General features: G+C 46.1%; 1 protein-coding gene across 2 annotated transcripts; it reads right to left on the bottom strand.

The window, feature by feature from the left end:
• Positions 1-25522: 25522 nt before the first annotated feature.
• On the bottom strand, positions 25523-58629 carry POMGNT2 (protein O-linked mannose N-acetylglucosaminyltransferase 2 (beta 1,4-)). Of its 2 annotated transcripts, XM_059818913.1 has the most exons (3): positions 58595-58629; positions 56165-56295; positions 25523-27847 (listed from the first exon to the last, which is right to left on the bottom strand). In XM_059818913.1, exon 3 carries the CDS (start codon positions 27753-27755, stop codon positions 26019-26021), a length of 1737 nt encoding a protein of 578 aa, XP_059674896.1. In that variant the 5' UTR covers positions 27756-27847; positions 56165-56295; positions 58595-58629; the 3' UTR covers positions 25523-26018. The 2 variants fall into 2 exon arrangements, with proteins under 2 accessions (XP_059674896.1, XP_059674897.1); XM_059818914.1 differs by lacking the exons at positions 56165-56295; positions 58595-58629 and adding an exon at positions 37072-37118.
• Positions 58630-72089: the final 13460 nt, after the last annotated feature.

The following is a 72089-nucleotide window of genomic DNA, read 5'->3' as shown; positions in this document are numbered from 1 at the left end:
CCCCGTGTGCCGTGTGCTGTGCCTCCGCAGGGCTGGGCTGCTGCCAAGGTGCATTTTGAATGTGGGATTTGGAGGTTTCAATCTCTCGCTCACCCTTTCCCTTCGCTGTCAGGGGATTAAAAGGCAAACCTACCCCAAGCTCTGCTGCTCGTGAAAGGCGCTCCTGCCTGCTCTCTTAGGCACAGCTGCGTGAAACTCCAAGGCTTGCAGAAAAACCTTCTAACAAAAATGCCAGGCTATTTCAGCAGAAGGCAATGGAGTGCAAAATGCTTTCTGAGCATGCTGGCACCTCCAGCAGAACCCATCCCACTCCTGTCACCTCCTTAGGCTCTTGCCCAGCAGCCCACTGTGACGGGGCACAGCAACATCCCAGACAGGCAAGTCCTCAAGTGTGAGGGCCAAGGGAAAACTCAAAAGCAAAATGAACAGGAGGAAAAAAGATAGAGGCTCTGTCAGAGCCTCTTGCTCTCCCTGGTGTGTTTCCCAGTTGAGGCATGCAGTCAGTGCTTGCTTGCCAGGAGCAGCCGGCTCCCAGCCCGTAGGCTGGTGGTTTGCCACCAGGAGAAGACTTTTTAAAGGGGCCTTAGGGAGCAACCCTCCATTTCTCCAGCGCTACAGGTGGAGCCTCCATGCTTGAGGCACTCCAAGTCACTCATGCCCTTGGAAAGTCTCGGTGAGACTGGCGTGGGCGCCCAAGCTGTGTTGCTGTGTCGTTGCACTAGCTTTGGAGAAAACAGCCACCCATGCAGTGGGAGAGACAGAAAAGGCAGGCACTGATGCCTTCCCTGCTCCATCCCTCTCAGCACCATGTCAGTTTTACAGCCTGCAAGGGGATACTTTAACACCCATGCTTATAAGCACAAGCAATTACCTTTTTTGCCTTTTTCCTCTTGCTGGAGAGAAAATGAAGCGCGCCATGGGTGACATGAATCAACAAGCATGAGTGCTCTCAGAAAGCATCAGCACTCAACATTGCGGGCACATCAGCATCCAGAGTGCCAGCAGTATCTTCCTGGAGCCCTGCCCTCCAGTTAACCAGGGAAAGCCTTTCCCCCAGCACTCTCTCCACCCCATGAGTTATCACCCCATTCGCCACACCATCGGATAGATGACTGTCAGGGAAGCCCTGCGAAAGCCCATATCATGGGGTTTCATTATGGGGAGGTGAGCTTAGCCTGTAAACATAGAGGAGAACAAAATAACTCATCATGAGTCCTGTGAAAAGCCATGCACAGGTACAGCCTTATATGAATAAACAAGACTCATAACGTATCATAATTAAATCCAGAAAACATGCTGTGAAAAGCCACGTGGTACCAAGAGCATTAGTTAGGATATGTGGTATCAGTCCTAGTCTCATTTTTCTCATTAAAATGAGAAATTTCATTAAAAGAGAGGTTTTCATCCCATGTAAGCCAAGTTCTCAGCGAGAAGCGAGAGGAAGGTGGGGTACTGCGCGGTGGCCAAAGCTGTTGACTTGGCTGTGCTGGAAGAGCAACTTTTGCCTTGCCTCCAGTTGCGTCTCTTGCCTCCGGTTGCATCTGCTTGACCTTAACGTTGCACAAGGTAGTGGGGATTTTTCTAGGGTTTTTTGCATTTCCTTAGTTGTAACGTGAGTTTGCTGGCTAAACACGTGTGGAAACATCTGTAAACACTTAAGCACATGAATAAAAATTGCTCTTGAATTGACAAGGAGCCTTGTATGGATAAATGAGAGAAGCAAAAGTCATGATCTTGCTGAGACTGATCATTAGTCTCGTTTAATTAGTCATTTTCTCCATGGGCTTGTCTATGTAGCCAGCAAAGCACACAGGCTCTGAACTGCGGTTCCAGCCATTCGGAGAAATCCCATGGACTGCTCTGGCCATTTCAGCCTTTACCATGTAAAGCCAGGTTTGGTTTGCTCCAGTTATGAATGTGTCATATTTCCTATGATGACTTTCTTTTTATGGGTTTCTAACGTAGTTATAAAAATTCACTTGGGGCCATGCTTGACAGCATGGAGTGATCCTGTTTTAACCAGATTTCACTGGGCATCATCACGGATCCTGTTGGGGTGGGGGCAGCAAAAAAAGGACACTGTACAAGCTGGCTGCAGTGCTGGGGCAGGACTGCTTTGGCTTTAAGAAGGCAGCAGCAGCTAAGCAAGGGAAAAAAACATGGAGAAACAAGTTAAGGCACCTTCCCTGGGCTTGCAAGAGCTGAAGTGCAGGTGGGTCCCAGGAGGGGCAATTAAATGCAACCCCCATCCTACCAAGGATGCTCTTGCTAGCATCACTGGTGACAGGATGGAGGAGAGCAGCAGCAAGGAGCCAAGACCATTGGGAAAGTGAAGCCGTCCACATGCGAGTGCCCTGGGGACCCAGCAGCATGGGCATGAGGCACCACTTGCTCCACACGTCACCTGAAAAGACGCAGGGTGAAAGCCCGATGCAGCCGTCCCCCGCCTTGTTCTTCCCTTTGGCACTTCAAGAGCTGCTGGAAAAGCCTGTGAGGTTTTCCCCGAGGCACCACGTAGCGCTCCTGCTGGGAATCCTTGCAGGAGGCCATCCCTGCAGTCCTCATGCCCGCCCTTGGCACCACGGGAATGTGCTGCTCGCTGCCAGCACTCAGGGAATAGGTTGAGAGCATGGGCATGCACCCTCACCGGGCTTCACGAGGAGGAAACTGTTTCTTTTCATAGTGACACAGTGACATGATCTGTGCTTAACAGATGTCTGGCTGCACGCAACCCTTCAGCTGGAAGAAAACGGGGCTGGGGGAAGGAAAGCCAGGGCCAAACCGACTCCAACCAACTGAACACATGCACACATGTGCATGCATGCAAACACATTCACGCCACCCCACCAACATGCATGCATGTGTGCACCCGCACTTGTACCCACCCAACCCTGTGCATGCACGCACCCGCACATACACACAGACATGCACATGTGCGCACATGTGTGCACATACATGCATGCACATCCCCCATGCACACAGACACCCACCGACACCCCCCAGGCACACTACTCCTGTTCAGCCTGTTCTTAACACCCCCCCAAAGCTGGTGACCCCCGAATGACCCCCAGTACCCTGCTCCAGTGCGTTGCTGGCCTCACCCTCCGTAAACTAAATGCCTTTTTGCTGCATTTAAGGACCACTTCTTGAGCTGCCCGTTGCAGCCACAGGACACCGAATAGCCTTTGCAGCAGCCCCATACAGACATTACAGAGCAGCCTGAGCACCCCCTGAAGCCACCCACTGGCTGGGGGTGACACCAGAGGGGTGGCACTCAGGGGTGGCACTCGGAGACCCCACAAGGTGCTTGGCAAAACCCACCCAAGCATGCCTGTGCCGTGCGGGGGAAGCATGGGCCGGCTGCTGCCTGAAAGGTAAGAGCTAGCAAGTAAATCCAAATTTATTGTTAAATCGTTGGATGTAAAAATAATCTGGTTTTTAGAAAGCAATTTATTTATACTTTCAATACTTGCTTAAATATTTATGTGGAAAAGGAAAAAAAAGTCCACTCCAACATAGGACTATCATTGTAGCGACAAGATTAATGGAAGTAAATTAGCCTGACGTTTTATTTACATCCAGCAAAGCAATAGATAAACTCTCCTCGTGATGGATTTTCTTCATTAGTTGGGCGAACGCTTAAGGTACAGCTTTTGACATTGTTTCTTCCAAGTGGTTAGGCAAACAGTTATCAAAAGAGTATAAAATTGTCAGGAAACGAAGCAGATTAATGACCGGTAAAGGGAAGATCATTGAATTTATGATATAAGTAGCAGTATCCCTGGAGCCTAAGGAAGGGCTTACTAGATAACTGACATGTACATGCATGCAGAAGTGCTCAGCACCCCCAGATCCGCTGCCCTGGCAGCGGCTGCTCCCCAAATCATCCCTTCCCATGGGGGTCTCTGCACTGAGGCTTCACCTCCCTCCTCCTTTCCTTCCCTTAGGTCTGGGTTTATTCTGTAACTCTCTCATTAGAGCTTGTGAACATATTATTTCCTCCCACTTAAAAACCTCTTAGACTGTAACGGCTTCAGGGAAGATAACCTTGTCTTACTGCCTGTGCAGCAATAATGGTTTCCACAAGCTAATTTGGTGATTTGGACTGTTATTACAGCAGTGATAATCATACCAGTAACAACAACAATAATATATAGGAATTCTCCGCTCTTTTGATTCTTTGGAAAAATCCCCCAGCATTAGCGGTTATGGATCCCATATGGCTCCTCCAGCAGTTACCTCTGGAATGATAATTAGCTGTCAGATACGGCAAATGGGGGAAAGGAGACTGGGAACCTGGGGGGAAGGAAACCTTCCCTGAGATGGCCGAGGGGCTGCACTTGTGGGCATCCGCGGCCTCTGCCCACCCCAGGCATGGGCTCAGGTTTTCAAGCTGCAGAAGAGGGACTCTGGGGGCAAGGATGAGATAAGAAAGACTGGTTTAACCGGTGCCATGAATCTCGGTCTCCAAGTGCTGTCTCCAGCAGGTGGCATTGGCTTGACAGGCTGTCTTTTCCCCGTGCTTGCCAAGAGCATCGTAAAAGTTTCATCTCTGGACTGGCAAATTTCAAGCTGCTAGAGCATCATTAATTCCCTAATTCCCTTGCAGCCTAAGCTGCCCAGCTGCACTTTATATCCCACCACCACCACCTTTTTCCTTCTGTTACCTTCTCTTTCCAATTAAAATCCAGATCTGCAGGAGTTGCCGCAGAACGTTGCTCCAGGCCAGGAGCATCAGTAAGCAGGGCGGAGCAGGATGGCTGCTTGGAGGACGAGATGCCGCAGCCCCTGGGGCTCTGCCTGCCCAAGGGTGGACCCAGGTGATCGGTAGCTGCAGGAGAAAGCAACCTTTCCTCCCTGTACAGTGTTTAAAATGCATCGCACCAGCTGTGCAGAGGTGCGGGAACAGCTCTTATTTTTTAAAAACCCATCCCAGGGACAACTGCGGGGATCAGTCCAAAAGTCCTGAAGTTTAGGAGTTCTTGCGAGCGCTGATGATCCTACCAGAATTGCAGGCATCCAAATATATCCAAATATTATCCAAAGTAGCTCTGGAGGTGAAGGATCTCAAACTTGACCTTCCCATCAAGCCTCCTCATTCATGCTGTGCCTCTTCTTCCTGCAGCACAGAGTGCCACGGGCATGGGGGTTTAGTCCCTCCAAGCTTGCAAATGAAGTGTAAGGACATGCCCCAAAACTAGGCACCATTAATGAAGCAATGGAGGTACAACTCTTGCTGTGAGACTTTGACAAGTTGGACTGCATCTGGGTGTGGACAAGCCTTTCTCTCCGGGGTCACCCAGGCATTTGTTTTTCTCTGACTGATCAGCCATTGCGTGGTCGTGGTGGTCCACGTCTCAGCTCTCTGCAAGGGGCATCTTCGTGGCTTTTTCTGGACTGAAGACCTCGAATGGTGTGAAGGTCACATTCCTGAGAACTTGTCCCCTAGAGCTATTTTGGATACCTGCTGTTTTGGTAGGATTATCTCTGTTCCCAAGAACTGCTAAACTTCAGAACTTTTCAAATAGACCTCATGGTTGTCCCCAGAAAGGATATTCAGATGATAGGGCTCTTAGAGCTCTGTGCTGCCAACCAGCAGATAAAGCAATGCCATGCTTTGGGGCATTGAAACCCACTGGTTGTAAATGAGGCAACCCAAAGACAGGAGCGGCCTTTCCCAAGCAGGAGGAGTTTTCCTTCCCCAGACTGCCTCCACATGGTCCATGGGGATTTGCCTGTTTTTGTTTCACTCCTGACTGAAGGGTCAGCCTCACTTGTTCTCCTCTTCCAAGCTGAACCAGATTTTATTCCCCTGGGCCACATCCAGCTCCACCAATCCAAGAGATGATGCGGGTGCAAAGAGGTTTCTTGCACCTAGCACACTGGGGACCCCCCCAGGGACCCCCTGCTGCCAGCCAGTTGCTGGCATGGAGCAGCCAGGCGATGCATGTGCTTCCAGCTTCTGCCTGCTCCTTGTGTCTGGATGCTGTTTCAGTTTTTTCCCTTCCCAAGTTCCCATTTAGGCAATCAGACTCATCTCTATCTCCTTTTGGGATGGGAGGCTGTGATTTGTGGTGCCTGTGCATCGCCAGGTTGAAGGGGGGCTCGTGGCATCTCTGGCGTCCTTGCCATAAGCATGCAGCAGGAGAGGCAAGGAGGAGGAAGGACAGAGACATCAGGTCTTTTCTTTAAACCTGTGAGTTTTCTTGAATGATACCAGGAACTTATAGTTCAGTCTGCAGGGGTGTTAACTCAGCAGATGGGCTGCCTGACCTTTCCTCAGCTGGCTGGAGGTGACGATGCCATCAGAAAGTGCCCAAAAGCGGTGAAGATTTTTCCCACTAGATTCTCAGCCTTGGAAAGCGGAGAGAAACTCTCCAAGGGTGGCTCAGTCCCATCCCACCCAGTCCAGACAGATAAATACGGGGGTTTCAAACCAGGTATAGGGAAGAGCCCAAGGAAAATGTGAGTCCTGGCTCTGCACAGAAACAGGATGGGACATGGCCACACAGGGGGTGTTTCCACGGAGGGGGACAAGCATGGCTTGACGGTGCTGCCGGCCAAGCTCTCTGCTCGAGCAGGCATGGAACCGCCTCGTCCAGTCCTGCTTTTCAGGTGAGTTTTGCTCCACTGGATTTCATTTTTGGCCATATCAGACCAGGGATGGAGTTTTTATTGCAGGAAGAGGCTAGTGGATACAGTGGCGCAGGCTTTGCTGCAAGTGCTGCCATGTTTTTGCAGGTGTTTGATTTTAATTGCCTGTTCTGGCTGCATCAGAAAAGGCTCAGAGTAAGAAAAGTGTGTTACATCCCAGGGCTGTTTATGTACATAAACAATCTGGGGTTTATTACCTTGACATTTCCTGAAACAAGTTCTTGGCTCCTCTGAGTTAAATCTAAAAAAAAAGGGGATCTATTAGGCTGAGCAGCAGATTTGGGCTTCTAAGAAGGGCATCTAGGTGCCAACAGGATACCAGGAGGCTGAGATCTGCCGCAATTGGAACAAATCTTCTTTAATGGTTTTTGTTCAGTTCACCAGGGTCTGCCAGTTCTGCTCCTTGCCCACAGTAAATAGTCTGAGAACAGGGAAGCAGTACTTATATTCAATTTAAGGCAATTCAGCCCAATTTTCCTTGATCTGAGGTAAGGGGGAGAGGTGGTGCAAAACATATGCACAGAATAGACAGGTTAGGTCAGATACTTCTTGCTTTATCTTTTGAGCATGAAACCTGGCATCACATGCAAAGACATATAATTAGGTGTACAGAAAGAGTTCATCCTGGCCATTTGAGGCCAAGTTGAAAGCTAAGGGTGCAGAGATCAGAGGCCTCGCTTCCCTCTCTGCTTCCCATCTCCACCCCACCGCGGAGGCCTGAGAAAGGACCTTCCCTGCAGACACAAGTTTGCAAATTTATTTTTTCCCCCTACATGGAGGAACTATATGGAGGGTCACCCCACACTGGGGACTTCTGGTGTGCCTTTGGCCCCTCCTAGCTAGCCCCAGCACTAAGAAAAGTGGTTTCTGTGGTGGGGTTGAGCAAAAGCACACCCACCAAATGAAATCCAGGTAGTTCTTTACCTGCAGAGCAAGCAGCAGAAGAGAAGCCAGCGCTGGCTGTCCCCGTCCAACTGTTGGGCACTGCGAGCCCTGGGCTGGAGAGCGTTCAGGACTGACTTCAATGCCAGCCTTCTGCCTGTGCTTCCCACCAAACAGCTGGTTGCAGAGCAGAGCTGGTGGCTGAAGTGAGGATGAAGTGGAAGGGCTGATGCTGGTCAACCAGGGAGGCTTTGCCTATGGAAAGGTGCTGGCAAGTGGTCTCAGTGCTCCTGGCTCACGGATGAGGCTGGGGCAGCCGGCCAGGCATAGGCATCTCGCCTCTCCTACAGCAGGAACAGTGAGAAAACCATTGCTCGTACAGCACAACCGAGCTCCAGCACCGAGCTGAGAGGGGGACTTGGGGCAGCTCGGGGCGGGACGCCTTGGTTGCACAAGACCGGCTACCTGCCCAGCCGCTTTGCTGTCGTCTCGAGGCTTAGGAGGCAGCTTTAGGAAACCCTTTGGCTGCCATTCCACCGTTCTGTTGTTATTGGTGGCCAAATATAATCAAACAGGGATGTTCCTGAGCAAACAGCATTTAAGACTTCAGCGGCTCGGGCTCAGGGTGGCTGAGAGAGACCGCTGTGGGGAAACGCAACCTCTCTTGTCAGCCTCCTCTCAGCCAGGAATATAGGCTGAGGCAGGCAACGACTGCGGAGGGGTCAAATCAGCCGGCGTGGTCTTGCCCGGTTTTACAGGGAGAGGACGCAACTTATGGGGGAGATGAGGTCCACCCCGCCCCGGGCGATGCTGGGGCCAGCTGTGTTTCGCAGGGGCGGTTTGGGGCGCGTGAAGTTCCCCGTAAGCTCCATGGAGATGCCGGCACCACCTGGGAGCCGTGTACTTTGACTGCGCTCAAATAAGCCTTTTGATAGCAGCAACGAGGCAATATTTGTCCTGCTTTCTGCCTCCACAAAGGCGGGATTAGGACATCAGAAAATTCTGGTGCTTAATCTTCCTTTGAAGGGGCTTGGAGAAAGAAAGGAAAGAAAGGGGAAGAACAGAGTGCTGAAAGCGGGCAGCCTGTGTGAGCAGATGTGTAAGAAGAAAGTATTAGGGTAACGTGTCTGAGCTTACCATTTGTGATCTCGAGGTGCCCCCAGAGACTCAACCTTCCCTGGCGAAAGCTGGTATTTTTAGCACAAGATGAGAAATCTGAGTCGAAGGCCTCCGCTGTAGTCCCTGCAGCGATGAGACTCCCCCCTCCAACGCCAGGCAGACCCCAGGCTCCTGCCCCATCCCTGTGCGAGGTGTTTTGTTTTTTTTTTACACTGTAGCACACAGCAAGTGAGCATTTCGCGTGTGCCGGGGAGGTTTAGAGGCAGCTGGGAAGAGCTGGCTGATATTTGGGGAGCGCTGTGCCGGTGGTAGAGGCCAGCACTTGGCATCCATGCAGTAGCACCATATCCACTGCAGTCTCTTCCCTGCCTTTATTTCTCCTCCTCTTTTAGAAATGGGAAACAAGCAACACATGTGGGAGCTGTCTCTGCTTCAGCTGGGCATGGTCTTTTCAATCCTGATCACTGTTCAGGTGGAAAAAAAAGCCCCCAAAACATGCGCGCTCCTGTGCCGGCAGCTTGGCTTTGCTCTCCGGGGCTCCGCTCCAGCCCGGCCACGGGCTGTGTGGAGGGAGAGGCTGCATGGTCCTCCCCTGCTTCTCCCACCTGGTGATGCTTTTGCACATTCCCTGAAAAAAAATAAATCTCATCTTCCCAAGGCGTTTTGATTGCTCTTGGTGGAGACTGCCTTCTTCACGCCTGCGGTGTCATCACTTCTCTGCCCCTGCGTGCCGAGCTGCCTCTTGCACGCTCTGCAAAGCAGCCAGGCACTGTCTATTTTAATTGCTTTCTCCAGCTGCTTTGCCTGACCTCGGAGCATGGCAGCACATTAGCAAGGGGATGTGGGGCAGCGGAAGGGCTGGGAAATAGGGAACATTTGGGTGTCGAGGTGCAGAGGAAGCGGGGCAAGCAGGTAACTGCTGAGCTGGCGGATTCGAGCCCTGGCATGGTGGGAGCGGAGGTGTCGATGCGGGCACCTGCAGGGATGTGGGCAATAAAGTCATTTCTCTGTCTTTGCAGAGCTACGGCCTTGAAGTTTGCCTCTTTTATTCCATAGGGACCACTGACTGCAAAACCCAGATGCCACCTGTCCACTGTGCCTCGTAAATCAGATTTTAATCATCTGAGGAAGAGGGCTGTCTCCTGCCCTGTGCTGCAAACCAGGTCTGCAGGAGTTACTCTGCAAAATTAACATTTCTGAGATGGGAAAGTGATTAGGGCTCCAGTTTCATGCTGAGGAGGCTGAAATTCAATTTCTCCCCCTCTCATAGATTTCCTGGCTGATGATGGAAAGTGGCTTAGGCCATGCCAGTCTTAATCAGGTAAGTGCAGATCTGGTTTTCACTTCCCAGCTGATCTCCCTCCCCACCACGCTCGCACCGCAGCACGTCTGCATCCAGCACAGGCACGGGGACTCCCGTGACACCTTCGAGCCGGGACGAGGAGGGGCACCTCTCAGATTCAGTTTTGCTCCAGAAAAACCGAAGCAACATATTGCAGAGATGCTGGTGTCGGCGTGGCCATCTCCCATCCTCCTGTGCTGTCAGGGGGCTGATTCACACCAGCTACGGGCTCCCTCGGCAGACAACACGTTTGTCTCAAGGGCTGATGGATGCTGCAGTAGGTTACAGTGGATGGTGGAGGAGAAAGCCAGCAAGAGAAATGGCACAAGGTCAGACTTTGTCTGGTCTTGTACAGCCCTTATACAATTCTATAAGGCAGACAGTGTATTCTTATAATAATAAAATGGGCTGCCGAGGATGTTCGGAAGTATGGTGAACTGTCCTTATCCCTTTTATTTAATCATTATATATTGAAAAATCATTGCTGGTATTACAGGGAGGCTGCAAAGCTACCTCTTTGTGAGTAAAGAATCAATAATTTGTTTTCTTATTCCCTAGATGAAAACAATACCATTAAATCATATTGGCTTATTAAAAAGGCAGTACCCCCCGAGCACAAATGACAAGGCTGATCACAGCCTGCCCGTGGGGAGATACAGCTCTCTTATCTACAGCGTCTCTGGACTTATTTATCAAAAAAGAGCTTAGCGAGGCCTCTAAAAAAGTCATTATTAGTCGGCATGGCCAAGTTTTGATCCCCAAAGAGGTCCCCGCAGGAGCAGAGCAGGCACAGCCCAGTGTTACCTGCTGGAAGCTTTGAGACAAACCTCTGCGCCACAGGGATTTGCCAGGCAGGATGGCTCTCCGGAGCCAGCCTGCAGCTCACTCACTTCTGCCATCTTATGCAAAAGAAATGTATTCTTCCAGATCACGTACTGTAAAATCATGAGGGTGGTTAGCTCGGTCATTTCCCCGGACAAGTCAAGTCCAGTCAACTCATCAAAACCCAAAACTCCAGCAGGGAAGAAAATGATGCACTGCACAGGAGGAAAAAAGATTGAGGAAGATTTAATGGTTGCAACGATCCAGTCCATTAATATTTTTAATCTGGCAACATGAAAGTTTAAGCTTTTGAAAGGGTACAGGAGAACAGAGGTACATTGCATTAGCATCTTCTGACACGCTGCAGAAGCAAACCTGCACCCTTGGTTCACACGGGCGGGGACAGCCGTCATTCATTTTGTATGACGTCTTTTTTCCCCACCTCTGCAGCGCAACAGCGGTTGCAGCTGGGCCAAACGTCAATTAACCAGATGGAGTGGATGGCACAAAGGCAGTATGGCTTGTATGGAAGCCATTTAATGGGGAATCACTTAAAGAAATGCCCCCCACCCCATACACTCCCCATAGAGTTGCTGTGCAGGAGGACCATGGAGGTGCTTGTGATGGAGCTATCTGAGGGTTTGGGCAGGGCTCATGAGGTTGGTAAGAGATGTCTGATGAGCGATTTCTGGAACTAAGGGCATCAAAGCAAGTTTCTTAAAATGTGCTAATGAGGGGTAGTGTGGTACACAGCTAAGAGGGCGAGCCCAGCCTCGGCTGGTTTGTGGACTGCCCCGACTGTGCAAGCCCTCTGCAGTGCTGGGATGCATTTTAATCAGCACTCAGGTATCCGGCAGGAGAAGGAAATATTCCCCTTCTTTTTCCATAAAGATTTGATCATTTATTCCACAACACCCTGGTGAGGCACCTTACCAACACGTGTCATGAATAAATATTTTCAAAATAATTAACTTAACCTAAATGTTAAAAAACCCAACCTCTGTTGTATAGCTAGTGGTCGTGGAGCTGATATAAGGAAAAAAACTTCATCTCAGCCCTGGACGCTCTCTGTGATAGCTGTTGAAAATGATTACTGTTAGTTCCTGGCAGTTTTGCACGGGGTTCACCCTAAAAACTGAAAAAACCCTTGAACTGAGCCAGCAGTAGCTTCAGGAAGAAGGCGAGAGCTGCGGGCAGGCAGGAGTTAGCAGTTCAGGCTCCCGCCATTGCCCCGGATCCTGTTTCTGCAGCCGCAGCCCCGCTGTGACGTGGCTGACGGCTGCCACGGGGATGGCCCCAGCTGTTTGCGAGCCTGGAGTTAAGACCCCGTTCCTAACCCCATTTTGAGGACGTGGCTCAGGCCTCTTTCCATAAGGGGCTTTGGTGCCCCCGGTTTGGGTAAAGGGGGAAGCGGGAGGTGCAGCGCCTGTAGTGGGATGGGAGAGGAGAGAGGGAGGAGGCAGGACGTGGGGGGGGGGGAGGCAGCGGAACACCCCCTTTTCAGAGGACTGAAGAAGACCACAGATTAAACCAATTATTGAGCCGGTTTCTAATGAGCCTGCAGCAGCTTCGCCAGGCAGATCAATGAAATTAAAATCCTGGGGCAAAATAAAAATTTCCATTCAAGCTCTATTAGTCTTCCTTAGCCTCACTCTCCCCCCAAAATCCTTATCGCTGACCCAGATGCTCAGTCCAGCATCAGTTACGAGGATGCCGGGACCGAGGTGTCACACCTATTTCCAGGTGGGATGTGCGGTGTCTGGAGGACGTTGGGGTCATCAGAGAACTACCTCTGGGTCTTCCCAGGAGCGCTGGTGTTAGGGCTGGTCTAACACGCTGCCGCTCACCTCGGGTGCAGCTCATCGGGTGCAGGGGGATGCTGTGCTCACCCAGCAGCACTATGCAATGGGTGCTGCCACGAGGTACCCTGCGGTGAGAGGTCCCAGAGCTCAGCCTCCCTTCGGAAGTGCGCAGGGTCCCACCACCATGCCACGGGTTATCTGGCAGGGCAGCCCCATGCTTCTCTTGGCATGGGGACAGCAGTCCCTGCCTGGCCTCGTGGCTGCCACTGAGCTCTCCCAGACCCCAGGCTCTGACCAGGGTCCCCATGGGCTGGCAGAAGACCCCGGAGCTGGAGACGATGCATTGGAGGGAGACAACCAGCATCGACCAGCCTCCACCCAGCCTCTCCTCAGCTAACGTGGGTGAAGGGGCTGCTGGGTCCTGAGTAGAGGAGGGAACAAAGCTGGTGGCCTGGCGTCAGAAGCCAGAAGGACTTCATAGGGTTTGCTGAGAAGTGAAACAGAGGGAGTTTTTTTTCCCGAGCTCTCTTCTCTATCTGGAGCTGAAAGCACAGAGCAATCCCCCAGCAAAGGAGCCGGCCAAGGCAACCCCAGCACAACCTCACTGGAGCCTGGGGAGCAATCACCAAGGCTGACTTCATCCAGCACCCCTCCATGAGATCCTTCATTCGCGGCCCTTCTTACGAGCACCATCATTTCTCCCTTCTATCTCCCTCTGCAAAGGAAAAGCACTTAAGGATTAAACCCTGCTGAGAAATAAAAAAATCACAGGTCCTTTGAGACACAAAGCACAGCCACAACCCACCGTCAGGAGTGGGGAAACAGCTTTTCGACATGTTGCGGGGGGGAGTTTGGCAGGTAGGAAAATATTTCTCAGCTGAACAGTCTCCCTCCGGTTTGGATTAATAACTTGGCTCCAGCCTTAGGTAGAAATTCCCCACCCTTCCCATAAGAAATAAATTTTAAACTCTAAGTAGCCAAAGAGAAGAAATATCTGCTAGATGTCTTTTTAAGGCCGTATCTTTCCCTCTGTAAAGCATTCCTCTTTTAAAAGTGCTCCAGCTCCTCACAGCTCATTTTCCTTGGATTTTATAGAGATGCCTGTACCGAGCACACACGGACGACTGTTTTCATGTTGCTTTTAATGCGGCGACATACAGAAGATACATGTGATAAAAAGAACAAGGTGAGCTGTTCCCAACAAACAATTTATTTCTGCTTGTGAATTATCCATGAGGAAACCTAGATATGCTTTTCTTTTACATAGTCAGCTATTAGTCAAAATTATTTCGCACTCCACGTGACCGTATTTTGCTCTGCTGCCAGTTGCCCTGCAAGGCAATCCCCCTCCCCCTGTGTCCGCAGCCCCTCTGCCTTCGCCCCTGCCAGCACGTTTCTCCTGCCCATCGCCTTTGTGCAGGGAGATGGAGGTCTGCACGGGTTTTGCCCAAACACATTCCTGTGGTTTTGGGATCCTGTCCCGCTCCGGAGAGGACCCTGTGCTGGGATTAAGCCACTGTTGTGTTGGAGCGCTGGGGGGAGTTACTGAAGAGGAACTCAATATAACCTTTGTACTTTTCTTAAACTAATAAACAATAGATGTTCTCTTCACAGGTAAAGGATGCTAATAAAACACTCGCAAGCTCTACCTTCCAACCCTGATAAAATCCCAGCAAGACGATACCAAAGCGATCCTTAAATCCAAGCACTGAATGGATGTAGAAATGCCAGTCCACAGACGTGAGAATACCACTGCTGTTTTCTCAGTTCACGTGGGAAGAGCCGGGATGGCCTTGCTCTTTCCCTTTTGTCATTGGGTGGATCGAAACGTTTCACCAAAAACCTGGTTGTTAAAAATCAGGTCTTTGATCGCCTGCAGAGAAGTCATTAGGCAGTTCTCAGCTCCAGGGGCGACATGGGTTTGGACAACTTTTATCTACATTTTAGCAATATAGGGACAAAACACAGTGTCTGCTCCACAATTTTTTTTACAGTCCCACAAACGAAACCCTTTGGCAGGTGCCCTTTGCTATTCATTGTGCGGTCTCTCAAGACGGGAGGAAAGAAAGTAAAGGTGGAGAATAGAGGGGGACATGCACGGCTCTGCTGAGATAACCCTCTCGTGTGGCAGAGGTCCCCTCTCTGGACGGAGAGCCTGAAACTCACACCTCGAGGAGGAAACGACTCTGATAAATGGTGGGCAGCGAGGCCAGCACACCCACGGGACATGCTGCTTATTGCTTGCGGTGCTCCACAGCCCTTCGACTTGACCAGCAAGCGGTGGGAGAGGACAGGGAAGTTGCCACCAAATGCAGAAGGCTTGTGGTACCAAGAGCAAACTTGAATCCCACTTTCAAGGCGGGGGGTGATGCACCAGACCCAGTCTTGCCCGGCAAATCCTGGCCTTGCACCGTTGTGGGCTGCCGGCATGCAGCTGGGCTGCACAAAGTGGTTAGCCCAGGACTCACAGTCCCAGGTGGTCTCAAAGCGGGCTCGGAGGGGTGGTGGAAGGAGGGTAAGTGCTGTGCTCAGCCGGGGTGCGCGTACCATTTTGCACAGTGGAAAGCAGAATATGCATGTTGTCTGACCACGTGTCACTGCGAATTCGTGGTTTCTTGATTCTCCTTTGCTCAGGCCGACAGCCAGCTTGCTTGGTTTGGTCAAAGGAGGAGGAAGCGGAGGAGCAGACCGCGGTGAAGCTGCTTGGCAGAAGCCCAGTCCCAAAGCATCATGTTTTCCAGAGCCAGGGGTGGTGCGTGCTGCTCTCCCTGGCTGCTTGGGCATCTGAAACACAAAGCCTGGGGACCGGCCTCCTGGAGACCTCCAAGGGCATCTCTCCCAGAGCCTCTCCCCCAGGGTGACTCTCCTTTTTTGCCTCTATCTCCTGGCAGCTCCCTTGGTCCTTCCCCCTGCTTGCTGCTGTGCTGCCAGCCCGCCAGCATGGGGGGGGCGGCTGATGAGAGCTGGCAGGAGCCTGGGCATGAGTCTGAAACCCAGAGAGAAACGGGAAAGACGTGGCGTTAATTATGATGGCTTGGGACCAGCTGGAACCGTTGTGCCGAGTTAACCGAGGAGAAAACAGCTCACAGCTCAGGGACAAAGCGGCCTGGGGGGTTCGGCGGGGGATGCCAAATGAAAACCACCTCCGTGTGCCGGCCACGGCCCTGGAGCATCACCCTGGCATCACCACAGATGCAGGTCAGATAACAGGAAAAGAGTAAGCCCAGCAGCAGTGTTTTCCCTTGAAGCCCTGCTGTTGCACATGGGCTCCCAGGCTGGCAGGGTTTGAGCTACCTTCTTAGCTAAATTGGGAAATTAATTACCCTGAGCCGCACCTCCAAGTGAATGATGGGCAATTTGCTCTCACTGGTGCCTGGACTCGAGTGACTAAATCAAGCCCAGCGAAGCAGCCTGGAGCCTTTCTGCTTGGCATGCTGCAAGACCATGGCTTTCAGTAGGCAGGACGTTAAGGAAAACACCGTACATCGAGGTCCAAAATACCTGGAGCTCTTGGTAGCTGGAGAGCTGGGCTGGGGTAGCCGCAGAGGCACATAAAGTGGGTGCTTCCGCTAGAGGTACCGGTGTGGTTATTAAAACTCTTTAAATGGAAATGGACAAAACTTATTACAATAAATGGCACTAGTTTGATGCTTCTTGTTCTCTCTGCTTCAAGCTGTTGATTTGCAGTTAGTCTGCATTTATAGATAGTTTGCATTTTCCAAGTGTTTCCTTGCAAAATCATAAAAGGTCAGGCTAAAAAAAATGCATGTTTTGATTCTGTGGCAAGGGATGGTTCCCCCATGAGTCAAGGAGCTTCAGAGTTAAGCGATAAATGGGTCCCTTTTATAGCCAGTTACAGATTTTCCCCTCTGCTGTAAATCCTTTTAAAGGTAAGCACGGTCCCAGGGCAGCCCAGTCAGTGGGACCCCCCTATTTCACAGCCCCGGCAAACCTGGCTGTGCCTGCAACACTGCACGCGCAGTTCATGGCTCTCTGCTTTGGTCTTTTTCCCGGTAAGCAATTGCATTCAAGGGCCTGATTTTTCTTTATTCCTATGCAACCCACATGGTTGTTTACATGAAGGCAAAGGGTATGAAAAAAGCTATCAAACCAGAACAGGGAAAAAACAAAGGGAAAAGCTCCCTGGAGCTGCAGTTGGATGCACTGACTGCACCTGGTTGGGTTCAGACGTGTTTGCTTGCTCCTGAAACTCTTGATCACCTGATGGTGGTAATATTTTCCTAAAGATTCTATGGAATTGGCTGTAAGTGGTTCTTTTTATTTCCACCAGGCAGAGAGCATTTCCAGGTAAATCGCTTATCTGGCCCAGAGCAGCACGAACCGAGGGGCTCTGCATGCGTAATTTTGGTTTTTATTTTCCCCCTGAAATGTTATTGCGTTAACAGGCAGCTGAGAGCGCAGAGCCAAAATCCTTGCCTAGAACTGGGTGCCTGATATGTGTGTGGCACTTACCTCGGTGGCCCTCATCTGAGCTGCTGGTGAGGGTGCATCAAACTGGCCACCGATACACTCTGCTCTTGCTTTTTATGAGATAAGGGTAAGCTCAGCAGGAGCAGTGTAAGACCAGAGGTGATTGCCTTGGGAAAAAACACATAGGCAGCTGTGTCCATCGAGAGTCTGGTGTTATATACCTGCCACCCTCGCCTACACCACTGCTACGTTAACCGTAATCTGCTGGCTAGAGATGTCCCTAGCCTGGGCCGTAAGAAATCCTATCTTTTTGGACGGGAACACGCTTAAATTAGGTCCTTGCTCTGAAAGGTGATGGCACCTAGAAGGGGAATACATAATATAGAAAATGAAGCCAACTGCTCTTCGGTAGTTTTCTTTCTGTCTACTTGGGCGTGCCCAAGCTTTGCACCACTTTTGGGGGAAAAGTCTGCCCTGAGATTTCCAGCAAAAATTCTGCACGGCAGGCAGGGAGTCTCAGGTCAGCCCCACCAGTTTCCCAGCCCTTCCTCTAGCCTGGGAAAAGGAAAATGCTTTAAATAAACCACTGTTTAAGAAAAAAACACCCTCTAACCCCTAAGCAATTGTTGAAAATTGTTTCAAAACTAGTTTTGAATGGGAACCTAGCACTGGAATTTAGATTTTTCAATGAAAAAGTGATTGTCTCCCTAATAGAGCCTTTTTTTTCTTTTTTTGTTTTTGGAGAGGGAGGGAGGAAAAGTCGTCAAAGAAACAAAGTGTTTCTCTCAGAAGCAGCTGGGATGTGTGACCACGGTGTCTGGCCCCTTGGAGCTGCAGCAGAGAAGTCTCCTTGTCCCCCTTCTGCAAGGAGACAGCATCTTCCAGGTGGCTCCGTAAACCAGAGGATGTCCTGCAGAGTCACCTCCCGGCCAAAGTTTAGCAGCCAGGAAGTGGGAAAAGAACAAGAACCCAAAGCACCTGAAACCCTCACTCCCAGACAATGTTCCCAAACGGAGTCCTGTTCTTCCCCTCAAGCAAAATACATTTCAAATCGCTCCTCTGAAGGAGGAATCCTGAGGGAGGAATTTGGAGGCAGAAGAAGGAAGGAAAGAGATTTTTCATGACTTTCTGGCTCTGAAACTCAAAGGTATTCATGTGTGGAGGAAAGCACCTTTCTCTGTCAGAAGGAAATAGGTGAAAAAAAAGATGTTTATGAAAGATGGAGGGCTGCACTCATCCCCCATGGGGCTGCACAAGTGATGCCGTCAGAGGCTCCCTGGCCATGGCTGGAGACACGCCAGTGTTTTCCCCTGGAGCTCTTGGCCCTGCTCCCCCTGCCCAAAGTCCAGCTCAAATTTTCCACCTTCTGATGGCAAGACAGAAGATGGAGTCTAGAGAAGAGGGAATAAAAAGAACAAAGTAATGGAGAATGATATAAATCCTTGAAACAGAGGAGCAGGATTGGGAAGAGGGCTTGTACAAACAGCAAATCTTGTAGTCCCTAGCTAAAACCGATGGCTTGGACCTACAGTCCTCCACTGGTGTCTCACCTGAAAAATAGGAGACTCTCCAGTAAGTCACCCATGGCAGTGCCCCATGTGCCACCTCCCTCTCCTCCATGCTTCTTGCAGAGAGGAGCCCATAAAAATCCAGGCACATTTCATGAAAGCGTTGGCCAGATGGCCACCAGTCCCCCTACCCTGCTAGTCAGCTTGAGCAGCAGCCTGAGCCTCTGCTTCCTCACCCAGGTCTGTCACACCTTGCCACCTAGACAGGAACACCACGATGTGGTGCAGTCCTTGCTGAGTCGTTACAGAAAGTCTTTTTCCTTGAGCCATAAATTGGTGTTGGGGGGAGACACGTGGCTGGGTAAATAAATCAAGTATTAAAGCTTTCTCGAATGAGAAATGGGCATCACCCACCAAAAGGTGGGGGCGAAGGAGGTGAAGAGGCTGCCCAAGCCAACCTGCACAGCTCCACGCCATGCCTATATGGCAGTAGCTATGTCAGGAAAAGCAAAATACAGGGAGAGATGCCTCCAGCCAGCCCAGACCCAGTTGCACCTGGGTGGGATGGAGATGCAGGGTGCTGCAGGGTGGGCAGCCACCAGCCCCTGCACCTCCCTGCCTCGGGTCAGGTCGCCCTGCGGCAGGGCCGGGGGAGCCGCCGGGCAGCAGGCTTAGCTCGGCGCTCGCCCAAGCCTGCGACTTGTATCTGCTGGGAAGGCACTGCCACCCTCCAAGGAGCCCATGGGGACACTCCCGGCATAAACTGTCCCTGAATACAAGCAGACCTGGCCCCTGGGGCCGAAGGGTAGGGAAAGGCCAGTATTCATCTCTGGTTTTTTCAATATTGGTGAAATCACCCCAAAGCAAGAGACTCATCGGAGTGCGCACAGCACCTGTCTCAGTGCGCGTTCGTGGATGGCAACAGGGCCCCGGCAGGTCTTTGCCGGGTGGATTGAAGAAGCAGGAGGAACTGACGCATCACGGAAATGTCACACCGACAGAACCGTCCACAGGAAAACACCATGGGAAATCCACACATAGTGGGAAAACGATATTGCTGCCGGCGACAGTATGCCTGCAGACTATCCCACCTCCATCCACCTTACCCCCACGCTGGCCAAGCTGGAGGAGGCGACCACTATTGCTAGCGACCAGAATAACATCAAAGTAAGGAAGGACAAAGGAACAGCAAATCTCCAGGATGGAGAGAAGAGAGATGCTGAACTGAGTGTGTTTGTCTGTGGATGCTACATTATGCATACAGGGACACGGCTGGCTAACCCAGAAGGTAAATCAGACAATTCGAATGAGCCGTTTGAATAAACACCAAACAAAGGGAACCTCAATTAAATTTTAAAGGCAATGCATTTTCAAATGGTGGGACTAAGCAGCATTTAAAGGTGATGATAGCTGCCAAGTTATTTTGAGCAAACAGGAGGCTATTCAGTTTATCTGTTTGAACGTGCCAACAATTAATTTAGTAATCAGCATGTTCTGAAGGGATGATTTGAGGGGATGACAAGGAGGGCCAGGCCCCCAGTCAGTGTAAATTCACACCAGCTTGCTGAGTCGCAATCGGCCCCATGCTAGCGGAGGGTTTGGCTCAAGCCCCCCTGGGGTGGACATGCTGGGGGAGGTGACTTCTCTTACATAAGGACAGTGATGTGCTTCACACACATGCAGATGGTGATGCTTCTCATACCACCCACAGCACAGATGGACTGTCAGTCATCACATTGAAAGTCATTCCAAGAGTGTGCCTACCCCAAGTCCAGCTGGGAAAAATTAAGTGCTCTTTTATCCACTAAACCCACCCTGCCTTACACTGCACAGATACCAGGAACAAAAATGTTGTAGAAATAACTCTGCTATTTATATAGCTCAGCAGATGAGATATAGCAATAAAGATGCTGAAGTCACCCTTTTGTTTAATATAAATTTAATGATGTTGTGCTTATAGAGTTCCTTTCACCCAGGGATCCTAGAGAGCAACAACCTCATTGCTGTGCAGATGGACAAACTTCTTTCCTAAAGAGGTTGAAGGCTGGGGTCAGAGCCCTTGCCAGCCCACCTGCAGTGAATGTGGCTCTGCCTCAGAGCCATCTACACCAACAGCCTGAGGGGTCTTAAAATAAATAATTTCCTAAGTGTCTTAATTTGATTTGGGTCCTGTGAGGTGCTGGTGCCTTGGGACAAGCGACCCACACATCCCGGAGGGATGGGCACGCAGGGCCTTAGAGACAGGGGCAAAAAGGTGGCCTGAAATGGAAGCAAAAAAACCCAAAATCAATAGACAGCTTTGAAAAATACTCCTGTCATACATTTACCTTGAGTGACATATTTAGTTGTTAGAGACTGAGGTGATGAAGCCAAAAAAGGCACTTTGTGTTATTTGTCACCAAAATCTTCTAGGAAATGGTCCGGTTTCTCCTGCAAACATATTTCCTAAGCTGTCTTTTAAAGGGTTTGTTTTTCCTTTTTATTTTCCTTCCCTCTGCAGTAGCTCCTAAAAGTCCAAGTCATTGCTCTTAAGAATAATTATTTCCTTAAGAAAAGGATCTGTCCAAAAGAATCAGGGTAGCAGAGAGGAAGGAGACAGAAAAATCTCAATTTGAACTCTGCAAAACCAAATTATTTTTATTAAATATCTCCAGTCACTTTCTGGAGGTGTAAAACCCACACTGGGTGACCAGACTGGATTGCAGTTAGCCCATCACTGCCTGCCCCTACCACCCACAGGCAGCGTGTGAGAAGAAAGAAGCCAAAAGCTGGAGAAATCCGTAAGGCCAGTAAAAAAAGTGCAATAATTTCGCTAAGCAGAAGCTAGCCAGTAATAATTTATGACAGGCATGGGTTTTTCTGGATGAGGTTTAGGATTCTGCATGCTTGTCAAGGGCTAAGTGCACTGCTTAAGCACTGCAGCATCTCTGGCTGGTGAGAAGACGATCCGCTGGCCACCAGATGGCCACCAAGGCACTCCACTGGCTGCGCAGAGGGAGATCAGGAGGAGCCGGGTTGCACCCATATGAGAACATCATTCACGGGGGACCAGCATTCTCACTGCTTCTCACTTGGCCAATAGCTCAGTGATGTCTTCATGCTGCACCCAGCCAAGGGAGCAAGCTCAGGACACCCACCTCTAAGCCACTCTCCATCATACAGAGGACAATTCCTGCTTGGAACAAGGGTTTAAAAGCCACTCAGGATGCTGATAGTTGCTTGGCAGGACACAAGCTATCGCAAAAGGACTATTAAAATATACGTGTGAAAAAAAAAAAAGAAAAAAATAGGAATTCATTGTTTTTTCCCGGTGTGTTAGGTTCCCGAGAAGCTGGCACACAAGTGCTCTAGAAATTTTATGATGTGAGCTCCCACAGGTGATCATGCAAAATGCCACCTGCCAGGCTGCTTGGAACAAGTCCCTCCCACCGCTCGATAGTCCTGGAGACAGTCTGACTCAGTGGCTTTTCAGCCTTCAATTTGTGCTACTCTAAACTGCTCCATGCTCTTCCAGGCTACACTCCAGAGCGACTCATCTTCCACTGTGTTGAGCAAGGGGTGGTCCATTTAAGACAAGTCTCCACTCTCCACAGCCCCGGTGGCAGCATGTCCTTCTCAAGAAACACACCCAAGCCAGACTGGAGTCGAGCCTCTTCAGAAATGTTTCCATTATTGTATATGGTTTTTGAGGGTGAGTTTGGGCTATAAGCAACAGAAAAGAACAGTAGCGTGAATTGCTCTGGCTCTATTAAAGTCACTACCACCCTTGAGAAGTCCTGTCCCATAGGGAACTCTATTACCATACAACCTACAGCTCCTGCTCCAACACCTCACGCATGCAAGCTGGTAAGTGCTCCATTCAGTCCTTCTTCGCCCTCGTACGTGTCGGTAAGGAGCCCTCCTGCAGCAGCTGGCTGCCTCCTGCATTTTGGCTAATTAAAATGAGATGTGGAACTGCAGCCAGAGGAAATCCTCCTAGATGATCCATCTCCGTAAGCATGGCCAAGCCCAGCAGCAGCGAGTTCGAGACCAGCTTGCTATCAGTATCCTGCACTGTCCCCAGAGGGCTTTAGATTTAATCCCAGCTATTTCTCTTCTTCCAGGACAACGGGGCCAGGCAGCACCACAGAGCTTAATGTATTTGCTTTGGGAGCAAAAACAAATGATGCAATAGTGGAAGGCACAAGTCTCTTGCACAACACAACTTGTCAAAAGGAGCCCCATAAGCTTGCCTGAGGAACAAACTGTTTTGGAAATACAGTAACCCACCACCAGCCCTGCCCTGGTGCACGTGTTAGAGATGCAGCCTAAGCCCGTGTGTATGGAGAGCCTGCATTCGCTACAGGATTGAACTTTAAGCAATGCCAGGCAAGCATTCCTTCTGATCAATTAAGAAGTAGCATTGACAGAGAAAAGTCCTGCCGGGTTTTCCTGAAACGTGAAGGCTGGAGGCTCTGTGGGTGGATATTTGTGTGAAGCAAGGGAAACAAACAGCCCGTGGGACAGGGGAGGATTGGGGGTGAAAAATGGAACGGGCCTGCAGAGCACTGATGGCAAAGTTATTAAAAGGAAAGAAAATTCACTGTGAGAAGACACGCTAGCACTCCAGAGCAGTTCTTGAGGTAGTATAAATCAGCATAATATGACTGTGCCCAATTTATGACAGCTACAGGCTGGGCCACGTACTCTCAGGGCTGCGTGCTCTGGCAGAGGAGGAATTCAGGTATAGCAGTGAGGCCCCGGTATAGACATTCTTAAGCTGGGCAGATGTTGGAGGCAAATGGCCACATCACTGTCACAACTTCAGTGTTCAGCTATCTTAGAATTTGAAACAGAAAAATCCTTTAATTTTGTTTCCACCTCATAAAGTACTCATAACAAGGATGAGGAAGACAGAACCTGAATGCACAATTTTGGAAAGCACATCTGATTATCTTCTGGAAAAAGCCAGTCTCTGAATGCAAGAGACCACTTCATGCTAGAGTTAAGAACACGGAAACCCACATATATGATACTTCATTGCTCCGTAGCCAATTTTGTTGATTAGAATCATTAGGATATGAGAAGAGAATAGTTAAAGTGCTGTAACAAATCTGCAAACGTTAGAAAATCTGCAATCATATAAAACCATTTTTAAGTGAAGTGGGATGGTCTACAAACTATGGGCAAAGGGTTGCTACCAAAGGCACCGAGAAAGACAGGCAGGAAAGCAACACACAGACCAATACCCTGCCCAGGACGAACGGTAGTTAGGGGAACACAGGCAGCTCACACACCCAAAGAAAATTACTTCTGAAACCTGGTGCAAAACAAATCCTGACCAAACTTCATCCTTCTGAAGGCTCATTTAATACCGACTTTGTAGGGTGCCACCATTACCACCCTTGCAACAGCCAGCAGGATGGCCAGTGCCCACAGGGCTACCTGCAACTTGAACAGACATGGAGATGCAAGGTTGCTGCAAAACCCTGCTGTGAGTGGGAGCTACTCAGCCAGTGAGGTCCTGGGGAGCTACAGGTCCTGGTGGCTTCCCTAAACAGCCTGCTCTCACGTCTGACACCTGTTTATGAAGTTTTTCTCACCTCAGCTCTGACACACGTGGCACGTGATGTGCAGCCACGTGGAGACATTGGGGCATGGCTCAGATACTCACTTCACTTCAGCAAGAAGCGCATTTTGTCCTAAGAAAAGAACAGCAGGAATATTCACGTGCCCCTTTAAAATATCAAAACAAAAATTATTAGTTGGCAAGGGTACAATGGCAAAGCAAACAGGCTTTGGGATTGTTGTTCTGTTTTTTCCCCCCTCTCTTTAAATCATAAACACTTTTGAAAACAAAGTGAGACATAATGAAAATTAATATACAGAAGCAGCGCTAGCCTGAAGGTCCAATGTTGTACTGCGGTGTTTCACTCATTTTTCAACCCTCCTGTTTCTTGTCTGATTCAAACAGCAATGCTTTTCTCCCCCCTCTCTAGAACTCATATTATAATCCTGCCTTGAGACGCTCATCGATCAGCCCATCATTCAGAAAGCAAGCCATTTATCCTACTGTTCAAAAACCTATCCAGATCTTGGGAGGACGGTGGGGACTAGAGAGGAAGAAGAGAAGAAAGCACTTTTCCTGTTGCTTTAATGTTGGTTATAAACTATGGAGGATGCTTACTTCTATCAGTGAAACATCTCACGCTCCTGCCCCTTTCTTTCTCTCTTCTCCAAGGCTGTTTTTCAAAGACAGCATCATTTAGGATCTCCACCTAAAGAAGAACTGTGCAGGATCAGGTCTTAAGTAGGCAGTGTGTTACCCCGGCAATGAAAGCAGATTCTGATCTTGGGGAAAACAAGTATAAGTCTAGAAAAAACTACACCCCTGACCGGAGCAACTGAGGTGTGAGTGTCACCAGCCCAGCCCCTGCCATGTGCTCTGTCCAGCCCAACACGACAGCACCCATGTACTTGCCCCCTGGCTGACTCTGCTTCCTCCCACCAACATCCAGGAAAACCTGTGCCCAGAAAGCTTCCCTTTGTGACCACCTGCCTATTACGTAGCAAAGCATGTACCTGTTAGCAGCTATTATCAACAGATTATTCTGATCGAACACCAAAAAAAAAAGATTTTCTTGAGTGGATTGCTGTAAGTGCAATCTCTTCCCCATCACCTCTTCCAAACCATCCCCTTCCTTTCCCACAGACCTGTACATAACTCACAGAATGAAAACAGATCTTAAAACACAGTAAATTATTTTATCCACTTCATCCCTTCTATCTCCCATCTGCTACTCCCGCCTTTTGCTATTGGGGTCCAGTAAAATCTGATTTTAAACATGAAGCTGACACTGTAGTCTCATTCTCTTCAGCCAAAATGTGAAAAATAAAAAGCTACCCAAATACACATTTTATCACAGCAATAGATAAACCTATCACAATAACCATTCTGACAGATAATAAAAAGCAAAAAAATATTGAGGTTTACAGCAGTTTAATGAAGGCTCTCGTACCAAATCTTGAACTCAAAGTTACAGTCAGAGTTATTGAAAAAAAAAAACTTACAATGAAAAAGCTGATGAGAATTGCCCACCTAGCCATGGAATTAACTGTGGTTTAACGCTGTGCTTAAATACTCACCACACAATAGAAACAAATTTAAATCACGACCAAGGTACACACAATTCACTTCCATTCTGTTTTCAGTTACATGTATTCAGCATATAATTTAACCTCTGGAAGTTACTCTGAAGAACACAGAGGTGGGTTTTTTTGTTTTTGGTTTTGTTTTTTTTTTTAACACTCACTGGAAATAAATACCATTTAAAGAATACACATGAAGTGCAATAAAATGGACACTTAAGCACTGGTACAGCCTAGTCCTCTTCAGCCCTCTACAAACTACAAGACAAAAAGTTTTAAACCACAGATGGAGTGGAGAGCAGGGCAGAGCTGTACAGGTAGCGCAACAGGTTATGTACTACACAAGAGCACATCTGCAAAAGGTCCCAGGAGATTTTTATTGAAGATGCAGCGTATCCATACCAGGTATATTGTGAAGGGCTTAATGTTTTCTGAGAAGGTGTGATTCTGATGGGACAATATATAAGGCATGTAAGTGTTTTCCCCTTGCTCTTGTATCCACACTTCATATTTCACTTCTCTGACCTTGAGATACTTCAAGTTCCAGGGGATCTGCCAGGACACGGCAAGTTTAGCTTCACTTGTGCCCTGGACAGAGGCTTGACACTTGGCATCCCTCACTTTGCCAGGGTAGAGGCTACCAGACAACTTCTGCTTCTTGGGTCCAGGCTTAGACTTCACAGTCTGCCTGATCACATGGATGAGAGAAGGGATGTTCACCTTTGTGTCCTGGTAGGCACGGAACAGCCACTCGGGGTTGCGGCAGCAGAGGTGCCGTGGCACCTCTGTGCTCTTAATGATGCGCTCTTGCTCAGCTTTGTCCAGATGAGCAATCCCGCCCTGATCCCAAGGTCTGTCTGGGTAGGTAACGGTGTCTTCCCTGGCGGTGTTCTGCCAGGCAATGTACTGCAGGTCCATGCCAGGAAGGGTTGCCAGGGTTTTGTAAGGTGTATAGTGTTCAGGGTTGATAGCATAAGGAAAGAGCTCCACCACCGTGGCACCTCTTGGCAGGAAGAGAGACATGACTAATTGGGCCCCATGCATGCTGACCAGCATGGACGCATTGCTGATCAACCGGACAATGTCAGAAAATGAATGCTCCTCCAGAGAGACGGTAATGGTTTTCATCTGAAACTCCTGAGCGAGAGCCAGGATTAGTTCTGCCTCATTTAGGATAAGTCTGTTGATTGTTCGACTGAACACTACAATGTACTCCTCACTGGAGCTTTCCTCCAAGCTGACATTCAGCTTCTGCATCATGAATTTGGTGAACTGCCTGATCTCGTTACCAGAAACCAAGATGTTAGCCTTCGGCCCTTGTGGCTGGACAAATCCGTATTGGTACCAGGTCGTGATTTTGGACAGTCCCACATATGATTTGGTAAAGCAGAGGAGCCTGCCTAAGGTTTTAAGCTGCTCCCTGAGGAGCGGCTGCTTGTTACTCAGTAACTTGTAGAGGTCAAAGTGAACACCTTCACTCCACCCTTCCATGAAGAAGAGCCGTGCCTCCAGATCTAAATCAGAGAACTGCTGCATGGTGTAATAAATGGGAAGGAGGTCGTCATGAAAGACGTGCATCAGGTTGTCTGGGTTGAATCTGTTAGCGATCAGCGCCACATCAGGCACGAAGACCGGCTTTGGCATAAATTTCAGCGCAGCAGCTGGCAGCTCCACAAAGTTGAAGTACTGGGTGTTGTGATCTTCCACTGAGGAGAGGTCAAGCAGAGCCGGCTGGAACCTCCGGGACCCCAGGTTGGGCAGCATGACTGAGGAGTTGCTGTGAAAGTAGACAAACTCCTCAGCCTCAGTAGAGTAGCAGAGGGATTCAAAGCGGCAGATGCGGTCGGTGTGCATCCTGCCAGTGCACACCATCCTGGTACCGTCCTCCACCAGTGCCTGGAGAGCTGCATGGTAGTCAATCTGAACCTGAGAGAGTTCCTGAGACTGACGTGTGAGGACCAACTCCTCTTCGACCATGAAGACATGCTCTCGCAGTTTGATGTATTTCCACAGCACAGCAGCGAGGACAGACACGAGCAGGGCATTAAACACAGCTGCTATGTTCATTCTGTAGTTAGATCCTAGCAAGATGACAGGTGGGGAACGCAATGGAGAGGGAACACATCATCAACACTCCTTGGCATGGTGAGGTCAAAGACCTGTGGAAAATAAAACAAGAAAGGAACCATTTAAAGACCAGGTTTACAGCTCTAACATAAATCACATTTTATGGGCTATTCAAGAGAGTTTAGGCTTTTTTCAGTAATTTTTCCCCCTTCCATGGAACAAGGCAAAAGAAGAAAAGAGTGCCAAAGCACTACCCAAAGCTGTAAAAATAATAAAGCACACAGAACTGGGAACTGCTCTATAGGAAAGCTTCCTCTCTCATTTTCATTTCTACCCTTTTGGAGAAGAAAAAGTAAGAGAGTTTGAGGATGAGCTCTATGAAGCTTTGTCAGAAAAAATAGTACGTTCCCTGGGACTTTGGCTCACTTTTTTGCAGACCAGTCCAACAGTGAGAGGAAAGACAGCACTGCAATCACTGGGCCACTCACACAGGGCTTGGGAGACCGAGCTCCTTCTCTTGATCTGCCATAGGCCTTTCGCATGGCTTCGAGTACCCAACTCCACCTCTCGCCTTTACTGTGCAGATAACAATAGTACAAGGAGTATTGCCAAGCATGGATTTTGCTCCACTCCATTCCAATATGAAATGTGAACTGGTGAACGTAACATTCAATTTAATTTTATTGGGGGGGTGGGGGAAGGACTTGCAGGTCTACAGGCTGCCCTGTGGGATACTCAGTCAGTTCTTTGGCTGCAATCCTGGATCAACATCTAGGAGCCGCCACCGTCTTCCAAAAGAAATGCTGGCATGGGAGAGAGGAGAGCTCTGCTCTTTATGTGAGGAACTGATGTTTCATTAAAGCAATCAAACCTTCATTTAGTGAGAGTCTCACTTGCACCAGCACAACCAACTCTTATACAAATGGGAAGGTAATACATTGGAAGTGTTTCTAGTGTTGGTGCTTTCTCATTCCAACCCGAGAATCTCTTCTGTGCTGCTCCAAGGCTTCCTTGTTTCTTTTTCCATTATGGGAGAGATCCTGCCACTCTTTTCTTTCTATGTAGAAACACTACTGGCTTATATCAGAGTATTGATTGTATTTTCACCTGTGAACTCCAATTGAGCTATTGATCCACCTACAGTATTTACGGGCTCCAATTTTCATTATGCATCAAGGTTCAATGCTAGTCAGGCTGTAAATAATTGCAGCCATGACTCACGGGGAACTACAGGAAGGGAAATGTCTGGTTGGTATATACCCAATTAGACTGTTTCTAACTGAAGTTTTTAAAGGTAGCAATTTAAACTCCCTTTGATACAAGTTTGGAGGGAGGGAAAAAAAGCAATGTCTCAAGCACATGCTCTGATATCCCAAGCAATAGTCCCTTAGCATTTTAACCCAGAGATGCTTGTTCTTATATGCCAGAGTGGAGGAAGACAGCAAGGCATATTTAGGACCAATGCAAACCCCTTCTTCTACTGTCAAGGGAGTTCTTTTGAAAAGAGGTATTGCAGCCTAAAATCTTGATCCTGCAATCTGGTTCATGCAGCTTGAAATTGAATGGAGAATCATTCATGGAATTCAATGAAGTTAGAAGCTCCCTAAAGCTTGAGAGATCCCAACAGCCTGTGGGATCCCTATCTTAGGAAGAACTGAAGATACGTGGGAACTGAATAATGCCAAAGGAACGAGTGCTAGCTGTAAGCCACACAGATTCAAGAGGTGGTCTCTGGGGATCTGAGCAACAAGTTCATTTCAATTTCAGAGCAGCTCTAGCTACTCAAATGGAACAGAAATGAAGTCCACCTCCTTTGGCAAGTGGTCTGAAAAACTGCCTCATTTAGCAACTCTCTGAAAGCAAGCAGCAAACGAAAAAGGTGCTGTTTTGATTTCAGCCATGGAAAAGGAAATGGGAAGGGACCCAGAGTGGTCATCTAATTACCAGGGCAGGATCAGGTCTCCCTAAACCACTCCCCAAAAATGCTTATCTCATTCTTAATACTTATTCCTCTCTTCAGCCAGTCTCTAGCAATAAAGGCATGAAGGACTATGATAAGCTCTTTGCTAACACTCAGCCTTTGTCTCCACCTCAGTAATTTAAAGCTGGTCTTGTCCCAGCTGCCACAGATATCCTGCACAGACGAATGATGGCTGTCACATCACCTCTCAACCTTTCCTTCTCTGTAACAGGGGATGACTGCTGCTCCCGATAGCTTTGTGACTCTCAAACATGGCTGTTCCATGGACAACCTTGAATGCAAACCTACCAGGGACAGCAGTATATCACTCTGTTAGGCTCTGCTAATGCAAACAAAACAGTTTTCAGGAAAATAAATTACTGATGGGGACAGATCTTAAGTTATTTTGTTGGTACGTGATTTCCAAAGCTTCATTTTACTTCTTCATTATCTTTAAAAGACATACAATGATACCATCCAACTCTCCACATAACCTCTCCACTACAGACCTCTGATCTTGTAAGCACAGTTTTAAATGACTTCAGCAGCATCACCAAGGAAAGGACTGAAGGCCAAGCAGCCACATGCAAAGCCTGCTAGTCAGTATGTGAAGGAGACCTTTAACAATCAAGTCCTCTGCCACAAGCACACACTTCAAAAGAAGGCCAGTCTGTGGGCATTGTGAAAGTTAACTACTGCAGGTCAGAAGAACAAAGCACCTACAAGTTCAACGGAGTCAATGCGAGTTGCAAGAACTTGGCAGAGGGGGAAAATCACATGGCCTCTTTACTACTCCAGTACAGCAGGGAAAGCGGGTATGTGTGGGTGTTTCAAAGGCATCAGAGGCCAGCAGTCCATAAAAACACCACTGATAGCACCTGCATTTCACAGGCATCTCAGTAGTGGAGAGCTCTGCCGACCATTACAAATCCCTTGAGCCAAACAGGCCTCCTTGGAAACAGCCTGTTCTAATGTTTCACCCCTGACTGATTTGTTCTCTCCTGCCCAGCCCCAAGGGAAGGGCATAAGAGGCACTTCAGAGATGCAGCTTGATGGATGCAGGCAATGTTCAGAGGTTAGCAGTTTTCAGACTCAGCTACAGCAATGCTCACTAAATGGCTACAAGTGAACAACTCAAATCACCTGCAAGGCCCTCCTCCATCTCTTCCCTCACTGCAGCCCTTTCACCTCCCTGCAGTTAGCTGAAGTGAGTGTATGTGCTTTAGCCAACCAGGTATCAGGGATGAATGTTAAAACCTAGCAATGCTAAAGGAATCCATCTTCATTCATGTTCCTCATTGCCAATTTGTAAATCCTGGTTCATGCTGCTTGGCTGAAAGCTGCTTCTGATAGAAAGCAGGGGACGTGGACAGGAAGGGGTGTTGCAGGCAGAACTGAAAGATGAATTTCACAGGTAAGCAGGGAACAGTCTTGATTCTTTGCATGTTTTCCCACATTTTATCATCCACCTTTTTTAATCTGACGCTTTCAGTGAACGCAGACCTTGGAGAACTAAAATCTTTGGTCCTCCGGGAGTGACAGAACATAAATAGTAATAAACTGTCCCACTGTTTGCTTTTACAGACCCAGGAGAGGCTGCACCAAGGGGGTAAAGGCAAGCAATCACTCTCCAGCTCCTCTGGTTCCTCAGTCCCCCAAGCTGAGGTCAGTCATTAAGTGCTGTCAGCAGCAGTAGTCCTGGGATGGGAAACTGTCCCAAGAGGCAGCAGATAACTCTGAAATAGCTGAAAGCATTTAGTCTTCCCCCTGAAGAGAGCTGCTTCACAATAAAAGAACCTTTCATTACTAAATCTCCCTCACAAAATGTGTCTAGAGCTGCCACTCCCCTCCCACGATGTCATCGGAGAACATAAGAACTGAAAAGCACTTGCAGAAGTGGCAGGCCAGACACACTGCTACTTTCCTTAAGAGCAGAGTCCTCTGTGCTGTTTCTTTCTACATATAGGTCAGCGTCTACGCCATTCACGCCCCCAGCTGCCCACAGACCATCTCCTCACCATCCCTACCACACTCATCCACCCTCTCACTTCCCAGTGATACTGGGATAACCACGGCTTTGCTCCACGTGAACAATGCGTTCCAGTTACCAAGGAAATTGCATGGACGGACATTTTTTTTACTCTCTACTTTGAAATGCTAAAGAACCATCCTTCAGCAACAGAAGACACGACAGCTGATAGACTAGAGCCTAGCCACAAGAGACGTGCATGTAAAAGCAGCACAAAGCTTCTTGCTGCCAAGATAGCAGAGGGCAAGGATGCCCCAATGGGAGGGGACAGGACGTGCCCTTGAGGACTCCCGACAGCGGCGGGCTGCAGAGGAGGAGCGGGAGTGAGACAGGGAGACAGAATTGGCAGATTTCCCTGACATCAATGCTGACAGGGCAGCGGGGCAGCTCACTTACAGCACCGCACAGTCAAAGATGGGGAGCTCAACAAACACACCAGCATAGGGGCCAGTTAGGACTTTGTAACAGAAATAAGAGCATGTCCTGAGGCTTGTAGCTCAGCCACAATGGATGCTGCTCCAGAGGCTAAGAGGCTGTGGGGGGAACTCTATTTTTGGTCAGCTCATCTTTGCTTTTTCCAAAAGAGGTCACAGGCATGAAGAGCTTACCCCATTCTCTTCTTCCACCCCTGCTCACTTAGCAAGAGGGTCACAGCTTCATCCTCTCAGCCCAGCTACTGCTTCTCTAACTAGCACTGATGACTGGTGAGCAGGGAAAGCCTTCAGGAGCATGCATCTGGTGTGTTCAGCAAGCACCTCTGGCATAGATCTCGAGCATCTTGCCAGTCCATAGTACTCTTGGAAGTTTGGACTCAGTAGCACCTTCTCCCTGTTAGCTGCTGGTCATCTGATGTTATAAACACCCTCAGGAAGTGGGAAAGCAACAGGAAGCATGGATGGGGAAGCTGTTGTTCATCTCTTAACATGTAGAGGAGATCAGAGTGGGTGGGATGGGAGAGATTAATTTCTACTAATAGGCAGTTGGCATAAAGGACTGTTTGGATTCATTTAAGAGACGAGTTCTGTTGTTCTTTTTTAATTATGAAGCTAGGGTAGGATCAATTACTACTTTAAAGCTATTAATATGATGGACATATGATGGACCTCTTCTCCATTTTAAAAATTATAATCTAGGTAAGAAATTGGCAGAAAGCTACAAAGCCCACACAATAAAAAACAAACAAGCAAACAAACAAAGACACAAACATACACTACTAAGACCCACAGAGAAACAAAACAAGAGCTTGATGAGGGAGAACAAGGGTCACTGGGGTGAACAGCAGGTCTAAAGGGGGATCACTCAGTCCTGCTGGTATTAACAAAATGAAAAGTGCTGGTTTTGCCTACTTAGGCCTTGCCAAGCTTTTGCTACCAACTGACCAAGGTCTTTCCAAGCCAACACTCAGTTTTCCAGAGCTACAGCAGGCTATAAAACCTCATAAAATAGAAAAAAAGCACGAAGGACACACATTTCTAGAGAGCATCACCACTTTGTTCACAGAGAGAAATGCCTCTATATGGAGGCCAACTCGGATTTGGCCCAGCTGACCAGCTTCCTGCAGAGCCTGCCAGTCATGGCAGAGGTGTCCAAGCAGAACTGTCTCCGCAGTTCCCAGAAATGCAGCGCAACTGGAAGTGGACTGGGGCTGCTCCTGCCACAGGACAGGGAAGGAGTCAGGGCAGAGCCGCATGGGTAGGAAATGGGCAGGGGACCCTCACCCTTCTTCTTGTGATGGCAACACAGTGGGAGGGGTGGGACTAGATAGTCCCTCCTCAAGGACATTTTCTCCATTAGCACTCTCTACCCCCTGGATCCATCTCTTGCTAGGCTGGCTTTCCAGACCGGCACAGGAAAAGTAAAGTGTGCAAACACGGCATTTCACACTCCCTTTGCAAAATGTCTTCTGTTCTTTCTCCCATCCCTGATGCAAGAGGCTTAGCTAAGGATGCAATATATGTAATACATGCAGTTTTAAATACCTACTTCATTCATGCTCAAAGCAGAAGTTGCTAGAAGGCATCCTTCCCGATTAAAAGGAGGGGGAGTTAGGATTCAGCAGCCAAGAACTGGCTTTTATTCTCATATCTGTCACAGATTCCCACAGAACTACAAGCAAGTCAATCCCCACAGCCAAAAGGCTGTTATCTCATTCACTGTATTTGTTTAATGAGATATATATATTTTTCACAGTACATATCACATTAAAGAAAGGATGGTACACTGAGTGATTGATATACTGGAACATTTTCTTTGTAAAAAGCAGCCAAGTGTGGAAGTGCTGACTTTTTAAACAGGAAAAGAGCACATTCTCAAAGGGAGCAAACCCAGCAGTTAAAAATACAAATATCATTAATGAAGCCCAATACAAAAAGGGGATATGGAAAATAAGAATACCTTAACTCTGCATCCTCAAGTGGAATTTTAAATACAGAACTTTATTCAGAAAAGATAAAATCAAAACGTAACTTTTTTTTAAAAAAACAACAACTGTCTCACAAAAACTTTAGGTATCTATAGACAGTTGTAATCAAAATTAGGCTTACCTTCAGTTTTTATGGTTTAGCATAAATCAGGAATAGAAAGCAAAACTATAAGTCCTTCTGGTTTTGACTGCAACCAAGGAGACTGAGGGTCTGTGCAGTGGTCCCTACTGCAAACATACTTTCAGTATGAACAAGAGAATATTGGTGGCTACTGGACATCTTCCAGTTGTGCTTATGGATGGAAAAATCTAATTTTTCTTCCATTTAATTTCAGAGGCTGTGAAAGCTGAGATAGGAAGAGATCCAACCTGACTTTCAGGTTGACTAGGAGCCACTGATTTAGTATTTGTTCACACTGCTGTCTTGATCTACAAGAGAACAAGTAAAAAAACAATTCCGACACTAAGCAGTCAATGCATATAAGCAAATGACAAAACTGAGCTAAAAGCGTGAAACTAAAAACAATACTTTTTGGGCTTTTAAGGTCCACATTTCCAAGATCTCTTCTCCATCTAGAATGACAGGGAATACGAAATCCTTTCCCCAAACAAAAACTAACCCTGATCTCCAGAAAATTCCCCTGAATAAGATTAATTTCTGATAAACAAGCTTGAGGTGGGAGATGTAAGAAAAATGAGCTAAGGAAAAAAAAAAAAGTATTTCTCTCAGCCCTCAAGTCTTCACCTTCTGACAGTCCCAAGCCTAAAAATGAAAACTCAAAATAACGATGGCTAGACAGAGGGGGACATTTAACAGAGTTTATTCCAGCTGATCTTTGTTCACCTGAGTATCCCATTGAAACCTATCAGGGTATATTGGCATTAACAGCACTGTCACATGAGTAAAAAAACCTCTCCTTTTGCCTGGTCTCTTGCTGTTAGTCTGTAAGCAAGATACCTTTGTCAGAAACAAAAACGTGTCAGAGAGCAGCAGGTTTATCTTACTTCAGTGGTCTACCTAAAGCAAAGATGGAGTGGGGGTGGCTGAAGGGAAAATTTACTAATGCTGCAAAACTGAATTTAAAAGAATATGATGTGAAATCCAAAAGTACTAAACAAGATGAGCTTCAGCCACTCCAACTATGCTTTGGGCTTTAGCTGCCATTTATTATTCTCTGTATTTTATCTATCCTTTCTTTCTTCTCCGATGGGAAGAGTACCTGTGTTATTTGGATACTGGGACTGGTGCTTAGCAGCATTTACAGCCTGAGGTCTCCCTGCTTCCCATCAGCATGGTACCTGAGACTGCTCCTGTGTGCTGCAAATTCTAAGCAGGAGCCAAAATTGTTCGGAGCACAGGGCAGCCAATAAGAACAGCGAAAATCCCTCCTTGGTTACCACAAGCTCTACATTAGCATGTTTTTAGGGGAGGGTAAAAAAAAAAAAAAGTAATGCCAAAGCAGTACCTGTCTAATAAGAAATATATTTCTTAAAACCTACAGAATTTAGTCCAGATCAAAGATGTTTTTCCCATGAGACTTTTGTTTAAAAAAGATAAAGCAAACCACCAGTCAAACAAAGAGTGACTACAAAAGCCTGGGATTACAAATGAACTACCGACCTTCTTCCCACACATGCACAGCCATAGAGGAGAGATTCAGTGTGAAGTTGCCGGGGGGTGGGGGGGAGCAAGAAGACAGCATCAAAAAACATGCTAACCCCCACCCCCCCACACCCCGAAGTACACTGCAGCCAGGAGTGCCAACAAAAACTGTATTCAGAGCCGTATGTGATCAGCACAGCAAACAGAGCACAGTTACAATAACACCCAGCAAAGAAACACAGTAATTCAGAGCATCTGCAACCTTTTTCATCTTGGAAGTACTATCACTGGTAGATTAGTGTTTCAGCACATGCACGCATACCTGGTGTTGCTAAATAAAAGGAAATGCTATCCGGTGCCTCTCTTTCACAGAAGAAAGAAAAAAAGAAGACACCTTAAAGCTATGCTTTGCAGGGGAACGAACACTCTCCAGTCCTCTTCTTTCCCCACCACCATAAAGAAAAAGAAAAAATCATATCTAACAGCTCTGAGCACAGTAACCCGTGCACCATCTGCAGACTGAACTACCTTTCTCCCCCAGGTCTGAGCATGCTCTGTCTGTCGGCAGTGTCCTATCGCTCCAGCTGGCTCACCTCAATTTGTTAGCCTCCCAGAGGTCAGCCTTGCATGCAGGATGATTTGCTGCAGTATTCCTGCAAATCCCCAAAGGGCGGCCACGCTGAAACAAACACCATCGTGCTGTTTCACAAAGCTGAGCATGTCTTGGGAGACAGACGGCAAACTGGTTTGAGGGGGGATGCATTTTACAAAGCCTGCTTTTAGATATTATTAATGCCACTACTACTCCAAACACTTCACACAAAAGAACAAAACAATAGGAGAAAAAGGAAAAAAATGCCCCTTGCTAGAGGATGTGAAAGCCATTTGGCGTGCTTTCTAGCAATTCCCTTGTCACCAGGCAAGTGATTTCCCAGCTGTCATGGTCAGCAAATGGCTTAGTATTGAACAAGGCTGTGAGTGCCCTCCTTCAGAGATCCAGGGAACCTTATTTTCAAAATGAAGTTATCGTTTACGGTGGAAACAGTAATTCCTAAATATAAAGGCACAAAAAATGAGCCAGGGCTTGTAAGACAGTATCTTACTGTGTCCAAGCTGAAGGTCATGAAGGTGAAAGTGTCCTATGCCAATCTTCTCAACAGAGCTTGAACCTATGGGGACTGAGCAGTTTCTTGAAGATGGCAAACTAGGCAGTACTGGCTGGGAACATTTCAAGTCCTAATCCTGCAATTGGATCTACATATGGGATCAGAAAAGCAGCCCGGTTCTGCCCACAGTACTCACCTGAAGGCTCATGGCAGGAAGTCGCACCACTGAACACAGTTATTAGGAGCGAGATCCCAGCCCTGTAGAGACATACTTGCAGATAGATCACAAGGAGACATGAGGCTTGCTGCAAATGTGTTGTCCATATATTTGCAGGATCCATCTTGTTGATTATCTGGGAGGCTTTTTCCCTTTAAGTGAGACCTAGCAGGTAAACTAAGAATGATGAAAAAGAGGAAAAGTTCTTTAACACCCACGTGTACACACATCTATACAGATACTCTCAGATGAAGAGCAACTGTTTTACATAAGGAAAAAGAGAAAAGCATCCCTAGGTTTTTGCTCATGACAGGAATTATCTTCATTGCCAAAATGAAGAAGCTCAAATGGCCCTGCATTAAAAAATGCAATTAAGTAAGATACAGGGTATTCAAAACTCTCAACTAGGAGAGTATGGCAGCTACAAGGGTTAGCATGTTACATAAACTCTCACTCTAAATATGCATCACAGACAAGCTGGTGTCTCCAGCTTCTTATCCTCCCCAAAACAGTGATCTGGAAGTGATCTGAGGGAGGGGATAAATGCATTTACAGCATCTGTGGTCGTTCACTGCACTATGGAGTCACACTGCCTGGGCTGGTTACTGTTGACCAAGTCTGCAATCACTCTGTCCACGAACACCCCCTGCTTACTGTGGAACCCCAGCCCGGAGAAACCTTCTGTTTCCATGCAAGAAGGCAAAGCAGCTCTGCCAAATTAATCTGCAGTAAGTGACAGGCTGAAGCATTTGCAGGGCAGTGAGGGGTGACACACTTAGAATCACAGTAGCAATAGAGCACAATATTAAGTACTGCAATATCCTGCAACTTTTGGGGTAAGGATCCACCAGTGTTTCAAGTTATTACAGGTGATGGGTCCCTCATTCACCATCAAGTACCCTGAACCTTACTGAAGCCAGGACTCCCCCCTGGGGAAGGCCACTGTATGGGGACAACCTGCAATCTAGGATGGCACTTGGGTATCTCCTCCTGCCTCCCAGGACACTGATCAACTACCTCAAAACAAGCATGTCCCTCATCCAGCTTCTCCTGCCTGCTGTGGCAGGGGCAGCGTTTTCTCTGATATAAGATGAAAACAGGGTAGTCCTGAGGCAGACATCTGGCAGAACTGGGAGACACAAAGCAGCCCCAGGAAGATCACGACTTGTCCCAGGCAGGACCCAACACCACTAGCCTGGATACAGCCACTGTCAGAGCTGAGAAATGTGGGTGTCATTAAGCATCACACATGCTTAGAAACACAGTAATACCACGGAATTTATAACCTTGGGTTTCTGACTGCCAGTTAAAAGCCAAATACAGAAGAAAAATAAGCTGAAAGAAACAAAGAACAAACCCAAATAACATTCTGCAAAATCAACAAAAGGTTCTTGACAAAGCTAAACCTTCAAAAACGAGCCTGCCAACATGATGAATAAACACAACTGTTGTATCTACTAAACTAGGGCATCACAGAAGTAAAACAGACATTTTCTCCTCTCCTGCTCTGGAGTGCCACTTTTACACTTCTGCCTTCTTGGTACAGAACAAGCAAAATGGTTCTGGCCCACCTGGAAACATTAAAAACCACTAGGATTGACAGGACAAGGTGCCATCTACCTCAGTACCCTCCTTTCTAGGCCTGTGTCACCTCTTCCCACCAACTCAAGGTGGACTTTGAACTACAGCATGAGCCTATGCCTGTCCTGAGAGGATCCCAAAGGGACACTGGTCAGTCACAGCTGCTTGGGGAAAATTTAAAAAAAAAAAAAAAAAAAAAAAAAAAGGAAGGAAAAAAGAGCAAATAGAAGATAGAAGCAATCCCCTCTTCGACAGGCCCAGCCAGTGTCTCCAGCCTGTCCTGTCAGGACTAAGGACATCCAGAGTCACCCTTCTCTTCTTAGCTCATCTCATTGCCCTCTGGCCCCTGTGAATACAAAGGTGCCATCTCGAACAAGCCGGATGTTTTTCCTCTGACTTTTGAAAGTTGAGGAGTGGAATTAGATTTGTAGCTGACTTCACTTGAGAAAACACAACTTGACTTTGCATTTTCCGCACTTTGGAAAGCTCCACTGCATGACCTAGCTTCCACTGATGCTAATAGGAGCCTTTCCACTGACTCCACAGACCTCCACCTCAGGTTAGGGACTTTATCAGTGGGACCCCTGATAACCCAGAGATACCATGCTGGCTCCTTATCTTAGTCAAGCTTTGATTTTAATGGAGAAGAAAACAGAACATTTACAGACTAGTCTTCTATTTATGAATAAGCTTCTTCTCTACCCCTGGAATGAGGTGTATGCATAGATTTCACAGGTACAACTTATCACATCACATGGAAATGGATAGTTTAATCCCAATCCTGAAGAGGGTCCTATTGACAATCTCCACACCACAAAGTAACTGAACAAAACTACATCATTAAAGGGGGAAAAAAACCATAATCAAATAAAACCAACAACTCTGAAATAATAACTGTCTATTACTACTGCACCAAAAGGCACTAAGTGTGGCAGCCCCAAGCTCTTCTCAAATAGTCAGCACCACCAGCCTACTGCAAGTTGGTGAGGTTTCCATAGGTTGTCTTGGCTCAGAGTTTGATAAATATTTAATACACCTCATAAAGTTGCAGCCTCCAAAAACAGTGCCACAAAAGAAAAACAGTTAACATTTTTGGATCTCCTAAAAAGCAGTACAGCACAAACAATACTCACCAAGCTAGCAAAGAAGTCTCAATAGACCTCTCTTGGTTTAGGACTGACAAAGAGCAAGTAAATCATTATTTACTGAATCTTTGCCTTGCACGTATAAGTTGCAGGGGTGCCTGCGTCACTCTGAGTCACAGCATTTATTATTTATACTCCCAGAAGTATGGGCTATAAGAAATTGTTCTTCCTGCAGTGCTTTTCAACCAAAAGTGCATCTCAGTTTGTGACCACAAAAAAATTTCGTGCCTGAACTGACAAAAAAAAGTCCTTCTATTGATAAATACACAAGGAGACAAAGGAAGCATTGGGTTTCCGGACACCAAGATCAGGAGTCCACACACATTTTGATTCTGCAGAAGCTAGCATTAAAACTGATGTCAAAAGGACCAGGATTTCAGCCAAATATTGAAAATTCCTAAGCATGAATATACTTTGACAGAGAAAAAGGTATTTTTTGAAGAGTATCTCAGTGGCCAAACCCCAACTCAACTGCTTCAAGCATGACATACTCCCAGGCTTAAGAGATGTAGGATGCAAGTTCTACATAAATATTAGTTTTACACAGGTGTAAGTATGATCAAACACATTTCACACACACACACTTAGGTAACATGTCTCTACATCAACCTGACAAATTCATAGATACTTATTCTCCTCCACAGATATGTGCATATTTTATATGTATAAAATATATACTTGTTATGGAAAAGCACACTAGCTATCTGAATTTGTCATATACTAAACTGTTCACTCTAACAATCTCTCCATTCCCATTAGGAACCACCCTAGCAGCACTGCAGGGACATACTGGCCTGCTCCTGCAGCTATATGCAACCTGTGTTCAGATAAATGGCACGGGAGAGTCACCTGCTAGTTTCCAAAGCTGGAGATGGCTTTGGCAGCTGTTCTCACACGAACTAGGTGTCACTTAGGCTCTTTCAGGTTCCCATTTTGTCATCAATAATGACAGGTCAGCAGGGTGACACAGATAAACCAATTCCTTCTCCTGCAGCTATGCCAACTACGTACCTGCAAATGTAACTAGTGCCAATGTGCCTGTAACGGAAGCAGAGATGCTCATAAGAGCCACTTGGTAAGTAAATGATGTTCACCTAGATCGACATGAGAAACCAACGATAAAACATTGCCTGCGAGACCCCTGGGTATTGCTCATGACCTCACCATGGTGCTTCCCACACCCCATTACTTGTTAACTATTTTTGCCTAGGCAGTAGTAAGATCATCTGCCCTCTCTCAGACGACACTTTAATATTAGGCCTTTATCACCACATCACCTGAAGAAACACATCTCCCATTTTACAGATTAAAAGATGGAAAGTGTCAAAGGGATCTGGGTAGGACACACCACACCAGCAGCCACAAATATGGTAGCAGCTTCCTGTGAAAAACCCAGCAACAATCAAACCCTCTTATGTATCCCAAGGTTGTATTCATCTCTGCGAGCTCCAGGGCTGAAGACAGAAGCCAGGGCCTCCAAGATCACAGGTGACAGTTTAAACATGATAAACGACAGGGAGGATTAAGTTATCAGCTCTGTCACTGTTGCTCCGAAAGAGCTGCTGGCAGGGCAGCAATAAGCCTGACATGCTCTGCTCTCAGCACACCTTCCTCCCATCTTCTATTCCCATCCACACTTGCCATGCAGAGGGCCATGGGGCCTCCTTCATGCCTGTGAGACCCCCTGCAGCCACAACTTAGCCTGCAGTTGTAGGCCCTGTCAGCATGAACTTGTCCTGAGAAGGGTGGAGGAAAAGGAAGAGAGTCCCTTTTTCCTGTCTGTTGAGAAAAACAGGGAAGTCATAACCAGCAAGTCTCATAGACATCTTAAGAAATTAAGATGCTAATACCACAGCAAAATACAGCTGTTGAGAGGAAAAACATCCTTGAATGTGAACATCATAGGGGCACCAAGGTATGTAAAAGAAGAGAAATAACAGAAATACAAAACCTGCATTTTAGGCTAAACAAAGGAACTGTCAGGCACTTTGATGGATCTGTAGGGGTGAACCACTAACAAGTGTGTGGAAGTAGCTGAAGGACAATGCTTAAGATGCCCAAACATTTCACTGGCTTCACTGGATTACGCACCCATTTGCAAGTGGGCTGCAGCTGTTCCAGAACTGATGAGAACATCTCTGTTCACAAGGAGGATTACAGCAGGACTGTTCCCCACAACCGTCTTTGCCCTAAACTTCCACTTTCTGGTATGTTCAGAGATTTTGTCCTTTCCTAAAAACCCTGGAGAACCAAAGCCTACAAACCAAAGTCCTTGTACTTCATGGAAAGAACTCCACAAGGAGGCAGCAGCAGAGCCTACTATCTTAATCAAAACAGCAGTTTCGATCCAAGCTGGAGTGTGTGCTTCAATTAGCCAGTCTCTGACAAATGCCCCAAGGTGCCTAGCATAGCAGCATGACAGGAATGTAGTTCAGAGCCAAGGTAAAGGACAATCTAAATCAAATCAGGGGAAATAAAAAGGTTTACTGCCATTTTGAGTCCCAAAATTGCAAACAGATTGTTTCACCTCCAATGCCCCCTTCAGCCACATCTGTACGCCATAGCCTTGCATCTTAAAGGCATGCAGCCAGCATATAAGCCAATCCTATTCATATGATAGTGTAATATTAACAACTGATAGGAGCACAGTATTACGGGATACCACCCCCACCTAGTGTAACCACTTAGGCTGATGCTAAGGGAGCACAAAACATCTGTGTTCTGGATTAGCAGCATATCCCAGGGGTGAAAATATTCACACAAAAATTCAGAACAGAGCATGAGGTCTCACAAATCATCAAAAATAACGTATATGGGAGCAGAAAAAAGGGTGTTTCCTGACAGCATAGGCCATAGGACTGAAAAATGTCTACTGGCCAATTTAAACACTTCCTTAAAATTGTTATTCGATTAGTACTTAAATACCCCAGCCTGATTTTCCCTGTGGAAAAGAACAATTCTTACCTTGTCTCTCATCTGATTACAGTATCATCAGAGGGCCCATCACAGCAGTAGTAACACATGGCTGTGGGCCAAGCATTTACTGTTTCAAATGCTGTTCTGATGGCTACCACTGCTACTGATAGGGGGAAGAGAAGAAAGCAATATGAATCATCTTTCTTGGCTTCAACGTGAACCACTCCATGCAATAGGGCAAGTGTGATGAATACACTGAGTTACTTGTACAAAACCATTCCAGCTTCTCCAGGTGTCACATGCAAGAATTTGCAGTTCAATAGCTAAAAAGAACTTCATGCCCTTGGTAGCTTGAAAATTCATGGAAGGACTATTGAATCTAGGCATATTTATCAAGGGCACTGCAGGAAGAGGAAGAGGTTCAAGCCTGATTTGACGTTCTTTTTTTTGTGTAAGACTTGCTGTTAAATTTATTTGAACAGTAATAAAAAAATAAGGTGGTTAATTTTTGCCCCATAAATCCCACCAATAAGTCAATGCATCATTTCCCTACAGCCCTCCTTCTCACCCCACCTCAGTGGAGATTACAATAGCCCCATAAATAGCTGATATGATATTTAATACACACAAGAGGGTGGAAGTTTCAGAGAAAAGGCAGAAAGTATCTGTTGGGAGTGGAACATCTGCAAACCTACTGACATAGTTACTATTCACTGATGGCCCTTTCATGATGGGAGATTCCTTACCAAACCCTGCCGAAGCAACTCATTTCTGTTCCCTTCCTTCCCACTGGCAAGATCTGCTGCCTCTGTTGAGTCAAATGCTGAGTCAAGTATTCGGCAATGAGAATCTCTTCAAATAGCTGAAGTGTAACCTGGCTGTCACTGAGAGAAGAGCCACATCATCCCGATAAACCAACTGCTGTTTAAAAAAGCTGCACTTAAAAAATATCTGCCCCCATTCATTATGTACAGCTCTGGATCCATGTGCAGATATTTGCAAAGCCAAGAAGAGAGTGGTCTTTTAGCTACTTTACACAGTATTTCAAGATATCAAGGGCACTGCAGGCAGCATCCTACATCAAGATGTGCTTCCCCACCTCTAGACTTCTGCTAGCATTGCTGCTGATGCAGGCATTCCCCACAGAAGCCATCTAGCCACTATGAAAGCCCTGCAGCATTACCCTGCAGCACATGGAGGGTTGGAGCAGGTCTGAACCCTCTCACTTGCAAAGAATTCCCAAGATGAGCCATAGTAAAAACATATGTGCTGTCACACCCATCATCCTCAATGAGGATAGTTCTTGTGACCTTGAAGAAAAGACAAGACTAAAATATACATATATATTGGCCGTAGGCGGTGAGACCCACCCCAAGTCTGGAGGGGTCAGAGATGGAGGACATACATCATCACAGGCAGAACCTTCCTGCCTTGGCTCATCCAACTCCACCCTCTCCATGACAGAACAATGTACTTATAATCTGTCCTGGAGGCTGACAGAACAGTCTGCTGAGGTAGCCAATCCTTCTTCCCAGGCAAAGGGATTAAAGCTACAGCCACAAAAAGCTCCTCTTGCAACTATGAAGACTGAAATCTGCACCCGTATTAATACAGCAGGTATCTGAAAGGAGAAAGCACCCAAGTCAGAGGCTGAGGACTGACTAGAAAACAGCCATCTTGCTAAGTGACTTAAGGTTACACAAAATAACACCATTTCTTTACCATCAAGGTGATGAAATATACTAAAATAAAAACTAAAATATACTAAAATAAAAACACCTTTCTCTAATTTTCTTGAATATATTCAATGCTTAAAGACAAGCATGTACCTAAGAGCCCTGTGTTCCAATGGGACAAAGACATGCACATAAATTAAGCAAGGACTAGAGAACTTTTTGAATAATAACGTGACTTTGTGATCTCTGTGCTAAATATAAATACATCTATAATATGTATGTATGACTACTATAAAATTCATATAAAATATTACAATTAATATATATTAATATATATTAATTATATATGGCTTTTAAGTTTATACCTGCATTAAAAGATCACTAATCAGTGGCTTTATAAATTCAAAGAAATGAATTTCAATAAGCTGCTAGCTTCCCAGCTTTAGTTTTATACCTTTGACACAATCATAATAATCAGAAGCCAAGAAGCTGCAAAGCCATATATAAATGTGTGTGAAGCTGTCCCAGATAACCTTACAGGAGAAGGGAAGAGGAGAGCAACTCCAATCTTCATTTTCTATTAACTATCAGGTCCCTGCATGAACACGAGTAATAACCTAAGTAGTAAAGAACAAACAGCCAGAAGCAAAGAGCAGGGGTAAGAACAAATCATTAAAAAGTGATAAGCACCAAGGGCCTTAACTTAACTAAAGGCAGGAAAAATACACATGCACAGGAAACCACCTCATGTCTCCTTAAAATTAATCTGGTCATATAGTTTTAGTGCTGAGTAAGTGACTGCCTCAGCATGACACCAGAGTGTCTGTTAGAAAGGGCAGTATTTCATCTATGTGCTTAGAGGTCTGATAACCTAGTTTCCCAGGTGTGTCTCTTCCTCCTTCTAAAAGGAGGAAATTACATAGCAAATTAATCTTTGTGCACCTTTTTATTTTCCACCCCTCCTCCTCTTCCCTCCCCCAACTCCTCCCATCCATTGTGAAAGATAAGTGGGAAAATATGGATGGTTCACAACAAGATTGAAATAAAATCACAACAGCAGGAACAGCCTGAGTCTGGTTTGGCTCACACAAGTGAGCTTATGATAGGTGAATCAGTGCAAAACAAGAGGTCATGAAACTGGTGTCACACACCTTTCTGGAGAGGGCTTTTTGCCTACACAGGTATGGGTGAAAGGCTCATCTGCCTGCGGAGCAAACACTGGAAACTAATCTTGCCAGTGCAAAGGGATTTCAATTCACAAACCATCAACATCCCATCCAATTTACATTACAGCTGGCCAGCTGGTAGAAGGGAATCCAACAGCAAACTAAGACACAAACAATTCATGGCTAACTCATTTTCAGTGCATCAAAGGCCCATCAGTGACTGCCCCATGCAATGGATTGTGGTCATCCTATAATTACATTTGACTGTCTGCTTGCCAGAAGCAAATGCAAAGCCCCGTCGCATCCAGGAAGTCATTGACGATACAAAGCATTCCTCTTCAGAATAAGGGAGTGCAGCCCCTACACCCAAACTAGGGAGGGCTTTTTGTGGGACAAAAGAAGGGCCAGAGCCAGATTGTTTCAAATTCCTTCAAGGTATTTGCCAATGTATTTTACACAGACTGTGCTTAGATGTTTCATTGGTCACCAGTGGTCCAAAATTCACATACAGCTTAAAACTACACATGGGTTTCTGAGCTTAAAGAAAGCAGGGTCTAAACTCTCAGCTGGGTACTACTCAGAACAAAACACATTCACACTAGTACACCACTGAAGGGAACCAAACTGTCAAAAATAAGTGTTATTCAGAGAACAGTATGCAAAAGTGGGCCCTAAAACATAATGGCTGAAATTTCAGTTCCAAAAGCAATGAAAAACTCACAGCAGGGCTTTGAGAAGAATGTAGCAGAAACACCCCAAACAGGCTGGTCTTGAAGACGGGAACTCCGAGAAGGGAGAGCAAAGCTTATTTTTCAGTGCTAGCCACAAGACTTCATAAAGGAATCTTTTTAAAACTATATGGTCTACTGATTACTGTATCAGAGAGTGTAACTAGATCATAGCATAGCATAGTTTAGGTTGGAGAAGACCCTTAAGATCATCGAGTCCAACCGTAAACCAAACACTCCCAAGTCCACCACTAGGCCATGTCCCTAAGTGCCACATCTACAGGTCTTTCAAATACCTCCAGAGAAAAATCTGTGTGCAAGCCCACTTTATACAAGAGGTACAGAGAGCACAATTAGGAAACTCATTATAATTCCTTGACTTCATGCAAGCATGGTCCTAGCATCTACACAGCTCAAAGCTGAAGAAAGAGATGGTTCTCTGAAACAGAAGTAGCCTATGCCAAATTTACACAACAAGGACTTCCAATCAAGGACCCAAATCCCAGAATTCAGCTCCTCTTTGCTCCCTGAGCAACAAAGAAGCAGGCAGATCAGACTTCAGAGACATCTTTCCCTGCTAATTACATGGTAACAGTTTACAACAGAGATTGCATGACACCCACTGTCTCTCAAGAGCAAAAATACATATGTAATCAAATTGTTAAGGTAAACCAGTAAAAAGATGAAAAGGAAATTAACACTATATACAAAGAAATCTTTGCAACCAAAAAATGAAACCATTTTTATTGAGAATTACATTTTCTCAGTTGAACTTTAGCAAGTAAGCTGGATGGTACAAAACCCACTTTTTCACAAATACAAAAAATTCTCCTGTTATCAAATAAACTCTTATTCCTCTCATCTTCAATCCAAATCGCCATATATGCCATCTCCACAGAAGAACCAAGCAATCCTTGTTTAACATCAAAATGCCCCTTGGCCCCTTTTTACACACGTGTGGTCTTCGGAACATCTAGCAGCTGAAGAAGGAGCTCCTGGATCCAACTGTGCAGAGGAGTCCAGCTGTCAAGAATTACCTACATCTCTGTTTCAGTTTTATAAGGCAGAGTCAAAGGCCAGGAGAGAGGAGGACACTTGCATGTGTGTTTTGAAAGGAAAAGGCAAAATATTTTACAATGGAAAAGGGAAACGTCAGTTGGTTCATATGAAAGAATTGTGCAGCACAGCCTCTCGTAGGTATGAGAAAGCAAGCTTTGGTGCGCGAGACAGTCAAACGGCAATGAAAGCTGCAGGCAGGATGGGAAAAGTTAGTGAAACTTTTCAGCTGTTGGTGGAAGAAGCTTAAGAGCTGAAGGGGCAAATTACTGAGTCCTTCACTTACAAAGCATTTCTTAAGAAAACTTCCAAGTTAAGTCCAAGTAGCCAACTATACTTGCACTCGGAGGGGGTCTCTACTCAAACGTTAACAAAGCAAACAAAAAGAATATAGAATGCATAGGACTGAAATAAAGGGAAGGAAGAGAAACAAGTAGGAAGGGAACAGACAACAAAAAAGACACACTTGGATATACAGCAGGAGAATGTGCAACCTTCAAAGACTGCTCCAGAGAAAAAAAGACCAGACTGGGAGATTATCTTTTTGATCTGTGTTTATCAGTAAAGCACCAAGGAATTTCCAGTCATGAGCCTAAGACCTCATTGCACTGTATGAAGTAAACAAAATCACTTAAAACACAGGAGATGGATGTGAGAATTGTAGTGCCAGCTGCAATGCTGTGGGACCAGTTGGAGGTAATTCAGTGAAAATGAACAATGCTATAAAAATCAGTGCATCAGGAAAACTCAGCCCCCAGCTCTCTTTTAGAGTCTCAAGGGTACAAGAGGGATGACACCTAACTCAGCACCAAAAAACCCAATAAAAGCATTTCCATCTGTACACAAAAATGATGTCTCCCTTCCCAGTTAGAATGTAAGCTCAAATCCAGCAGGAAGGGGATAGATGACTTCACACCACCAGGAGCATGCGGACAGCACCCAGAGCAGCGAACACGCTGCTTCCTCAGAAATCACACATGCTATCAAATTCAAAGGAGTAAGAAACATGGTATGAAAATTAACTAAAGCAGAGGAAAGAAAACAGAGCCAAAAGGAGTGCTTCCATTAGAGGACAACCAGAATAAGAACCAGATGAAGAAAAGATCTAGACCACTCTGCCTACTGCACACTGCCATCAGCAGCCAGAAAAACACCCAATCGTCCTTTAGCCACTTTTCCAAGGGGTTTCTTTCTCAGGCTGGCGGAGAGCAAGCCAGTGTACAGAGCTTTGGTCCAAAGGCTTTTACACTGGGCAGGAGGGAAAGGGGTTGAATTGTAAATTATTGAAAATTTCTACTTAATTTCCCTGTTTGCAAGGGAGGAAAAGTTATGCACTTCCTTGTAACATCCTTGGTCTCTTCTAATGCTTCAGTCCTTTGACACAGAGGCACCACACTACCATACCACCTACTACAGACAAAGTGTTCTTCTGCTCATGGTTAGCAGACATGGGCAGAGTGTGAAAAGTGAGGACGGGAAGTGGAAATATGCACTGCAAGGTGGCAAATGCCAAACCATTACGGTCTCCATCTACATCAGTTGATACTGTGGAGTCAAGGACAGTAACACACAAGAGCAACAGCTGCACTACTTATAGACCACTATTCCAGGCGACTGGAAAAGGCTCATCGCCTTTTCCTACTTCCAGCCACTAAAACAAATCACTCCTCCTTTCATAGTAAGAGCTTTGCTTACCCCACACAACATGGTGCCAGGTAGATACACCCAATGGAAGCAACGCTTGTGCTTAGATTTAAGCACATGCTTAACTCCTGGCTGGATTGGCACTTTCAACCACACATCCTTGCAGGCCATGAATTTGCATTCTTACACATCTTTAAACTTTCCAGGACATGTAATTTATCATTCTGCCTGTGATAAAGGATGGCAACACCCTGCTCGTTCTTGCTCTCACTACAATGCAGAAAACAAAAATATAGATTTCTCAACAGCAAGGTGGAAGACACTGATATCTCTTTTCCTCCTCTGATAATTTAGCTATAGCATTTCATTACCAGGCTTGAATCAGAAAAAGGGAAAAAGATTCAAAGGAAGAAGGAAAAAAGTAAAGGAAAACGATACTTACTGCAACAGAGACAAACAAACAAAAAAAATCTATTTGCAAATCACATATGAAAAGAACATCTATATTAAATATAATCTCAGAAGAACTGACTAGGATAAATCCATGTGCCATTCCAGGTATTTCAGCCTAAATATGGAAAATACACATTATTCTGAGTTTATGAAGGGCTTAGTTTTATCAGTACTATTTATACACACTTTCTCAGTTCATTTTAGACATATCGCTTATATTGTACACACAATAAATACGAAATGCATAGCAGCACATTTATGTGTCACAGAAACAAGATTTTAAACCAACAGACTTGAGTGCTCACTGATTTTAAAAGACAACAGCTCCCTATTTTTTAACACGTTTCTAAATTATATATGGGCTGTGTATCCCTTCAGATAAATGAACACTGATAAATTACGTTCTGTCTCTAGCCAGGCACTTAAAGTAATGTCCACCCTCCCACCTCCTCGTCACATGAAATAAAGATGAAGCACCGCACAACGTCAGTCACATTGCAGATCCTTTCAGCAGCTGCCTCTACTTGAAACAACAGAATAGATAGGTCAAGATCTTCACCAGTCTCCACTATCAGTAGCTGAAATTTTTGCTGCAACGGACTCAGGCAACCCCTGAGAGCATGCTGGCTTGTACATGCCCTACACAGCCAGCATTATGCTAGACTGTATCCAGCTCCTCTCACAAGTTTCTCCCGATGGGATTGCTCTCCTTCCTAACTGACTTTATCTTCTATACCTGGACAAGTTATTTCAGCTGCATCTGTGGACTGCGGTATGTTTAACAAACAGCACAGTGTGCTCCATGACCTGGCTGCTCCCCAGCCATGTGCCTGCAGGAATGCTGCCTGGAGTATTAAGCCCACTGCATGTGCTTGAGCACACACATCCCATTTCCAACCCGCTTCATTACCCTTTTCCCAGCAAGCTCACCCAGAGTTAATTTAATGCGTTTAAGGACTGAAGACCAGCCTCGCCTCCCTGCAGTGCTATCAAACATGTTACAAGCAGAGAATTTGGCCACATTCCATCTATGGGGTTTCCTCCAAAGTCCACTTCTTCTGACAATAGCTGAGCTGATGCTTGATCAGTATGAGAACAGTGCTCCATCCAACACAACCCACCACCACCACAGGGAGCTGCTGTAGCCTTACACTGACCCTTGCACACCCCAGTCCCTCCCCTACAACAGCACAGGAGCTGGATCATTTCCAAGTCTCCTTATCTGATACTCACCACGTATGGAACTGCAGAAGATCAGAGTACAAAACAGTGGTTACTTTTTCCTATATTCAGGCTCTACTGGCCTGGTCAGCTTAACACAACGTCTCTCTACAGCTACAGAAGGGCGCTCGCAGTCCCCAGGGCAGGAAGTAGCACCAAGGAGACACAGGAATAAGTAGAGGCAAGTAAACGCTTTCCAGCTTCTTCCTTAGCAAACTGCAACAAAAGTCCCCTGAGCTTGGGGACTGTCATCTTCCGCTTCAAACCCCCACAGGATAAAGTTTTTTCCTTTCCAAAGGTGACTTCCAATTTCATCAACATTTAGGCAGGATCTAATGAGCAGGAGGCCTAGTATAACCACCATGGCTTTGAGAGGGAGTGGGGGGGATCGTCTGCGTTCAGAACCACACTGGGATGTGCCTTTGCAATGCAATCCCATCTCTGTTTACAAACAGGCTTCCTTCCAACTCATTCATAAGTACCTGTACTATGCTTTCTACCAGTGCTATATAAACTAAGAACCTTTAAAGTTCAAACACAAATCACTTCCTTACTGATCCGCCCAATTAAAAAATGAAGAATGATAACAAGTTGTGAAATTTATCTTGTCACCAGCCTAATTGTTACTCAGGGATTCAAATTATGGCAGAAAAAAATGAGGAACAAAACTGAACTGTTTACAGCGTGTTTGGATTCTGGTTTACAAAGTACAGCATTATCTTTGTCAATGTGTGAGGAAATGCAATTGCACTGTGGACCTCTACATCAAAAAAACCTGCTTTAATTAATTATTTGAGTATTAAACGAGCAAGAAAAGAATTACTGTAGTTATTTCAGAGTTGTTTATTGCTTTCATACATGTGATCTGTCTGCAAAGGTTAATACTAATTTGCCAAACATCTTAGTTCATTTTACTACAGAATTATTAGGATATTAGGATTTAGGATTAGGATTCCGGGATACTACGATTATTAGGATACCTGGTGGTATCCTAATAAAAACAGAAATGTTTTGAGATTTCCTTTCTAAGGAGGGACTGGGGAAGGATTGCGGCGTAAAGCAGGAAGGAAAGGCTGAAATTTAAATAAGTGGAAGAGCATCTACAGATGAAGAGTAAAAGACAGAGAAAGATTAAGTGAGGAACCCAGTGTCAAAGAGGAAAAAAAAAAAAAAAATCAATGACAAAACTAGGAGTGGACTACAAACCTTCCAAGTTTAATTACAGTACCTTACGTGCACTTAGATGCATATGGTTTAAAGTTTACTCATTCACCTTTCTTTACTAAAAAAAAAGGTCAACCATAGGTACCAGAAGTGAAATCCCAGCAAGGTTACATTTTTAAAGCTAACTCTGCCCCTCCCTTCTTTCCCCCAAGCTTCCAACTTCCCATCTCAAAGCTGTCAGTAGTTGTCAGCACATCATATGAGAAACTCATCTGAACATACAATATAACTTGACAGGCAATACATCAGAAAACCTAGATGTGACAACGGCAAATTCTACCAGATGGTCCTGGATCATATCCATCCATTAAAAAAAAAAAAATTGAAAGAAGAAAAAAAAAAAAACAGAAAAGCAGAACTGAAGAAAAAAAAAATAATAATCTGGTATATGCACTGTTTCACCCTTTGTCCTATCCATGCTGGAAAAGGAGACACACAATAGCTCCACCTCTTGTCCTCAGGAGCTCATCCTGTCATTAATATCAATATGTGTACTTCATCCTCGTACCCTAAGAAAAGGCTTCTAAATAAAGATGCCACTCCATTAAAAGGCAGTATGTACTAGTAATAATGATGCTTTCCAATTGAGAAAACTCTCTCAATGACTCTGGAGCCTGGTCCTGCTCCAGCATCAACATGGTCTCCAGGTACACCAAACTCAAGCAGTTAGCCCTAGGGGTAGCTGCAAACTTTGAGCACTTTCAAGACTCCCTTCCTATCTCTCTGTTGCTCTTATAGGCAGCACAAATTCTGTTTGGGTTCAGGCTGCCTTCAAACCTCATCAGCCTTTGCAATGGCCCTTTTGGGAGAGACCTTGGATTGCCTTGTCCGCTGTCAGCCACACAATCCTGTGCAGGCAGCTGAGATCTGCAAGTCAAACACTGACTGGTCCAGGCCTAACCTCAATGCAGGTAGAACTGCCTTTGATACACGCAAAGCTCAAGCCACCTTCCAGCAAGTAGAGAGCGCAACCTGCTCCTGATTCCGGTCTCAGGCCCACACAAAACACAGTGCTGAGGCAGGCACAGGGTCAGGGTCAGGACTCTGTGCCACCCTCTGGGAGGTCAGCGCAGTCCCATGGCACAAAGTACCAGGTTCAGAGGCAGCTCTGGGGTTAATTCACTGCCAGGAAAACACTGAAGCTGTCACTGTTCTTCAGGTGAGTGTGACCAGCCTGGCCACAGCAGCAGCTCAGCTGGGACAAAAGTGACAGGCCTACGAAACATAAATCAAACCTCCGCAGGCTGTCACTGCTCAAGCGAGACCTTCAGGGACACCATGCCTTGCTCCTGTTCTGCCCCTACCTTCAATAGATGTGTGCAGACATACATGTTTTGCTCTGTGCAAAGCAACTGTGTGTAGCTGGAAAAAAATACTGTGTATCCTTGTCCTCCCAGTTACACATGCTCTGAAGTAAAAGGTATTCAGTCAGATAGATTTTAAATTGGTAAAGCAAGTAGATCTGAATGCACAAAGGGAATGAAGACAGTGAATAACGTGGTGTTACTTTACCAAACGTTTAACAGGACAGGACGGACAGGACAGTGCTTCAAAGTTCTTTGGAAATCTGAGAGCTTCTTTGAATACAAAGCTGTGACTGTGGTAGAAAGCAGATCTACTCCCTACCAGTGCACAAGCTGTGCTCCACAGCTTAGGACTGAAGAAATCTCTCTTCAGGCCACTGGGGCAAAATCAGTTTCCACCAAGAAACTAGACTGAGCCTTTAACAAAGGAGTATTTTTGTGTATTATAAATACCTATTTTCCTTCCCCTAAGGAAAGTTCCTTCCATTATAAACTCTCCTTTGCTGTTAAACAAAGTGCACCTATTTCCTAGTGAGAAATACCTATGAGGGGGAATACTTCAGTGCACTGGTGGGAAACTGGGCTGCAGTCATGCTTCAGAAACTGCAAGTGAGTGGACTGGGCTCCAGAGATTCCTAATGAAAAGGGCTTTTTTAGCAACAGCTGATGGCTAATCGGTGATTTCTGAAGAAGCAGTTTATTGTCTCCATCCAATCCATTTTACAATTATCACCTTTAACACAGAGAGGAAGCTACTTTTACCTCATGGACCTTGAGAACAAAAGGCTTACAAAAGTCAATTCTCCCCTCCCCCTCAAACTTCAGCAAGGAATATCTGATTTTTCACTCTGCCTTTGTCATTTTAGCATAAAAGAAAAGTCAGTGACATTTTCAAGTTTTGCTGTTGTGCACCAGTGGGGTCTGAAATACTGCAGAGGAACATAATTACATCTACAGACACTTTTGACTGGAACTTAAATGTTGTGACAGCACATAATAGTCTCTTAGAGATAAGAAAAATAGGCATTTAGCTCAAAATGCATGTTCTGATTAAACTTAAAATGGACACCACCTTTTTAGTGGAGTGCCTTTTGGCATCTAAGTTTTTTCTATAAATACTAGAATGTGATTTTTCAAAACATCAACTTTCTACAGAGAGAAAAATAAACAACTTACTATCTAATTGTTCTCAGCAGAAATACTGTAAAACAGAAGGCATAAGAATAATATGTATTTAATAAAATCGGTAAAATGTCACCTCCCTTTTTGATATTTAATTATATCTCATTAGAAAAGCAAAAATACTGCAAATCAAAGTCCAAGAATCAGCTGTTTACTTTATTTATAGGCCTTTATATAGTGCTCATCACCATAGCAACCAGGAACATTTTTCTTCTTCTTGTTCAAAGGAAAAGTTGTAATTTTGAAATGTGATCCTTTGATGTTACAGTGCAAATAGGTACTTACATCCTATGCTGCAAACACTTAGGCAGGTGCTTAAAGTACATGAATAGACCTAAGTCAAAGGCATGGTGAAAAAGACAGAAACAGAAAAGAAAAAGGAAAGGAAAGGAACCGAGAAGCAAGTGAGAATGAGGGAACGAGGAAAAGAGTAAAGGGCTTTCCTATGAAAATTCACAGTGCACTGGGTCCTGCAATAAGCCATGATCTCCCTGGTGCTTTTTTCCTGTAATAGTAAGTGACTGGTTCATGGAGCACAGTTGAATTAATCAAGAGCGATCAACAAGTTCCCAATTTATGCTGAGGACATGAGTGAATATTCTTGAGCAAGGATTTCTAAGAGGATAGCAGCTTACAAATGAGGCTGCAGAGGGCTGCCTCCCTTTTGACAGCAGAGAAGTCAGGAGCCTCACTTTGACTGCTACTCTCTGATCCCCTAGCAATCAGCCATTATCAAATTCCCACAGAATTAATAGAACTTTTTAAAAATGCCAGCTGGTCACAAAACATCAAAGAAATGAGTAAATTAGAATATTGCTCCTGCATACATCATTATAGAATGAATTACTAGGTATGTCATGCAATTGCAGTTTCCCCGCGATACTCCTGGTGTGCACAAGCACACAACTACTTTTCAGACCCTCAGAAGAGATTGAGATTATTAACCTATTTTGTCTGGTTGCTTCCCACCATCATATAGATTATACACATACATGCACAATGTAGTACTTCAGATCCTTTTAAAAGCTAATGAACTTCTAATGGGCACTGAAAGGAAAAAAAAAGAAGAAATCTTTGGCCTATTGTCACTTTGTTATATAAGAGATCTTATCATCAAGATTTCCTCAAGACACAGGTATATGAAGTTATTACCTTCAATTCTGCATTGAGTTTGATCCTATCTTCTTCATAAACCAATACTGTCCAAAGCAGTTAAATAAGGAGTGTTCAGTTGTTCCTAAACCAAACACATAAATCCTTACACAAGACTGGGGGTTATTTTGTAGTCTTTTTTTAAGCTGTATTCTAAATAGGGCAGAAAGCCGCTTGTATGACAGCAGAAAAAGCGACAAGTTCCTTATCTGGAAAAGCACCAGCAGGCACTGTTATCAGAGCAGACCAGCTCTTGTAAAGTGGACTGATGAAGCTATTTTTAAAAACACCTAATAACATCACAGAGGAGAATCTGATCTCTGCAAAGGTGAGCTGCGCAGCTCAATACTCCTGGGAGGCAGCTAATGAAACTGAAGCTTGTCAGACACAGACTGCATCCAGTAATTGGCTCTGAAAACTTGCAGTTTAAATTCCACCATGCTGAGTTCAATGCCCTGTTCACGGCTCGCTCCAGGCTTGCTCCAAACGCAGGCAGAGCCCGAGGGCTGTCTAGCACGACCAAATGTGAGTGGCCGCCTTTCTACTGCCTGTGCCGCCAGGCCCAGTCTGTGTACTTGGAGGGCAAAGAAAGAAACCTACTTTCTTCCAGCACCTCACACCTACCAGTTCACTTCCAGGACCGGGAGAGACAGTTGCGGGGGGGAGAAGGCAGAATGGTGTTGGAACAGGTGGCGTGTTGATGGAGGAGGAGGGAACTCGTCCTACCACAGAAGGTGAAGGGAAGGGGTGAAGACCTAAAACAAGAAGGAAGAGGGTCCCATGTCATGCATTCATGCAGTACAGCAGAACCACCAACCAATGCTAACCCTCAGTGAGCGCTCTGTGCCGCCTGTGCAAAGTCCCTTAGGAACAGCCACTGGCTTCCCCAGGAAGGTAGACAGCAAAACAGAGGAAGTGTCACCCATTTTCCCTGAAACTCCACTTATCCTTCCTAGTCCACTCCTCCCCGAGCTTTATGGACCCATAGACCCATTCTACCCCTCGACCTGAAACACAGAACTGAATTCAGTGACCATCTTGGATAACAGCTGAAGAAATTATTGTTCCACAGTGTGAGAAGACAAAATTTTGTCTCTGCAGCTGAGAACCTCTGATCCGGTTCTAGCTCTGTGGTTTAACGCTCTCCTTTGTGCCAACTACTTTTTCATGATTCTTCCTGCCTCCCACTACTTCCTAGAAAAATCCGCTCCTTCACAGCCTAGATATGCTCCAGTTGGAAAAGCCATTTTAAATAGAAAGCAGGTTCTTCTGCTGAGAGAAGTCATCTATGGCTCTGTTTATTTGAATAAAATGATAGTTTTACTAGTGGAGGATCTCTAAGCCTCTATGTTTTAAAACACCTCCTAAAGACCTTGCTGTGTTAGAGCACAGGCCAGAAATCTGTTAAAAACTCTGAGGAACAGTAACTGAATGTGGGCTGCTGTCATAGGGAACTGTTTAAACCAACAGCACTTACCAAAGACTTTAAAGCAACAATTTTTAAAAGAAGAGGATGAGAGTAAGGGGAATGAGAATGCACGATTTTCAGATAATTGAAGCAAACCTCAGTAAGTTCACAGTGAGATGCAATTCAGGAGATTGGAAATCTAACTGGAAAAAGATTTCCATATAGTCAATCCATTTCGTACATTGCTTAATAGAGAATGGGCTCTAGGTACTTAGTCCCAAAACATTAACCAGGCTCATGGCACGCTTCACAAGTGTTGGAGGCTGAACTCCAGCTCTGATGACAGCTAATTAAAACACAAAAGTGAGACTCCAGGTAAAACTGCCACCTTGCAATCATAAACTGTTCAAAATGCACTCTTGCAGAAAAGCAGACTGCAAAGCATGTTTCCTGTACCTAGTTCACACATTTGGTATCCACCACGTTTTTGAAAATGACATTGCAAAATAAACACCCTGTCTTACAGTTGATGTGTTTAGCATATTTCAGAGTTGTTTGGGGGAGAAGGTCCTCCCAGAGAATGAGAGCTCTTCTGGTTCTCAGCTAAGTCAAGGCTTGAGCTAACAAGCCAATCTATCGGTTCAAGTGTTTTGAGATCGCTATTAAAAGGAGCCATTACTGTTTTATTACCAAAGTCAACAGATTCTCCTGATTCAGCAGTCACCGTTTAAAAGTCAGCATTTGTCAATAGTTATCCAACTACGGTACTGGTGTGAAAACACCAATATGTTCCCTTGCCTTTACCAGTTGTTCAGATACAGTCATTATTCTCATCACCAGAGAAGAGTGTGCCTCTTCACTTTTTTTTTTTTTCTTCAAAGCAGCAGCCATTATCTTAATAACCCATTTAAACATTGGGTTGAAAGGGGCTGGAAGGAAGCAAGGGGACACAAGCAGACCGGTAAGCCTGACCTCAGAACATGCATGTGCAACGCACCCAGAGCTGACATAGGCAAGAGAAACTTTTCCACCATGCTTAGTCAGCACACAATAATTAAAAGGGGCAGGATGTGATAAATTCAGCACCCGTGCCCACTGGGGCCAAATTCACAAGGACTGGTAAGCTTTCAAAGCTGAAGACAGGTGTCTAGGGAGGTTCCCGAGGCACTCAGCCATCAAGTAAAATTGTCAGGAGAACATAATTACGTCTTTACTTGCCCTGGTAGGCTTTAAACCTGCAGTGTCTTTGACCTCTAGGGAGGTTATTAGAGTTTTAATTGAACCGCCTTTCTGTGGTGCAGGCAGCTGCCTACAAGAGCCAACCCTCACAGCGTCGCCTGCTCCTGCTACCGGGCCGGATCACTTTCGCTCCCCGGCTTCGGAGAAGAAAGGTTTCCACGTCCAAAGTGTCAGCTCCGTCCTGTGCAATCCTGGGGGGTTTCCGCGGGGTATTCCAAACTCCCGCCCCGTGCCTCCCCACCGTAGAGCTGCCGCCGACCACGAGAGACACCGCCCCGGTGCCCCCACCTCCGCTTCACCCACCTTCCCCTCAGAAAAGAGGCGGCAGCCGCCGGCCCCCACGAACCGCCCCTGCGGGTGCCCGGCCCGGGCCTCCCCCGCCCCACGGCCGCCCCCCGCCGCCTCACCTGCCGCCCGCGGCGCCAACGGCAGCAACCGCCCCCTCAGCGCGGCCCGGCCCGGCCCCGCCGCCCCTACCACCTCCTCTCGGCCTCCCCGCCCGCGGCGGGCGGCGCCGCCACCTTCTCGCAGCCCGCCGAGGGGACGGGGCGGGGCGGCACCGCCTGCCCCGCGCTCCCGGCGGCAGCGGGGGGGGTGATAGGGAGGGGGGCGGGTGCCCCCCCCCCGCCCGCCGTGCTCGGGAGCGCGCCGGCCGCTGCGCACGCTCAGTGCCGGGCGCCGCGAAAGGCATTCTGGGGGTTGTAGTTTACGGGTGCCGGGTGCCACGTCTCCTCAGGGTGGGCTTCCTGCCGGGGTGTTGAGTACAGACCCTCTAGCCTCTCCCAGTCACCCCTACTCCACCTCAGTCCGCTGGTTTCCGTTCACAGCTTTCTCCCCAGGCTGCCCAGTCCTTGCCTCCCTATCCAGTCTTCTGGGGCTTCTCCCAGCCACCTGCATTCCTCACCCCGCTCCTCGCCTCCTCCCCAAATCTCCTCCAACCTCCCCGTCACTTTTCTGCTGCCCTCCCACCGCCTTCCCACGGTGACCTTGCCCTGTCCCTCAGGGTCCCCTCCTGGCCCTCAGCTTTCCCCTGCCCAAGAGCCTCCTTGCTTGCTGCCCACACTACCTGGCCTCTCGATTTCTTCTGCTCAGAATATACACGCTGAAGTGGAGGGGAGGGCCACCATCCCTACTGTGAGCACATGGCTTCAAATGCACTGGGAAAACCTGACAGACAGCGGGCACCCGCATCTTCACGGGAGGAAGGTTCCTTCCCACCGGGGAAAATGTGACAGCAGCGGCAGGTCACGTTCACGTGTGGGGTTTGGTAAGGTCAGACTTCACCAGAGCAACCCTGAGATTATTACAGCCTGAATAAACCACCGACAACATCCTGAGTCTGTTGCAAGAGGTCGAACCAGCTGAGGATGTGAACACGTGTGCGTACGGCACCTCTGCTTGACCCCGCCTCTCCCAAAGTCAACGGGGCTTTCGTCGTTCACTTACTGAGGCTTTTGATTTCTCGTGGGAGCTTTCCATTTCCACACCCACACAGTGCTCTCAATCAATGAGAAGGACAATTAATGGCTTGGTAGCATCTTTCACATTAGCTGGTGTTTGTATGCATAACTAAACGCTCCCAGAGTGGCAGGATTGCTAAACATGCGTGCAGGAAATTAACGTAGAACTTCATCTGTTGAAATGTTTGCCCCTGAAAAGCTGATAATCATTTGGGGGAAATCAAATTTAATAGCTTAGAACTCCTTCCTCCAGCCTCTTTTTCTGTCTTGCAGATTTTGTAGCTAATGATCCGAAGAACTATCTTGTGTTATAAGAGATACATACAAGAACTGAGGGTTTTCAGAAATGTTCGTTGCTACTCTAAATTTAATTTCATTATGGTCTCTATGAATTTTAGTGTTGAGCTCCCATGGACTGATAAGGCAAATTTCAGGCTTCTGAGATTCGTTTTCCAGAGTTTGTTCAAGGACTATTACACTAATGAAATCCATTGCAATAGATCCCATCTACTCCATTTCTCACTAAGTTTGTGAGTTATACTTCAGTCTTACAGAGACTTCAGAATGCTGGATCCGCATCCTTATAACTATAGCAACAGTGCAAAACCATCATCATCATTTTTATTTTCATTAACATTTGTTGGAATAAAAAGTCACTATTTATTTCAACAATGTTTAGAGTTCTCTATTAATTTCTCCAAAGCATTTGTGAGTAGAAATCTTGCCTGGAAAGTGAGATTTCATGAATACCTGCTTGCATATTCAGATAAATGTCAACTGCAGTGCTACTTTTCCTCCTTGTTATGAAATATTTAATGAACCAGTCAAAAAGCCAGACATTACAGTAATTTGAATTAAGTGCCCAGTCACATATTGCAGACAATGGATGGCCAAAGACACAGACGTAATCATTCAAGAAAAAAAGGAACACCCATAAGCTGAAATGTGTTTCTATGAAATATTCATAGGATTGCCATGATTTATTGTCATGTCTGTTTCAGAATACCTGCAATGGGAAAAGAGCATAATCTGATAAACTTTTCATGCAAAACAGTTCATTCGTTATTCCTGGAGCATAAGTTTGTAGACCCACATCTGTTTAAGTCTACTGCCTGTAAGGGGTAGGGAAGCGTTTTCCTTAATACAAGGTTTTACAGGGGATACCTAGTGAAAGCAATGTGAATATGCTGATGGCAGAGACAGTCACTTCAGGTTCCCAGTCATAGGTGCCTAGTGCCATTTTAGACAGTTTGGGTTGCTCAAGATGTCTGCACAAGGCTGGTAGATACGATGTGGGATCTATAAGATGCTCTCAACCGGTGCTATGGCAGCTAGAGGCCTGGCACAAACTTGAGTTTCAATGTGCTACCACACACTTACATTGCCCAAGTCAGTTCCGACGTGACTGCTCAGGGAATAAATCAGCTTTTAGAGACATGAGGAGAGGATGGGCTCACAATTATGATCCAGAACAGTTGAGCCACCTTTTACAGTCCAATAGACAGAGCTGTATCTGCAACCTCAAGGAAACATTGACATGTTTCTGTCTCGTACGTCGTCACCTCACTTTCTGCACTTGGCTTATAGCTCCCTTTGTGTGTGCAACCTCTTTGCATGAGAAAATATCAGAGGACTTGATCCTGGCAGCTGGCTCCATCCAGCAGAACCGCTGGCGTGCCTGCTCATGAACATCAACACGCTGGACTGTAGCACTCCAAGCCTTGCTCAGCTGAAGTCAGCTAGATCCACCAGCTTCTTTGCTGTGTGTTTCTGTGCGATGTTGCCTCAGCTCTTTTGTCTGTTTACCTAATGCCTCCGCTCTCCCTCGGTTTTCACTATGTCTGTGTGTGCTACACAAATGAATATTTGGTGGGCACTGGTGCTGTTAACCTTTCTACACCACGACAGACAGAAGCATCTACATAAGTTGTTGGCAGAATCTTGCTGGGATTGAGCCACCCAGATTTTTTTAAATGTCAGCTTTGTAAATTTTATTAGGTGGAGACAGGGGGACACACAAGCCCAAGGGATGTGGCAGGCTGCCTGTTGTGTAGCCACAGCTCAGCAGAGCTTGTGGGCCAACCAGCCAGTATGTAAAACTGGATAAGCACCAGTGATTCAAGTCTTGTGAAAGGTAATAAGCGACATCCATGGAGTGTGCTGCTGTCTGATCATCCTGCCAAAGAGCACCGTTTCAGCCAAAAACATCAGTGAAACCATTTGGGACTAAAGGCAGCATGTAACTCTCTGCGCATCGGCTCGGCGTATTCTAAATGCGGGCAGCAGAGAGAGCTGAATTTCGAAAGTGCTACATGCCTCAAACCTCTCTTACAAATTCATGTAATTCATTAACGAAATTATACATATTCATATCATTCTACCTCAGGTATATGAATTTGTTTGGAGAGGATAGACACTTGTTGCCTCCAAAGAGCAAAATTTCATTAAACTATCTCTCATTTGTAAAATGCAAGCAGTGACCCCACTCTCTGGACTACCTGACAGTAGTATCATGATCAGTACTTATCCCCTGGTATAAATTTTTCACATGCTAATGTCAAACACATGCAAAAGTAAAAAAAGAAATAAAAAAATCTGCTACTGAGCAATGCTGCCACTGAAGTGACTCGTGTCTACAAGGCGGTGAGGGCACTTGGTGTTCTGAAAGCGCAGCTCTGATCCCAGTGTTTCGCTTCTCAAGCCCAAGGCTGGGTAGTTGCCAGTGTTGCCAAGGAAAGTTAAGGCTTTGTTTCTCTTGTTGCAGGTAAAACAAGGTGAAATGAGCACATGTGCTCTTAAACAGGTAAGCAAACATGACTACTCTGTAGAAAGAGATATTGAAAAAACTTTTAAGAATGTCTATTAAAACTATCCAGTAGTTTCGTGGTGCTACTAAAAGAACAAAAAGAGTTACTGGTCCCACAACCAGGGCACTGACCCCTGCTTTCTGCCACTAGCAATCAGATCCCACTGCCTGCAGAAGTGAGCAACATGTGGCAATCTGCGCTAGCGTGACAGCAAAGCAACAGAGAGGGTAGCTCTTTTCTAACTCTTTGTGGAGTGGTTACAACTTCTGCTTGGTTTTGGACTGGTCTGCTTAGTTTGGAATGCAGGACAGTTAAGTAAACACCTTACTTATTTACCCGTTCAGTTATTTAACAACATGGTACAGGCAAGCTATTGAGGGACTTGGGAAATAAGGGATTTTCCCTTGTAACAGGCTGTAGAGAGATTCACATATGGACTTTAAGTAGATGGTCCTCTTAAATACAGAAAAAGACTTGCACTAATCTAATACCATGACTAAACACAAACCTCCACAATACAAAGAAGGAATAGGTAGTTACTAGTGACAACTAATAAAAAAGACAGAAAAATGGAGAAATTCAGTAACAGTAGGCATCAATAGATGTGCCAAAAGCTCATGAAAGCTCCCTTGTATGATAAAGTGACTGTCTCATGAAATATTAGCAACTATCCAGAGTGGGGAAAGTGTGAAAATCTTGTTGCTGTATAAATTATCTGAGACACTCCTGCCAATTACGGACTTGCTGTGAGGAAGAGAGACATTGGTAATCATGACAGCGACTGTGTTCAAGTGTCATGTGAATATTCTTGGGCAATTATTCAAATCAATCATTTCTTGTCCGGGTAGGAAAGATTCGTCACTCTTAGTACCTCATGTCATTTAGCGACTGAATTGATGATGCTCTGCTATTTCTGGTGTTCTATAATCTGCCTGTTTAAGACGACAATGCCGTCATGCATTTCGCTGCTGAGGTGGAGAGCTGTCCAGCAGAAAATGGGAGAACATGGGCCTGGGTCCTGTGAGAAGCATTACACAGGTCCTAAGACACCAATTCCCTTCTGCACTGAGCAATGTCCAACCCAGAGATGGTTTTGGAAGTGGTAGGAGTGATGCTGGCTGTTGCCCCTGGCAGGTTGTGAGAGGGGGGATCACTTGAACGCAGGGGGAATGCAATGCACTTAATCACTCTTCTTCCATACGGGATGGATATGAGACCTGCTAACCATGTCTTGTCATTCCAAGCCCTCCAACTTCAGTGGCTGGTGTCGCTGTCATTGAGAATGACCCCCATATTCAATGACGTTCCTGCCTCTTGGTTGCCTGACTCAGTTTCCCCAGCCCTGTGTGCCTTGACCTACTCTCTCACATCTGCTGCTCTCCATAAAAAGGGGCTCCTATGACCATGACTTCTTTCAGCCTCCCATCCTTGCTGGCAGGAATTCCTATAACATGGGACTGCATCCTGCTTCCGTGAGAATTACTGTTGGTAGGAGACATTACTAAAAATGTGCAATGCATCTGTGTATTCACCAAACTGTTGCAACCCGAACTGTGACTGCATAAATTTGGACCTTTGATTTGGCCTGATACAGCTGGTCTTACCTTATTTGTATATCGTGAAGTATAATTTATCAATTAACTTTTTTTTTTTTAATAATATGCCCCATCTATTCCTTCTGCCTCTTCCTGTAAACTATGCATGTGTAAAGGCTGATTCCGATCTGTAGTCACAAGGAGATGGATTAAGGCTGCAGATCTGCCTTTGCCAAACCTTAAGCACCTGATTTTGTAGACTAAATAAAATACCACTTACATGGTACTGCTAAAAGTACCAAGGTGATTTATCAGCTGGGTTTCAGTACCACTTGGCTTCCTGCTACTCTTTGAGAAACAAAACTAACGTCAGCAAGTGGTAATTTGAAATGGCACTTGTTCTTTAATAAAATAACAAAACAAAGTCTTCACAGAGGAGTAGTTTCCTTTTTTCTACATGTAACTGTTCATAAAAGCAGTTAACTCTTCAGGCTGGTGATAACAAATAAAGACGTGGTTCACCTTGGCTTTCACATGCTCCATCTCTCTTTCCAGAGAGCTTCTTTCCTTTATTCATGAACTATTCAGGGACAGGATTTTTAACAGTTCTTTCTGCCAACTTGTGGTTAGCAGAATATTTGCCTTCCATTTTTTTTAAGCCTGTGTTGTGGCTCCCAAGTATCCATCTGTACCTCTCAGGAAAATACCCTTGCTGGATTCTGCCTGCCCCAGGAATTATGTTCCTAGGAGTTCAATTTTTAACTAACACAGCAAAATAAATGAAAACAAGACAAAGAATAAGGCTCCTCTCTGCTGGGAACACAGGACCTCAAGGTTGTAACACAAATTCAGCACTCTGTTTACCGGAGAATTTATACATAGGAGACATGGGGAGTCTCCAAGGCGACAGCAGCCTTCTTATTTCTTCTTTTTTTTCCTTTTTTTTTCTTTAATTTTCTTTTTTTCTTTAATTTTCTTTTTTTCTTTCCTTTTTTTTTTCTTGTAGACAAAAGCATATAACGTTTGTCCATATATTTTGGGCAGGGAATTTGGCTCCTTGCATTCATCTCGCAGAAAGGCAGAGCGTCTCTCAAACAGCATAATTTCCCTCCTCTCTCAAAGCACTGCTGTCTGTGAGCATGCCCCGGCTCTCCCCTCCTGCACTTTGTGCTGACAGAAGAATCATCTCCAGCTGAAGCCGCTCTATCTCCCTGCAGCTACAGACCCCTGTGAACCACAGCTGCCTTCCCCCTGCTCCCTCACTTACAGATGACACATCCCATCTCGTTTATATTATTAAAATTATTTCCGTGGGGTCACCTTCTATTTCATGCCTGAAATGATACAGAAAATTAAGTTCTTCCTTTTGTGCCTTTTGCATTTAAATTGTAGATTTTAAGCCTGTCCTCTCTCCTCGATCCTTTTATTTTCCACAGACAGCACCGCTGCAGTGGCAACTCCTAGTGACTGCATTAGATGTTGAAAAAAAAGAAATCACAGGCACATCAGCTCATAGGATGTTATGATGAGTGAGGTGGATAATAACAAACACGCAGTACTTCAGGCACCCACTGGGTCTCTTTCCATTTTCTTCACAGAAAACCTAAACAGCCCGCTGCGTGGAGTATAAAAAAGGTCGTATCAAAAGAACGTCTGCACATTAGCACAGTGATTAAGCTTATAGAGTAGCACCCAGTGGTGAAAGAGCTTTAATCTTCTTTTCCATGTGCAAAAATGATGCACCACGTGAAGGGATGCTTACACTGAAGTCACACCTGACAGCTGTCATGACTTGTCAAACTTTTCATTAAAAATAGTTCCTTGCAGGTGAGTTTGGCAAAAGGCATTTGGGTTATTTAAGGTAAAGTGCTGGACTTCTTTAGGAAGCATAATTGCTATGACTGTGCTTCACAGGCAAGAATGCTGCCAGGAATGAGTAATTCTTGGTATGGGATAATACAATACAGTAAATATGCAAACCAATACTTTGGAAATTGCTTCTTTCACTTGAGCTTGATTTAAATGCGTGAATTTTTTGCAGCTTTCTAGTATTCCCCAGTCTTTACCATTGGCTTTCCTTATTACCTGTCTGAAAGAAGCTGCTGCTGTACAGAGAGCTAGAACAGCCAAGAGTTACATCCACCAGCAACGTACCATTCAAAGCATTTATAAGCTGCCAGTCCTCATGGTCCCAGATCAAAGCTAACCTTTGCAGCAGCGCTATTAGGTTTTCTTGGTTCTATTTCCAAGTCAGATGGTGTTGGTCTCTCTTTTGGGAAGAGCACCAGATAAGATGGCCTGAGGGGTTACTCCTGATGGCAATTCCTGTGCTGACCTAGATGAGGCTGGTGTCCCCAACTAACTTCCAGTTTAAGGGACAGAATAATCCTCTGCACTTCTTCACTGTGCGTGATGCAGATCTGACGGGTCTCACCTGAATACTGGAGCAGGGGTGGAGGAAAGGAGGAGTCTTTGCTCCTTCTTGGAGCATATGACTGAGTTATTCCATAGTGCAGACTATGCAATAAAAATAATTCCAACTCTTTCATACTGGCTAGTGGCTAAATACACAACTGTTTAGAAACACCAGGCCATCTGTTCAGCATTCCTTGCAGCATATCCTTCTATCCACAGCAGACCTCAGAATGTGGCTGGGGAATGAGATGGGACAGAGACTCTAGAAAGATGAAAGCTATTGGATTAGCAGTTTTGTCCTGGGGCTGTAATAGAAATCTTTAGTAAGTAAAGCCCAGGCATGAAAATCACATTTTAGCTTGAAGACGAAGTCCGATTTTGAGTTTAAATTCACCCCCCTTAGTGGTCTCAAGGCCAAAGTATGCAAAGAGGCTCTGCAAGTCCTATTTTCAGGGTGTTAGTGGCACATAGATCCCTCTGTTAGTTCCTCTGTACGTGAATGAATTGGATCCAAGGCACAAGCACAAGCTCATGTCAGAGCACTGCTGTAGGTCATGTTTGAAGATGACTTTATTAGTTCTGAAGTCAAAGATTAGCAAAAGAAATTCTGACCAGAGGATAGACACTGAGTGTTGACACATTGTGAAAATTTGGACGTCAATGGGATCTGGGCTCTTTTAAAAATCTAAGTGTTATAAAAGTAAAATTGCAAAATACCACTCTTCTACGTGGAAACCTCGAGATATGTTTCTGTCTTTGAATCTAACTTGCAATAGACTATATTCCTCTTCTGTTCTTTCTTATGAGACATAGTGATATTTAACATAACAAAGAAGGTGCCCACAAAACTCATCTGAGCTATAAACATCTGATTGTACTGATGGGAGTATTACAGATAAATTTATGCTACAGATAATTTCTTCAAATAGATAATGAGTTTGATAGTTATGGTCCCTGCCTCTCAGCTGTGGTTTTGGTACTAGGATCATTAACTCCTGGTAGGATTACCCACCAAAGTAAGCTTAGTTCTCTAGTCGCCACGCAATCTGTTCATGGACACAGTCTTCATTAGAATAAAATAAGGAATCACAGGCAGCGCTCTGAGACTAGGCAGCCATAGACAATAATGCCCCCTACTGATATTTGAACAATTCAAGGGGAAAGTGATGTCTCAAATAGCCGGCGAAGGCAAGGAGGCCGATACAAGCAGCAAGAGCCTGTGTGAGGAGCACAGACAGGCAGATCGATGCTCCAGACAATTAAATGACTGGGTAGCGCAGAGGAAAGTAACTGCTCATAAAAATTCAAATTTTGAGAAAAGGTTAGTTCCAAGACCTTGTTTTGTAGGGTGAAGGAGCCCCAGTAGCTGAAAGTTAAACTTTTAGCACCCGTTTCAGCTGCCGCAGAAGCCCATGGATTGTCCTGTCCAGGCCAGAGGAATTGCGTGCACGGGCTGCGTGGGAGCTGCAGGGGCACCAGGCAGCACAGCTTGCACCAAAACGCTTGCAGACACACGTCACAGTAGATATTACAGTCCCTGGTCACCTTACTGACAGGGAAATTGAGCCGAGACGCAGTGTGACATGACTAACGTGTAATCACGTACAGGTAGGCAAATGACTCCCTTTCTAATCAGAGTTTATGTAATGCCTGACCCCTATTACCAGCCCAGCAGTTAAAATCCTTTACAGCCAAATGCTGCCACTAAACTCATTGCCTACAAACCACTACTTGTAACAGATTTACTGAAATTTGGTGTCTGAAACTTGGGTTGCTCTGTGGCATAATGCATTATTATCTATAGAGCAGGTGTTTCCAGTGCTTCCAAGGAAAACCGTTTTACCTTTTATACTGTGTATCCATAGCTTAGGAATTACCAACCTGTATTTTGAAAATGAAAAGAAAGCTCAGGTTTTTGAGAAAAAAGGCTGCTGTTTAGTTTCCTCCTCTTCTCAGAAACAAGGCCAGCTATCCTGTTGCATCCGCTGAGAGCCAGCCTCATCTCAGAAGAACACTCCTGTAAACTGCCAGTGAGGTGCAATTGATCCTGTGGCTCAGTGGAAGCTGCTGTACCTCATCCACGCACCCTCAGCAAGGTGCTAAATTGAAGCTACAGGAGCCACACCTGTGCAAGAAGTGCGAGCACGAGGATGTAGTTTTGTTGTCCCATGTGTGTCCATGCTCGAGGAGGGAGGAGCAGCCTCCCCACTGCCACAGAAAAGCTGCTTGCTCTCTGGTGACTGGGACAAGGAATGTGGGTCGGTCCAGTCCTGTGGACTGGGAGCCGCAGAGCCAGAGATAAGACCTGGCTCTGGTCCTACCCTTAGGTGAGTTATTTCTTACTATAGACACAGCCCATGTTTCCAGACAGCTTCTTCCTGCTTATAGACTTGCTTATAGAGTCAAGATACTGCCCGCTAAGTTTGCTGTGGCAGTGCTTACGCGTTAACTCAGGGCAGCCCTTCAGCATCAGGTGAAGATAGCATTTGGAAAAACAGCAAGCCACCTTAAGAAATCTGAAAAGTGAGGCTGGATTTTACTACCGCTACCGTAAAACCATGCCTGTGTATCAGTGTGCCCTTGGGAATGCATTCAGACAGTGAAATACAGTTTCCTTATCATGTGCAGTAAACACAGTGATGTTAAAACCCTCGGTGGTTTCTTATGCTTCTATTACTAGGATTTATGTCAGCCAAAATAGCATGGAAAGTATATTCAAGTGGTTATTATGCACCCATCATTTCCACTCTGATCGGGCCACACGGGTTTGTATCCTGCATCTTGTATGCAAAGGAAATCTGCTTTTGATGGAAACTAACGTGTTGTTAATTTGCTACATTAGCATGTGATAATTAGTTCGTAGGGTTTATGATGTATTACAACTCCATCGTAGTATACGTGCACACAAATACACACGTAATAATACATCAGTATGTTAAATGCAGGCACCTCTAGGACAGAAGGTGATATAAACAAATCTAAGCAGAAGTTTTGGACGTGGAATGAGGACTGCATAACGAGTACCTCAATTTACAGTCCAATAACATAATATCTATTCCTCTGCACACCCTGTACAGTGTGCATATATTAAAATATCTTCTCTAATCTGTCTACTTTTATATCCCTGAATATATTAGGACTTTCTGGGGTTCTTTCTTTTTAAATTGCACAACCCAGGGTCAATTGAGTAGTAGCAGCTCGAAGATGCACGCTGTGGTCGTGGCAGAGCAGGACGTCTCATCGCTCTCAGTTTTGTGCATCTGTAACCATGGCGACTTTGTGGCTGCAGCTTTCCCCAGACTTCGTGTAACCTGGGGTGGGCAAAGGCACGCTTCTCCGTCTGGTGCGGATGTCACGTACAGGATCTCTTAGGATATATTTTTAATTACTGTGTTCTCTTAATTACTCCTTTTGATTTCCCTGGTGAATTGCCTTTCTCGAGTTTCAGTGACTCATTGTGAAACTGAGTGAAATCTGCAGCATCTTCAGTCAGCGTTCAGGAAAATTCATCCCAGACCTCTGCGCCTTCTCAAGGGCAACACCCGCCTGAAAAGTGACGCATCCCAGTGCTTTGTGCTTGTGGCTCCAGACCAAATGTGGTGGTTTACAAGCTCAGATTTCCTTCCCTTGGCTGTTGGCCTTGCCAGCCCGTGCTGGAGAGCGTGGCTGTGCTGTCCGAAGTGTCCTCCGAGGGCAGACCTGCTTTGGCTGCAGGCAGGGTGCCCGCAAGGTGGGCTCCCCCGTAGCATCTCATTGTAGGGAGGTGAAAGGACTGCGTGTTGGTTACACTAGTAGGAGTGCAAACGTGACTGGTGTTGGGGTGCATGGAGAAAGGAGGCTCTCATCGCCCTCTCAGCCATCTGATCCCCTCCATGGCTGTCACGCGCTTGCGGAGAGAGACTCACGTGCCTGTGGGACACGGTGTTGGAGAAAAGATGTCTCAGATGTGCTCTGGGGGTAGCTGTGGGGTGCCTGGTGCACGTTTCCCACTCGCTTGGGGTTGCAGGCAGCAATCTGTGAGTCTGCAGTGTGTAAATGTCACCAGCCCCTCCTGAGAGGTGACTGAGCCAGGCAGCGTCCCCTGTAACAGCACTCTTTGTTTGATTGCTCTTAAGAGACTACGGCACAGTGTGCTGGCACCAAACAGCTCTGGATTTAGCCATTTATTTGATAGATACGTTGCTAAGAGCTGTATTTTATCCCTTTAAAGGCAATCGCTTCTCCTGGTGTGTTAAACCCACCCCTGGGCAGAGGTCCAGACAGCACAAGCCCTGCGCCCCAGGCAGGCAGGACGGACGGACGCCACCACCATACAGATGTTTTACAGCCACACTGCGCAGGACTGAGCTACACCAGCTGGGGGGGCTGTGCCAGACTGGGGGGGTTGTCTTTCTCCCAGTATATCTGGGGGTCTTGCCCTCAACTTGCCTTCATGAAATGGGAAATTATCCTGCAGGCTAGGATAATCAGCATTTAAAAGAGAGCCCATGTATTCTTCCACTTAAACTGCACCAAACACAAGTGGTAACAGCACTATTTCTTTTTTTTACCTGGGCAGTAATATGTTTTCTTTTCATTAAGTCATCCTTAGGTTAGCTGTCACCGTAAAGAGCTGAGCAGTTGAGCTGTGTTATTAATCACCATCAGATGTTTAGCACATGAAATAGCGCAGTGGAAAGCAATTGGATCGCCTCCTCTCCTTTATGAGCAGGCTCAGATGCGATGAGGGGGATTTATGGTTAAAAGCAGCCCCACGGAAAGAACCCATCGTACTTGTTAATTAAGGACAAGCAATTTAAGACCAGTTCTGCTGCATTTCTGACAGAGGGCAGCATTGAGTTTTTTATCATACAAAAAAACCCCCAAACACTTAGCTCTCCAGTGATTACGCAGTTCAGAAAGAAGATGAAGGGAAAATGGTTTTCCATCACGATAGAAGCAACAATTATATTGCTGTTTGCTACTAGTGATGCTCAAAGCGTTCTAGGCGTAGACGACACCAAAGCAGGGTTGCCACCACCGTCAAGAGAAGGGCAAGTGTTTATATACAAAGCACAAGTCAACCGACATTGCTTAGTTGCAAAAATGTGCTTTCTGCAAAAACTTGGCAACCTATTGCTGTTTGACTATCAGCCTTGCAGAGTTAATATGCGGACTGGTTCGCAAGAGAGTGAGCATCTCCTGTCCGCACTCCTGCGCGGCCCCAGCCCGCTGACGCGTTCCTGCAGCCTCCTCCACCTCTGCCTGGAGCCACAAGAGTAAGCCGCATTTACACTCGCAGCCGGCCTCACACTTAGAGCAGATGTGATGGCAGCAAGCATTTGGATGAGAGAGGTGGCACAACCGGCTGGCAGGAGCAGCTGTGCGTGCTGCCGCCCTGGCAGAGCCTCCTCCGTCCTTCCCCAGGCTCCCTTGCCGGCCCTCCCTCCCCCAGCAACTCCTTTACCCCTCTTTTAACAGCATCCCCACCCCTTGCACCGGCCGCTGGCAAGCTTTTGTGTCGTTTCATGGCTCCTAGTATTTTTCCCCCTCCTGTTAGTCCAGCTCATTGCTGCCTGCTAACCAGCCTCCCAGCCCTCCCCTCCCATCGCGTCCTCAAACCCTACATCTGTATGGTACCCATGTCTCCATCTGCTGCATACGTAGCATTGCCAGAATGGGATGCGCTGTACCACCGCTTCTGTC

The sequence above is a fragment of the Gavia stellata genome, chromosome 6, assembly GCF_030936135.1.
Source record: "Gavia stellata isolate bGavSte3 chromosome 6, bGavSte3.hap2, whole genome shotgun sequence".
NCBI classification, from domain to species: domain Eukaryota; kingdom Metazoa; phylum Chordata; class Aves; order Gaviiformes; family Gaviidae; genus Gavia; species Gavia stellata.
This window is presented reverse-complemented; position numbering and strand designations above follow the sequence as displayed.

Coding starts and splice junctions, on each gene's coding strand:
- POMGNT2 (XM_059818913.1), bottom strand. CDS start 27,755: ATGAACATAGCAGCTGTGTTTAATGCCCTGCTCGTGTCTGTCCTCGCT.